The 72,089-nt window shown below is 46.4% G+C and overlaps 1 protein-coding gene across 1 annotated transcript; it reads left to right on the plus strand.

Annotated features, from left to right (window-relative positions):
* Positions 1-26,305: 26,305 nt before the first annotated feature.
* On the plus strand, positions 26,306-36,054 carry LOC144824546 (beta-crystallin B1-like). The gene is made up of 6 exons (XM_078683600.1): positions 26,306-26,338; positions 27,853-27,926; positions 29,102-29,220; positions 30,937-31,069; positions 32,536-32,678; positions 35,008-36,054. Exons 2-6 carry the CDS (start codon positions 27,861-27,863, stop codon positions 35,174-35,176), a joined length of 630 nt encoding a protein of 209 aa, XP_078539726.1. The 5' UTR covers positions 26,306-26,338; positions 27,853-27,860; the 3' UTR covers positions 35,177-36,054.
* The last annotated feature ends 36,035 nt before the right edge of the window (positions 36,055-72,089 follow it).

The raw sequence follows: 72,089 nt of genomic DNA on the forward strand, positions 1-72,089 counted from the left end.
TTGTGGAAGACCTAAAGAAACTCTATGTTGCTACTAATAAGAGCAGCCAAGCCATTGCCAGACAAAATCAGAACTATAACAATTTGATTAAAAAATTAAAATCAAATGAAAAGGTGGTAGTTAAACAGGCGGATAAGGGGGGCAATATTGTCCTCTGGGAGCGGAGTCTTTATATTAAAGAGGCAGAAAAACAGCTGGGTGAAACCGCTTGTTACCGCAAAACCAACATCTCTATCATCAAAGAAGCATGGAGGGAACAAAATTCCAAACTTATGGCATGGCGCAGTAGTGGTCTAATTTCACAAGATGAATTCAAATTCCTGAAAAAAGATTTTCCAGTCATCCCTACATTTTATCTTCTTCCGAAGATTCACAAGAACGCTACAGCTCCACCTGGCAGACCTATTATTTCCGCTATTGACAGTTCTACTGAAAATGTATCTAGATACATTGATTATTTTCTCCAGGAGTGGGTGAAAGAACTAAACTCCTACGTGAGGGACACTACAGATTTTTTGAGTAAGATATCTGAAATAACCTGGAGTGAACAATACTTACTCATAACCCTAGACATTTGTTCCCTATACACTTCGATCAGACATATTGATGGACTGAGGGCGGCGGAGTTCTATTTAAACAAACGCCCATTACACAATGTACATCACAATAAAATGATTATGGGGATGTTGCAAATGTGTTTGGAGCAAAATTTCTTTACATTTAATGGACAGGCCTACCAACAATTAAGAGGTGTTGCCATGGGGTCCTGCTTCTCCCCCAGCTTCGCGTGTTTACACATGGGGCTGTGGGAGGAGCGGGTCCTCATGGGTCAGCACAGGGAGATCATGGAACAACATGTTATGATGTACCTTAGATATATAGACGATCTCTTTCTTGTTTGGAGAGGATCTGAGGACAGTGCCAGGAATTTTATTGAACAATTGAATGTGAATGATTTGAACCTACAGCTCACTTCAAACATTAGTAAAAACACTGTCAATTTTTTAGATGTAGAAGTGTATGTAAGTGGAAACTGTTTAGAGACTAGACTGCATAGGAAGAGTACGGCAGGTAACACGCTATTACATGCATCGAGTCATCACCCCCGCCATCTCATCCGCAGCATCCCCTATGGGGAGATGCTGCGTTTGAAACGCATCTGTAGCACCACAACTGAATATGTGCAGGCCCAAGATCTATGCAAGAAAAGGTTCTTGGCGAGGGGGTACAGCAACAAACTGATTGATGATGCTATAACAAAAACTGCTAAACTGTCACGAACTGAGGCACTGAATTCTTCCCAAAAATCCATTATGATTGATAAGGAAGAGGTACAAGTGAGTTGCAGGGCGATAGTTACCTACAGCCAACAGCATGCAGAAATCCGCAAAATTTTCACCAAAAATTGGAACTTGGTGCAGGGAGATCCAGTCATTGGCAAATTGGTAAAGGGTAGACCAGATATAACTTTTCGTAAATACCCATCCATGGCGAATGCACTTGTCAGTAATACTCTAGACACCCCCATAAAATGGCGGGACCGCATCACAGGTTTAAAAAAATGCCAAACATGCAAGGCTTGCAAACATGGCATTAATAAAACTCACTACAATAGCCCATTCCAGGAAAAACCTATTAAGATCAACAAGCAATTGGGGTGTAAGACCGAATTTGTGGTGTACGTATTGCAGTGCCCTTGCGGATTGCAGTACGTAGGAAGTACCTGACTCCCCGCACATAGACGTATCTTACAGCACTTACGGGCTATTACGGGTAAGGATCAGTCATATCCAGTTACGAGACATTTTGAGAGTTGTCACAAAAGCGACCCAAGTCTGCTTCGATACTATTTAATAGACTCCATCTTACCATTGAAAAGGGGAGGAGACAGGGACGGTAAACTCCGTCTTCTGGAAACACGTTACATCCTAGAACTTAATAGTAAGAAGCCTGGGGGACTTAATATTAGTGAGGACTTATATACATGCCTTTAGACCATTGGTTCTGTTCATAAATGATGATTATAGTCAACTGAATATATCACCACATAAAAGAAATAAGAAATAAATGAACAATAGAACATAGAAATGATGCCATTAAAGCCGAACTAAACAGATTGGGCAGCCTATTATAATGAATTTTAATATGTATAATTGTTTATAATTTGAAACTGTTTATCACTTGCACTTTATAATTGATCAAATTTTTGACATTTTTGAGACATCTGGTTATGGTGTTATTTTGACCAAATTGGTAGACATATGCTTAGTTCTGAGATAACCCACTTGGGTGTCATTGAAGTTTTGATGTTTTACGGACACATTTTGGGAATTACGCAAGCAACAACATAATTGTTAAAAATGTACATGTGGTTGGGAATTATAATTCTTTTATGTGTAAATATATGAATTGTTGTTGTTTCAATGACATTTTAGTATATTTTTTCATAATGAAAGGTTTTATTCATTGAAGCAATATGAAATATCTGTATTTCTCTTCTTTTCCCCCACATGTCAATTTGTATACATTATTATAAATAGCATGACGTATTCCTAATGTGCAAAGGACACTATGTCCTATATCACGAAAAGAATGTCCGTTTTAAACTCTGTGTAAAACTCCTTTTGAACCGGCATCAGTCTGCCATTGGTCAATGGCACTATATATGCCGTCGTCTATTTCCTCAACATGACATGTGATCAAGCCTCGGCTGAGGTGAAACGCGTCATGGCGACTTGTGGGCTTTTATTTTTGCACGAATAAAACGCACTGAAAGATCAGCACGGAGTTGGTGGTTCTGTTCTAATTTTCGTTTATCCTTGGTTTGCCTGGGCTTTTCGGAACTGTTGGAAAATACAATTTGTACCTGGTAGCCTCCGGGGTACGAGTGGAAACCCCTCTTCATTTGTGGCGAGAAACGGCAGGAAGCAATTGGTTCCGTTACGCGGAGCCGGATATCGTACTCCGGTAGGAGGAAGCCGTGAGAAGCCCCCGCGAGTAAGCACACGCCCTGCCTGGACTGAAGGAGCCGGGTATCTAAACGTGATTGGGATACAACAGCAACCATGTCAAAGGTAGGGTGGCGTACGCATAGCACGGTGAGGAGTGTGCCTGGACTAGCGTCAGGACTGCTTGTAAACGCTAGGACCAGAATCTTTCAGTGCAGTGCATGACTAACTCAGCCATACAGCAATGTCTGCCGCCGTGTTGAGGAGTAGAGCGCAGGCCGCCCAATCTGTTTTTGTTACCCCGGCTGGGGGGGCTATGGCAGCAACTCCACATGGACAAGATGAAGGCAATACGAGTCCCACAGCTAGGGACCTGTTTCGTAAACTGGAAAAACTAACAAAAAAAGAAACGGCGAAATGGTGGGAGCATGAATCATTGACACGCTACCTTGAAGTAGGGCGTGCTCCGAGAGGTCTCCGGAGTTCCCTAGCACCCAGCTATGAGGACCCTGATCCCGAGATGCTTGAAGATTGGGCCAAGGCTAACCTGGACTACTTGGCGGAATTACTAACAATTTTGATTAAATACGCGGAAAAGGACAGGAATAAGCTACAGGCTGAAATTGAAAAAGTTGAATCTGAATTACAAAATCTGGGGGCGGATGATAACACTAAAAAGATGCGTGAAGAGATGGAAGCCCGCCTCAATAAAGAAGAGGAAATAATAAAGAAGCGGAAAGCTTTCAAGTTTGAAAGGGACAGATTAGACTACTTGAATGGGCACATTTTCACCTTCGCCCGGAGATTTGACAGTATCAACACTCGAGCAAAGACTGGAAAACAGGGACAGGGTGTGCAAGGGGGCCTAAGTTCAGCATCCTCTGTAGAATTGAGTTCCACTGAGGGCAGCGACATGGAAGGTGATCTGAGAAACGCGCCGGCATTGGGGTTTACCGCACTTACTCCCGCACAAGAAGTGAGCCGCTTGTGCGAGGTGCGTCGAGATACCCTGAGGCCCAGAGTCAAATTTACAGTCGGAAACAAAGGGCCAACCGCAAACGCCTCGAGCGGAGGAAACACCACAAAGCAAAGTGGCGACAAAAAGAACAACCAGAGAAGATGGAACAGCAGGAAACGGGGACAACAACAGGGACCCCCTCAATAATTAATTTAACCGACACAGTACTAACTGAGAAAGAAATGAGGATCTTGGGTTTAGGATTGTCCTTCTGTCCTCCTAGAAACTTTGATTATAGTAATACAAGGCTGGATACTTATCGTTTTATAAGAAAACTTAAACTAACGAAATTCCATCGACTCCAACCGCGTAGGAATGAAAAAACAACGGAGGTACAGAGTCCTTCTCTTTTGAATGCGGGGGATGGTCCATCCTTTGAAGAGATTTGGAATCTGTGCGAGGAGGGGACAGAAACTACAACAAGGCCAGTACAAACTAACATTCTAGGTGCTGGGATCAGCACCACGTGCTTTAAACCCAGTCCACATTCAACCCCATTTCGGCACATGATAATTTAGATGTTTATCAGGACTTAATTGTGGAAGACCTAAAGAAACTCTATGTTGCTACTAATAAGAGCAGCCAAGCCATTGCCAGACAAAATCAGAACTATAACAATTTGATTAAAAAATTAAAATCAAATGAAAAGGTGGTAGTTAAACAGGCGGATAAGGGGGGCAATATTGTCCTCTGGGAGCGGAGTCTTTATATTAAAGAGGCAGAAAAACAGCTGGGTGAAACCGCTTGTTACCGCAAAACCAACATCTCTATCATCAAAGAAGCATGGAGGGAACAAAATTCCAAACTTATGGCATGGCGCAGTAGTGGTCTAATTTCACAAGATGAATTCAAATTCCTGAAAAAAGATTTTCCAGTCATCCCTACATTTTATCTTCTTCCGAAGATTCACAAGAACGCTACAGCTCCACCTGGCAGACCTATTATTTCCGCTATTGACAGTTCTACTGAAAATGTATCTAGATACATTGATTATTTTCTCCAGGAGTGGGTGAAAGAACTAAACTCCTACGTGAGGGACACTACAGATTTTTTGAGTAAGATATCTGAAATAACCTGGAGTGAACAATACTTACTCATAACCCTAGACATTTGTTCCCTATACACTTCGATCAGACATATTGATGGACTGAGGGCGGCGGAGTTCTATTTAAACAAACGCCCATTACACAATGTACATCACAATAAAATGATTATGGGGATGTTGCAAATGTGTTTGGAGCAAAATTTCTTTACATTTAATGGACAGGCCTACCAACAATTAAGAGGTGTTGCCATGGGGTCCTGCTTCTCCCCCAGCTTCGCGTGTTTACACATGGGGCTGTGGGAGGAGCGGGTCCTCATGGGTCAGCACAGGGAGATCATGGAACAACATGTTATGATGTACCTTAGATATATAGACGATCTCTTTCTTGTTTGGAGAGGATCTGAGGACAGTGCCAGGAATTTTATTGAACAATTGAATGTGAATGATTTGAACCTACAGCTCACTTCAAACATTAGTAAAAACACTGTCAATTTTTTAGATGTAGAAGTGTATGTAAGTGGAAACTGTTTAGAGACTAGACTGCATAGGAAGAGTACGGCAGGTAACACGCTATTACATGCATCGAGTCATCACCCCCGCCATCTCATCCGCAGCATCCCCTATGGGGAGATGCTGCGTTTGAAACGCATCTGTAGCACCACAACTGAATATGTGCAGGCCCAAGATCTATGCAAGAAAAGGTTCTTGGCGAGGGGGTACAGCAACAAACTGATTGATGATGCTATAACAAAAACTGCTAAACTGTCACGAAGTGAGGCACTGAATTCTTCCCAAAAATCCATTATGATTGATAAGGAAGAGGTACAAGTGAGTTGCAGGGCGATAGTTACCTACAGCCAACTGCATGCAGAAATCCGCAAAATTTTCACCAAAAATTGGAACTTGGTGCAGGGAGATCCAGTCATTGGCAAATTGGTAAAGGGTAGACCAGATATAACTTTTCGTAAATCCCCATCCATGGCGAATGCACTTGTCAGTAATACTCTAGACACCCCCATAAAATGGCGGGACCGCATCACAGGTTTAAAAAAAATGCCAAACATGCAAGGCTTGCAAACATGGCATTAATAAAACTCACTACAATAGCCCATTCCAGGAAAAACCTATTAAGATCAACAAGCAATTGGGGTGTAAGACCGAATTTGTGGTGTACGTATTGCAGTGCCCTTGCGGATTGCAGTACGTAGGAAGTACCTGACTCCCCGCACATAGACGTATCTTACAGCACTTACGGGCTATTACGGGGAAGGATCAGTCATATCCAGTTACGAGACATTTTGAGAGTTGTCACAAAAGCGACCCAAGTCTGCTTCGATACTATTTAATAGACTCCATCTTACCATTGAAAAGGGGAGGAGACAGGGACGGTAAACTCCGTCTTCTGGAAACACGTTACATCCTAGAACTTAATAGTAAGAAGCCTGGGGGACTTAATATTAGTGAGGACTTATATACATGCCTTTAGACCATTGGTTCTGTTCATAAATGATGATTATAGTCAACTGAATATATCACCACATAAAAGAAATAAGAAATAAATGAACAATAGAACATAGAAATGATGCCATTAAAGCCGAACTAAACAGATTGGGCAGCCTATTATAATGAATTTTAATATGTATAATTGTTTATAATTTGAAACTGTTTATCACTTGCACTTTATAATTGATCAAATTTTTGACATTTTTGAGACATCTGGTTATGGTGTTATTTTGACCAAATTGGTAGACATATGCTTAGTTCTGAGATAACCCACGTGGGTGTCATTGAAGTTTTGATGTTTTACGGACACATTTTGGGAATTACGCAAGCAACAACATAATTGTTAAAAATGTACATGTGGTTGGGAATTATAATTCTTTTATGTGTAAATATATGAATTGTTGTTGTTTCAATGACATTTTAGTATATTTTTTCATAATGAAAGGTTTTATTCATTGAAGCAATATGAAATATCTGTATTTCTCTTCTTTTCCCCCACATGTCAATTTGTATACATTATTATAAATAGCATGACGTATTCCTAATGTGCAAAGGACACTATGTCCTATATCACGAAAAGAATGTCCGTTTTAAACTCTGTGTAAAACTCCTTTTGAACCGGCATCAGTCTGCCATTGGTCAATGGCACTATATATGCCGTCGTCTATTTCCTCAACATGACATGTGATCAAGCCTCGGCTGAGGTGAAACGCGTCATGGCGACTTGTGGGCTTTTATTTTTGCACGAATAAAACGCACTGAAAGATCAGCACGGAGTTGGTGGTTCTATTCTAATTTTCGTTTATCCTTGGTTTGCCTGGGCTTTTCGGAACTGTTGGAAAATATATATAGATATATATATATATATAATACATACAGTTTAGACCAGTATATATATATATATATATATATATATATATATATATATATACTGGTCTAACTGACCTTTGTCTAGCTAGATCCCTGGTCAGTTGAAATGACAATTGTCTTTTAATTATTTTGATGTGCGTATGATTTGTAGTATAATTGCAGGATATATAATAATCCACTATATCATTTTATGCATTATCAAGACCATGTTTACAAGATATGCTGGAAAATCTGCTCAAATATTTTGGGATCTAGAGGAGGGTGCAAACACTGTATTTCAATTATACTTTAAATTACTGAAGTAGCTTAAATCTAACAACCTTTTCAAAAAAGAAAGCGACAGGCCGCGGATCAAAACAAGGAAGTTAGACACTAAAATAACCCCAAACATCATGCTGCATACTTATCAGACATTCAGAACCAAGATATAGAAAGTCAGCGATTATAATCGACCAAGTGTCTGAGATGGTGGGATCATTTCTATGAAGTTTCCTTGAGTTAAGGTAAACATGGGAAAGCAATTTAAAATGAAGGTTAGTGTGCGTATAATTCGAGGACAAAGTCTTGGTCAGATTGCAAGCCACATTCCTCTGAATGTTAGGAATGAGAGAGCCTAACTAATCCTCCACCCCAGTCATACCTTTTTTTTAAACTTTATTTATTTAATGCGATTTTATATAGCGCGAACATTACCCGAAGGTGTCAGAGCGCTTTACATAAGAACCAGCTGCGATACATAAGGATTTAGGATTACATGAGTTACATAAAAGATACAAACAGAAAAAAATGGAAATGTACAAGTTGTAAAGTCACACAAGGAAGAGATACAAACAGAAAGCAATTGCAAATGTACAAGTTGTAGAGTCACACCAGGAAGAGATAAAAACAGCAAAAAACTTTTGCAATTGTACAGGTTGTAAACTCAAGGAAGAGATACACATGGATAAACTCTAACTAAAGAGTCACATAGGAATGGTAGAGGGTACAAAGGTCTACTACATATACTAGTGGTTAGAGTTATCTCTACATACATATATATACAAATAGTAGATTTTCTCAGGTCAAGACCCAAAAAACCAGGAGAGCAGAGTTCCATTAAGTTGGGGGACGCAGTCACAGCACCAAGGGAGGGTGGAAGGGATACAAGGGTATGGAGAAAAGGCAAATCAGAAAAAGGAAGAAACATTTGAGGATCATCAAGGGGGAAACGAGGGAGAAGCGTAAAGGACGAGGAAATGGACAAGATGGCGGGTCAGGGTCTGGAGAAAAGCGGCCAAGAACAGTAACAAAATGGCAGGCAGGACAAAAGAAAAACAAAAAAAGAAAAAAGTAAAGAAGTCCATGAGAGTGACCCAGTGAGTATGAATTAAAGTGCCAGAAGAAGTCAGGGGGGTACATAGTTCAAAAATCAAAATCAGGAAGGGAGAGGAGGAGTGTAGGCTCTGGTCCACTGGAGTAACATTGAAGACAATCAGCCGGTCGTGGCTCTCTCGCCCCCATACCTCGGAAAAGTTCACTGGGGTCTCCAAAGTCAATGACGAGGTGAGGCAAAATCCAGGAAGATAGCCTGCATGGGGAGGCAGCTAGGCGGCAGTGAAACTGGCAGGCAGCCAGTGGGGGCAAAGCTGCGCCAAGGCTGGCGCCACTTTCAACAGCGGCGATTCGGTCCGAGGCAGAAGTAGAGAACAGCAGCGGCAGCGGAACGTGGAATATCTTTCTCCAATGTCCAGCTGGGAAGGAGACGGTCGCGGGAGAACCCATGCCGGACTCCCCAATAGCCGAACCAGGCAGCTCCACTGGACATCAGCAAAGATGTCTCGCTGTCCCGGGAAGAGGGGAGAACACGCCTTAAAGCCGCCCTACATCATCTGGAGCCATATGGAGGAGCCGGAGCAGCACCGAAGCTGGATGGGTACAGGAGGAGGGTAAACTCTGAGTGCGGTGAAAGAGTCCGAACGAGAGGCATTAGCGGTGCGGGAATCCACGCCCGATGTCTGGCTGGGTAGGAGACGGCCTCGGAGGAAACCCGGGGCAGACTCCCCAATAGTCGATCCAAGCGGCTCAACCGGGCATTGGCTATGTCTTCTCAGTGTCCGCTTTCCGGGTAAGGAGGAGAAGGTGTAAAAAGGGGTTCTTATGGTTTATTAGGGGTTAAAAGATCCGGCACGGCAAACACAGACCGGGAGCTCCCGGCCGGAGCTCCTCACCGGTCGGCCATCTTGGAGGAGACACTGGGACTCTCAATCATATGAGATACAACACGCCCAATGGCATCTGATTCTAGAGAAAACTGAACTACTCTGAACAGCATAGCAGCATTAAGGAAGCCAGGAAATGTACCAAAAGGTAACTATATAGGCACAGACCAAAAATGGGACAGACAGGGGAATAACTGAGACTTTCCTCTATGTTGTCCCAAAGTCATAAGCGTAGCATAAAAAAAGATCACCAACCCTATTGAATCTCAGGGCATAAAATGTTTGGGTGAACTAGATTCCAAGTTTATTTCTAGGGTGCAGAGCAGGAATATCGACGGAGAAATATAGTGGGACATTAATATCGCCGCAGAAATATCGTTTGGAAGAAATATCGACAACAAAAATATAGTTGACAAGAATATCGACTGACAGGTAAGTAATATCGATTACAAAAATATAGTTGTAATAAATATCGTTTACAAAAATATAGTTTACAAAAATATCGATTTATTAATAATGTTATGTATTTTAGTGTTTATAATGAGATTTGTTTGTCATTTTATTATATATTTTAGAATTGGACTAGTTATTAATTTATTTTATGTTTAATTTAGCGTTATTAGTTCCGCAGCGGATTGTGGGTTTATAGGGGAATAGGGTGGGAAGTAATTTAATTATATAAAATTAATTGATTAATTAATGTGTTAATTTATTAATAATAGTTTAATAATTAGTTGTTAATTGATTTCAATTAGTCAATTAATAATTAATTATGTGAATTGTTTAATTACTTTTAGGTGTGTGTTGTGGAGTTTATATGTGTAAATGGTGTGAAGGGTGCTAAGTAATTAATTTTTTATTGATTGATTCTTAAATACTTTTTTAATTAATTACCATTAATTAATTAGTAATTATTAATTGTAATTGTGTAATTAATTTTAGGTGTGTGTTGTGGTGTTTATATGTGTATATCGTGTGAAAGCTGGTAATTTTTTATTTATTGATTAATAAATAATAATACATTAATTTTCATTAATTAATTAGTAAATATTAAATGTAATTGTGTAATTAATTTTAGGTGTGTGTTGTGGATATTATAGTGTTAAATAATGTGTAATTCATTATTTTTCATTATCTTTGTTAATAATATTATGTTTAAATGTATATATTAATTATGTTTATATTAGAAATTAAATTTAATACAAATGTTGATAGTTTTGTTTTTTATTGTTTTGGGATCCAGCGCTTTCCCTACTATTGCACTCACTGGAGTGGGAATAGTAATTTTTACCCCTCCGCTGTCCAACGCTTTCCCCACTGTTGCACTCTCTGGAGTGGGAATAGTAATTTTTACGCTCCCGCTATCCAGCACTTTCCCTACTGTTGCACTCACTGGAGTAGGAATAGTAATTTTTACCCCTCTGCTATTCAGCGCTTTCCCTACTGTTGCACTCTCTGGAGTGAGAATAGTAATGTTTACCCCTCCGCTATCCGGCGCTTTCCCTACTGTTGCACTCTCTGGAGTGGGAATAGTAATTTGTAACCCTACGCTATCCAACGCTTCCCCTACTGTTGCACTGACTGGGGTGGGAATAGTAATTTTTACCCCTTCACTATCCAATGTTTTAACTACTAATGTTTTTACTTTGTTATTAAATGTATGTATTCTTTTTTTATTACTTTAATGTGTTAATTAAATATAGAGTATTTTATTTTATTTAAAATGTTTTATATGTGTTTATTTTATTTTTATATAATTATTAAAGTTGATAAAATAAATAAAGATAATAGTTCATAAAATTTATTTAAGTAAATATATGTATATGTACCCATTTTTTGTTTATATTTATTAAATTAAGTTTATTTGTTATAATATATACATTTAATTTAATTTATTTTGTTAATAATATTATTATGATTTAACTAATTTAAGTTATGTTATTTTTTAAAGTCGATATTTTTTACATCTATGTTTTTTACATCTATATTTTTGAATCAATATTATTGTACTTACCTGTTTAAGTGTAGGGAGTCGATATTTTGTAATCGATATTTTTACATCAATATTTTTGTTAACTACATTTTTGTTATCGATATTTAAACATGGAACCTATTTCTAGTCCTCCCATTCTGGTGACTAAAAAATATTAAACATCAGGAAGTCAATGAGTTTAATCAACCCATGACATTATATCAGGGTGTGTAAAATCTCATCACAAGATAGTTTAAGTTCCATGTTACTAAGGTATTAAAGAGAGAAGGATGGGATAGCCTACCTCTCAAAATCAATACGGCGGAATTTTGCTGAAGGAGTGTGTCGACATTTAGCATACTGTGCTCGTCACACATAGTCTTGCTAATCAGGGACTGATAAACCACCCATTAGTGGCTCGAGAGCATTGTAACTACCCTAGCCAGAAGGCCCACTCCAAGGAGTCATATAATTGCAGATCACATAAAATTGAAGAATAGTTTGGATATTACAATAGGATCTTTTTGAAATACAGCATTTTAGGTAACAGCACTATCTTAATGACCGAGAAGTGGCAAATTGATCCAGCATTCAGCACTCACCTCCAGGCTCTCAAAAGTCTTCAGATAAGTGTATAAACAGATAGAGTTGCAAGAAACAATGACTCCTGAATATTGTATATAATGTGGTGACCACCTCAAACCTAATGTATTAAAGATCCATGGTGCTAAGTCAGTTAAAAAAAATCTAACAAGTCGGAGTTTATGCACAAACTAGAATAGTCTTTACAAGCACGTATGTCAGACATAATTTAAGATAGACGGACAAAGGAAGAATTTAGAAGCAGTATCCAGCGACTCATATATGAACTGATTGTTGTGGGAATTAATTTGAATGATTTTGCTCCAATGAACAAAAAGTAGGGGAGAGAGATTACATCCCGAGCTAGCACCTCTGCTGTGAGCAAAAGGGCTAGCACTAGCACTAGTGTCATTATTATATATTTTAGTAGCTGGGTTATGGTAAGGAAGAATGACAGGAAATAGTCTCCTACCACTCAACTGTGGGGAATCTAAAATTATTCTGGCCATTTGAAGAGAGTCAAAGCACTTTTTAGGATATATGGGAGGATATGTGGGTTACTATATTACATTTCATATATCGTATGGCAATAATATTGTGTTTACTACGGTGATCCATCACTAAGCTGTAAGGTCCTAATTCCATGTATACTCATCTTCCAAGGTAAATATAGATGGGGATAAGAATAGTAAAGATATGCTTACCTTCCAATCTAGTGGTAGATAGATGTAGTTGATACAGTATCATTAAAAGTCAATTTTGTTGATCTCGGTAGACAGCCCTACTGGTCTATATTTATAGTACAAAAAAAAGATTAATCTCAAATCCTTTAATTGCATCTTCTGGGGAACAAAGCCAGAAGTGTATAGTAGGTATAGACTAGCCATATATGGCAAAAACCTGTGGGCAATAATTCATTATTTAAGGTCAGTTCATGAGAAATAAGTATTGACATGACATACAGCCTGAGATGAGTTGTCCAAGGTTTGAGTTAAAAAATGATCAGCTCCTAAGGTGTAGTGAATTTTAACGCCCGGCACAACACAGTTACTCCTCTAAATCTAGTGGATGCGATATTAAATCAGAAAATGCTTTATGAAAGCCATCTCCAAATCCATTAGGGATCTTGTGTTCTGCAATCAAATTTAGCATCACGCCCCTTCCTCTAGAGTTAAGTCTCTAAAACGTATTGTCTGGTTGCATTTTCAGCTACTCTTTCTCTCGCCCAAGTTAACTGGGCCACTTCTTGGTGTTTCTATTTGCTCAAAACTGCTTCCTATTCAGTTTTGGAAAGATGTAATCACCATTATTCCTTATGCCTGGGCCATGGTAATAGTCTCTAGGTAGGCATGCCTAAATGTCTTATTTCCAAACTAGAAGAATTGATTTGTAAGTACCAGCGCACTCCTTTCTTTCATATGACAAAAAACTCCTGTTTCTTTAAAATTATTAGTGTGCTTGTAAAGTGTCATGTTCAGTTCTTATAGTGCTTAATAGCACCCATCTTGACTTAGTATAGTGTCTCCCTTTAGAACCACCTGTTGACCCCAAATAGGTTTATTAAATTGAATACTTTAGTCCACTATTGTTTTTCGCAATAAGCAAAATATATTTATAATCCATCAAGTAATCCAAGTTTCCAAATGTTATTCCATGTCTTTATTTTCATAAATTTCACATGCATACATTAAAAGGTGCATTCCAATTTTTCCCATGTGATTTAGTGCAAATCAAATCCCCAATGCAGCGCACCCGTGAAGATCATTCATCAGGGGGTTTATTGAATTCATGAAATTAAAGACATGGAATAACAATTGGAAACTTGTATTTCTTAATGGATTATGAATGTTTTACTGATTGTGATAAGCAATAATCGACTAAAGTATTGCATTTAAGAAACCCATTGGGGTCAACAAATGCTGCCAAAGGGAGACACTATCCTAGGTCAGGATTAGTATTATTGAACATTATTTCAGATCTACACATTTTTCAAATGCAGTGGCTAGATGTATCCTGTGTCAGAATAAGTGAGGCTTATTTATCTTCAACTAAAGAATCTGCATCGATTTCCTGTCCATAGGTCCATCCTCAGGACCCAATGCCTTAACCATAGAGCCAGCTTTTCTCTGCTCCTGTCTCCTGCCACACCCTCTTGGCCTTCCCTTAAGATCTGCTACTCAAGGAGCTCTCACAGCACCAAAAATTTCCCACTCCTGTTTTTGCTGTTGATCTATTCCTTACTGTGCTTCCAACTTCTAAAACGCACCAAAACACTCTTTTCATGTGAGGTTCAAAACGTGGCTCTTCTACAATAGTGCAATACAAAAACCTCAAAATCAAAAAAATAACACATACTCTCGGCCAGCACAGCCCCTGGGGACAGTACATTTCTGTTCCAGCATCCGAGATCGGAACTTAAGCTGGAGACACTAGAGACAGATTGTTAGACTTGGCATCTTTTGGCGTGTTTCCCCTGAGTTTTTGCTCTGCCCTCCTGGTTTTCACTCTGTTTTTGCTGGCGTAGTGTTTCTGCGCACGTTTCTCACTGCTGATCAGTGGTAAAGTACAAGTGCTCCTGTGGTAAAGTATGTTATGGATTGGTCTCTCCATGATTGGCTGTTTGGTTTTCTCGTCAGTCCCTAGTAAAGTGCACTGAGTGTGCCAGGGCCTGGGAATCAAATACTACACACGGGCCTGCAGCACGGATTGTGCCACCCACGTAAGTAGCCCGGAAAAGGTACCTCAGACCTGCCATTGCAGAGTCTGCACGCAGTTTGTAACTGTCATGTGGACTTGGCCCGTGCACACCCTGGCCAGTCCCTAAACTTCCCTTTTCTTACATGTCAGGCATCCCTGAGGTAGGCCCAAATTAACACTGTGGGCAGGGTGCAGTGTATCTAAAGAGTTAGGACATGCCCTGGTGTGTGGGATGTCCTGATAGTGGATTACAGTCCATGTCGTTTTCACTATTGCAAGGCTAACTGTTCCCCATAGGACAGAATGGGAAGCTTGTTTATAACATCTTATAAACATAACTGGCCCTGGGAACTAGGTGGGAATATAACATTTAGTATGCCTGAACTCAGAATCTAATAATGCATCTTTTAGTAAAGGTGATTTTTACATTTTGTGTTTGAAAATACCACTTTTAGGAAGAAGGAATTGTCTTGCTCAATCATCCTGTGTACCTCTGCTGGTATGTGGATTGCCTGTCTGGGTTTTGGACGACAGATAGCTAGGATGCAAGGGTGGCTCCCGATAGTCTAGGTAGGTCAGGAAAGGGCTAAATAGACCTGGGCTGCGATGGGGGAGAGGGAGGAGATGTCCTTGCACCTCAGAGGGCCTGGTCTGCCTCTGACAATGCCGTCTCCAGCCCCTGCCGGGAAATCGCAGAAGGCAGAACTGGTTCTGGCTGGGCAAAGACACCCTCTGCCTAGAGGATCAAAGGATTTTTGGATATAAATACTGGGGCCCAGACCCCTGAACTTTAGAACTCTTTTGGATCAAGAAGACTGCCAAGAAGAAGAGCTGGAGAAGCTATGAGGTGGGACTACCATTTTTTTTTGCAGAGTTTTATATAGCGCGAACTTGAACCGAATCGGGTATCAGAGCGCTTTACATAGCACCAGTTACGTTACATGAGGATACATATTCATTTTTGTTAGGCATGGGGAGATTAAGGGCCATATGTATCAAAGCAAAATGGGTTCGCAAACGCCGAAATTCGCAGAATTCCGGCATTTGCGAACCCATTTTCGCTAAATGGTATGTATGATACATTTTTGGTGCAAAATAAGGAATCGCTAAATTTGCCATTCCTTATTTTGCGATTGCATTAAAGGAATTGCAAATTTTGCGATTCCTTAAATGCAATGTATCAAGGAAAAAACAAACCAAAATGCGATTAAGGAATCGCAAATTACCACCAACTTCTAGTTGGTGGTAAGTTGCGAATTCTTCTCAAAAAGCATTTTTTTAAACATCAAATGGTGCCATGTGACGCTCATACATGCCCTTAGGGCATGTGTGTGCGCCATATGCGCACACATGTCATTTTCAGGGGTGCAGCAGGGTGTTCTTGAGACACTCCTGCACCCTTGAAAATATTCACAATTTGCGATTAGAAAATTGCTAATCGCAAATTTCCCCTTCATTCCTATGGGCCTCCTGGCCCATAGAAATCAATGGGAAATTTGCGATTAGCAATTTGCTAATCGCAATTTAGGAATGTTAAGGAATCGCTAAAAAGAAGCGATTTCCTACATACATACCATTTTGTGATTTCTAAATAGCGATTCCATAAAAATCGCTATTTAGGAATCGCAAAAAGGAATGTTGATACATATGGCCCTAAGTGATTTGCCCAGAATCACAGGATGTTTAGCGTCGTTACCGAGACTCGAACCCACAGTGGCTGCTTCTGTCTTGGCCAGTGAAAGGACTGGACTGAACCTTCTGCAATCTACTTTTTTGAGTTTCTCCCAGGGCTTGAGGTAGAGCTTGCCCCCTGTTCAAGAAGTCTCAGGAACAGCAAACACTTCAAGCTCTTCTGCCCTCAGCACTGGGAACTGTGTGTTTTGTGCTGCGATGGAAGAAAATCAACTTGACGGCGGCTGCCGACTCCGTGTCCAGAATGCACCGCAGAGGGCACCGCCGCAATGCCGTACCGCGATCCTGGTCTCACCGATGACGCCTGCTGATGCCCCCACTGAGCCGCTGCTCGCACTGCGACCTGTGGGCACCACACTCCGCACTGCCTCGCTTCACGCCGAAGCTTGGGCACCGCAGAGCGCACCGCTGCATTGCCGCACCGCGACCCTGGTCTCACCGACGACACCTGCTGACGCCGCCACAGAGCCGTTGCTCACACCGCGACCTGTGGGCACCACACTCTTCACCGCTTTGCTTCACGACGACGCCTTGGCCTCCCTGCCGCCGCCGCTCCACAGCGAAATCGACGCCGCTGCTTGCACTGTGGTTCTAGGACACCGCTTGGTAAGTTACACGACGCACCACCCTCATCCCGCTCCACAGCCTTGGCCTACCGATCAGCCACGGCCGGCAATGGGAGTACCTGCAGGGTGATGACGTGGGGAGGGGGAGGGGCAGGCTGGGGGGTAGTAATGTATGGATTACAGAGTTTTACAGGTAAGTAAACATTTAAATAAATAAAACAAATGTTGTTGTGCACACTGCATCTCATTTGGGGATGCAGTGCACTCAACAAAATTCGTTTTATTTATTTAAATGTTTACTTACCTGGGATGCTTCGTAATCCATACATTACTACCCTCCACGCTGCCCCACCCCGTCCCCACTTCACCGCCCTGCAGGTACTCCCACTGCCGGCCGCGGCTGCTACCAATGCTGGCACCATCAACTCCCGTTCGTCAGCCGACGACAGCGCTTCAGCAACGACAATGACGCTGCTTGCACCATGACCTGCCAGCAACGTGACGAGCACCCCCTTCACCTCGCACCGCGACCCTGGTCTCACCAACTACCCCATCTGATGCCGCCACCGAGCCGCTGCTCGCACCGTGACCTGAGGGCACCGCACACCGCACCGCTGCACTTTGCACCGCAGCACCCGACGCCTGCCGACGCCAGCTCTCCTGATCCTAACAGAAAGGAGCTCGACCTGCAACGCGAGTGATTTCAAAGGCCTCAGCGCCCTGCATCTCTAACAAGTACTGTTTGCAGGTCTTCCCGACACCGTAGCTGGTCCGCGACGCCGCGACCAGCCTGAACTGTTTGGATTTGTTTGCTCATGACACCGTGATAGCCCCGGACGGAGCTATCGACATCAAGGAACTGTTTTTAAAGCGTGTTTTGATAACTGTAGATTTTTACTGTACTGTATTGTGGATTCTTATTGTTTTTGGTCTTGTATATAAAAATATTGGCTATTTTTCTAAACTGGTGTGGTGTCCTTTTGTAGTGCTTACACTATTACTGTCAGTTATGTGCAAATGCTTTACATACGGCCTCTAAGATAAGCCTGACTGCTTGTGCCAAGCTACCAAGGGGGGGAGCACGAATCATATTTGAATTCCCCAACTACAGGGTGACACATTTTTTGGATAACATTGAGGTGGCCAAACTTTGTATGTAGACAAGAAGATCGTATTGAAATAAGACTTTTGGGAGTGTCTATCAAGTATAGACAGCCAGTAGCGCAGGGAGGACAACATTGGAAATTGCTGAGCCCTGAAGAAGTCTGTTTGGACGAAACGCGTTGGCTACGGTCGTGTGAAGATTATGAATAAAGAACATTTATAAAATGACATGCTGAATTGATTCTAATTTCTGTGATACTTGTTCATTGATAACTGTATTTATTGTGGAGTGCTGGATCATTGTGTTCTAAAATCACATGTCCAACAAACTGATATTCCAATCCGAAAGCCTTTAAATTCTACAAAGCATCGCCCAATCTCAACAGGGTCAACAAAAGTGTAATGTCCTCTCTAAGGGACCCCTGAAATACTGTCAGATAATGAGTCACCTTTAAACTTGCAATCATAATAAGCAGACCAGTGGAGAGTGGTCAGAGAGGTTTTGGAGAACAATATTAGTGGCTATAACTTTGCAGATTAGCGACATGTTAGTGAGAATTAGATCAATGTGCAAAAGAGCATCACAAGTCGATGTGTTCTGTAAGTAGTGTCTGACATTAGGGTTAGCCTACTCAATGCAGACCCTTCCAGCCACAGTTATCATCAACATCATTCACCCTCAAAGCTGCATGGGATAGAGAGTAAGAGATCCACCTCATTAAAATTCAAGATCCGTGTTCAAGTAAAACTCATTTCACGTCCTCAAAGAATTTATGAATGTATTTGCCCACCCCTGCCCATGAGCAAGGCCCCTAAGACGGAGAAACAACTTTTTGACTGTCTCTATGAACATTACAGAAAAAATCTTCTCAACACTATAATATATCAGGCACCATGGACATTTGAGAAACTTGCACCATCTAGAGAGGGTGCTAAGAAGCACACAAAACCCCATTAAACAAAGTAGTAAGCAAACCTCTTTTCATGTAGTCTGAGTCCTCCTGACCCTGCGCATGAAACAAAAAATATATCACCTCATCAGGTTAAGTAAATAAGATTGTCTTTCCATCCTGGAAGATCCCTTGTTAGTTGTAAATAGCATGGAGTATTGAAAGGCTTTCTCTCGTAGGGCTTTCGTCACCTGAATACATCCCATTTCGATTGCTACAAGCTAAAGTCAGGATATATGAAGAATTTCAAATACTTAAAACTGCAATTCCCCCTCCCCCTGATAGCATACAAGGTGAGAGTGCTATTACTGTAATGAGATTTCTATTACTGCAATTCATCGTTTGTGAGATAAAAGACCAAGGCGCCTAGCTAAGGACAGTTCCTAAGCACAGTCAACGGAGTGCACAATCAATTATGGAAACACTAGAGAAAGGAGGGCTGTCCAGAGGATCCCTAACAAATTTCTTCTATTTGCCCAGTTTAAGTAAATTATCAAATGTTCTCAATTGTAATATTATTCCACGTGGCACAGCCCTCACATTCTTCATCTTTAAGAAACAACATTGGTTTAAGCTCCATCTTTATATGGCCAACAGTTACATGAAGCTAGGATACATCATCCTCCAAACACCTGACACACGTTCAAAATCTAACTCATGGAAAGAGAGATGCTCAGGCTTGTGCTGAGAATTCTCAAGTTGCTTGTCAAGCCTACTTTGACGGATACTACCTTGATTCTGCCTTACACTCACTAGACATGCAGAGTAACAGCCTTACCATCCACGGCCTCAGCAAGATCCTACATGCATCAAGTCTCCACACGCTACTTGTCATATTTGTCCAGCTGGGAATTATCTTTATCTCACTGATCTATGTTCAATCCTTTAGCTACAAACAGTAAGATAGCACGGTAATGTAGTTAGTAAGTATGACAGAAACGGGTTAATCTCTGCATAGGAGTGAGGGGATATACCTTATGAGAAGTGACTAATTTATAGGCCAATACTGTGGGTATGTAAATTAACTCCCATATCTAGTAAAAAAAGGAATCCATTAATGACAACTTTTTGTTCACCACTGTTTGTTGACATGCTGCGGTATTGTGTCTTGAAACGTGTCTGAATTCAAGATGGCTAGTGGAAACAATGCCATCCCACTGTAGCATATCGGAACGAAGAGGAAACATAGGTGGGTGGTCTGCACTGAGAGCCGGCTCTCCCCTCTGTTGCCAACTACAGATTCAGGGCAGTACATTCATTTGACAGCATAAAGAACAGAAGGCAACCCCCAGACTTGAGTGACAGCAGGAGTCAGCTAACACAACAACAAAGGCCCCATGATATGTTAGTTTATGTAAAGAAGGACTGGGTGATGGTGCTGTCGGTAGCAGTGAGTAGGTCACCGCCCCCCCCAACCCCTCCTCCAATGAAGATTGGGACCACTAGCACACTAGAACTATGGGGAGCAGAAACAGATGAGTTGAGCCTCCTGGTACAACAGGTAAGCCAAGGATCAGATGCATAGAGTGTGCTGATTGAAAAAGGGCATCCAGGCACTAAGACAAGAGATTAGTCTTGCAGGTTTTCCAGCCATACACTTGACCAGGCCTCCACAAAGCTCACAACAGCACCATTCATGAATATACATTCTCATGCCCCCTCCACCTATCCACCCATTGAAAGGGTTAGTAGAGGTAGATAAGCATGGGTTCTTCAGAGATGGTGTACTTTCAGGCAGATTGGAGTTAGTGCAGTAATGATAACATTGGATTTACTTCAACAAGTGAGAACTCATTCAAAAAGAGCTTCCCGCATGCTAAACTGTAGTAGTATGGTCTACCTAAGGATGAGAGGGCACAGGTAGGATTGTAACAACTCTTCAGAAACAGAAAACCAGACTGAGCTGTGCACTACAATGTAGGGATGCCGGGCACACATATTAAAATCCTATGGATATAGAAGTGAGTGTTCCCTTTATCTATAAGCATCAATATAAAGAGACAGCTGAAGTATTGATCAATGCAAAGTAGGACTATGCCAGTGCTCTATACGTTAGAACTCCAGCGTACTAATTTGCTCACTGTCAGCATGTTTGAAATAGGGAAGTTTATCTGGCCCCAGGGATAAAATGGGTATATTTTAACTAACCCTCTCATACCCTTACGTGCGTAAAAAGGGGTTGCGAGCGTGTATTCCTCTTTTCCCAATCTTTCAATTCACTCCCATCAATGGGTGTATTTTGCTTGATAGTAGAAAATAGCACAGTACAGGTTAGCTTGAGTGAACAGAGTTCTTTTTATTGATGTTTTCACTGGATTTTATCCATTTCCACTCATTTTTCAGTTATTCATTGTGCAAAATTTCTTTGGAAACAAAGAGGCAGAACAGCCGACACGTGTTTCGCTCTGTATGGTGAGTGAAGCCAGGGCTTTCTCAAGGCTATTTTTTGTTTTTTCAAAGCAGCAATGCATCATGATTAATTAAATCATTTTCACTTAGTGTAGTAGACATCATCAGCGGTCAGTCAAATCTTCTGCTAGATTAGTGGGGACTCCTCTGGTAAAGGCTCGACACACTTCGATTGCTCCCTTCCTTATTATTTTTCTGAAGAACAAGTGTAATGGCGAGAAGATCCTGTATTTTCTGGTTAGGGCCTAAGACTTTAGAATGTGGTTTCTTAGCATAGGAGATGAATTACTGATCGGCTGTCTTTTTAGAGAACCTCGAAAACCTTTATTTTTGAAGGAACGTTCCTCGTCCATCTGCATTTTTATTGGCTGCATTCCATGTAGTATTACCTGGAGGCAATTTAGTGTCTCGTATGGAGCAAATAAGTAATAGAAATAAAAACCTGAGATAAATGTAATTTCAAATGATCCATGCAGGGGATACATCCTTTACAACGCAACTTTTACCAAGCAGTGCCTTTACGACGCAACTTTTACAACGCAAACCATTACAACGCATTGCGCTGGGGGCCCTCTAGGATAGGGAATAGATTTCATTTACTATCCAACACCTTCCCTACTATCCACGGGGACTGGAGTTGGAATAGTAAATTAAACTATTCACTATCCAGCACCCCAAAGCGCTATGCGTTGTAAAGGCATGCGTTGTAAATACCACGTTGTAAAGGCATGCGTGGTAAAAGCATGCGTTGTATTGTCATACATCCTCCATGCAGTGGTGCAGAGTATGGTGCAGGGTGGTCCTTGCAGGGGCCAGGCCTCTAGTGTGGAGTGTCCTGAGACCAGAACTTACAAACTATTTGCATCAATATTTGAAATGAGAGATAAACGTTCTTCTACTCCAGGTTTTCAACATAAGATTTACACACCACACCGCGCTCCAACACCCATCTGTTCCACAGCAGCTGATGCCACAGCAAGTGATACCAGCTGTGGGCCCTTATTGATGTTGCAGCCATGGATGGTCTCAGTGTGCAGTGCCAGTGCAGGGCTGGTGCTACATTGAAAGTAATCAGAAGACATAGAAAGCCACTATGACAACGCTATAAAAAGGCAATAGATCATCTGAATCCTGTAATGGCTGCTCTCCAGGGCATTCATTGACTTATCATCCAAGAAACAATGGAAGTAAAGACTTTAGGCCCAAATCGTGGAGATTTGCTCTGCAATAAAATAGAAGATGCTTGGCGCATCATTGAAATAATCAGTGCAACCTCGGGATCAAAGCGTAGTAAATCCTGTTTGCACCAAGCCTCTCTAAAACACTGGTGCTCTCCCGACGTTCTTCTATATATATAAAATGAAAGATGTTTCGTGGAAATTTGAGATGCTCCGGACATCTATTCATTTGCTTTCAAGGATATCCAACCACATAGTATGTACACCGTCCCGTATTCAACAAGACCTAAAGATCTGTATTCTTTCTATTCTGTTATCTGTTCTGATGTTTTGGTGAAAATGCACTGTAATTGGAGATGTTGAACTTTGGATCGCCTTGATCTGTCCCTTTGAGTGTCAGATTAGCCATCACTTTGGAAATTTGGCAGCCTGATCACAACGCATGCGCTGCGGTAGAGGGAGAGATGCTGGCATGCCACCATCTGCCAGCCGGGCCAAATCTTGCTGATAGTAGCTTTTGTGGAACTGTTCCCTTGTTACGCCACATATCTCAAGCTCACCGATGAAGCCCAACTGACAGGACTGTGACCAGTCTTGATTTCTTTATCTTCCTGTCTAGGAGGGATCGGGCGTGGTGGTTGACGATGATCTAGATTGTGACCTGATTGATTGTCAGTGGCTGAGACCTTTCAAACATTCCATCAATCCACTTTGTGGTTTGACAAAGGTGCCAGAATTTGGTGATCTGTTGTTAAAGTCAATTTAATGGGTAGTCTAAGCAAATATTGAGGTCCAAGCAGGTTAAGATCAGGTAAGAGGTTGAGTCAAACAGTGTCTGAGACTGTTTAGGGTAGACGCTCGAGTATCTAAGCTGCAGTTAAAAATTGTGATTTCTCTGTCATAAACAACCAGTCTAGATACTAGGCTTGAATCTGGTCACCTGAGAATTAAGATCATATGGTATCCTGTTCTCTAGAGACTGCCTACGTACTGCCTAGGCAGATGCAGCTAGGTGAAACAGCCTCACCCACTGTGTACTGAAACAAATGGTCTCTAGGGAGGAGCTTATAGTCCAAAGTTAGGCCTTAAATAAGTTATTTTTCAATGATTTCGGACTCTCTTCTGTGCTGTGTCCCCAAGGGCAGGCAATCAGACTCTGGCACTGAGATTTCCTTTCTTCTCAAAGCACCGACACTTCCCGTTATAGTTCCAACACTTTTAATAAGGTAATACCAGCAATTATCAGGATGACTTTAATTGCGGTATTGGAACAACTGTGATAAGAGTAAGCATTGTGCTTCTTGTGGTAATCAAAAAAGAGAAGCAAATGACAATTATGGCTGTCCTCTCCCCTTTCTGAGCAGGTTTTCTGGGAGCTGATGGACCATGTGAGAAGCTGGCACCAGCGTCAGAAAATATCCCAGTTTCTCATTACCCGTGCCTACATTTCAGCTGGCCAGTTACGAATGGTTTCCATTGAATCCAGTTACATGCTTTTGCATATTGGCGGCCCTATAAACTGCGAAGTAGAAAATTCCATTTGATTCCATTTGCATCTTACATTTGAGCACTGGAGTCTAATGGTGCTATTGTTTTCACTTGGTGTATTTTAATTTTGCACCCTTAAAATGTTCCTTACTTTCTGGCTTGACGTTGGAGAACTTTCAAAAACTCAAATGCCACAATGGCTCTATTCGAAACCAATTGTAAGTGGGTAATTGGAAATTCATGGAGGGGATTAACACTTATTACAAACACCAACATTACACCCGAAAGCAGCTCAGCATGTAAGGCTGATGCAAAGTAGAATATTTCACTTATGGTATTTATAGCCTGAAGAGAGCTGTGACACCGCTCATTGGTAAATCACTACATAAATTACCAAAAGATGGGGTGCTCTCTTTTCATTTTTTAATGGGTACTAAGGGGTTTCCATATCATGCAAAAAAGATGTATTCCTCGAGGAAAGGTGAACTAACTTTGTAATTCCCCAAGAGATCACCTGTCTGTATCCCTGGCAATACGGCAGAAGGTTGCATGGCAAACTCTGGTGCTGATGTCTTTTAGCCTGGGCGCCACGCTATAGAAATCTCCACCAACAACCTCCGCTGCGAGTACCTTAACCTGTGTTGAACTGCAGTACTTTATGGTAGTATATCTGCTGGGTCCACCCAAGAGGAGGCATGTAGTGCTGGTGTGTGATTCAACTGATAGCAGCGAATAGCACACGCTTGATTCGTGCTCCCTAATAATCTTAAAGTGAATATGGGTCAGAATTATGGACTCCTCAGGACTGGCTGTAAAAAGAATGAACTCAGGTGAAAGCTACTTAAGAAGGGAGACCCACCCCCTGCATTGATGTCAACCTCTTGTCTGCACAGGACCCTTTCTGGGTGAGTTGACATGAAGAATGATTATAAACATGGTAGGGGAACGAGGTTGACTCCCAATCCGATGCTTGTGCCAATGGTGAGATCACAAGGGAGCCATCATATTTGCCTTCGACAGTAAGGTTGCGGTCCAGGTTTGGAGCTTCGGATGCAATTGCGTTACCACTCCGCTCCTTCCCCGGAATCCATTGCAGGTGAACAAGATTAACTTCCATCTGAAGCCCCAGGCAAGAGTGAGACCACGAGTTATCCCGCATGCTAGACTTTTAGGGTTAGGCCCCAGGTGTGAGGCTTTGAGGACCCTGAACACACTGAAGGTGAAAAGGGTTGACTTCCCGTCTGAAACTTCTGCCAACAGGGAGATCAAGAAGAGGCCAAGGCTAAGTTTGTCTTCAAATGTTGGACCGGGTTTGAAGTGGTCTTTGGAACTTGGGGACCAGGTTCGAGCCCCAGCAGCAGACCAACATTCTGTGATTCTGGACAAATCATTGAATCTCCTAGTGCCTAGAAAACATGAATTCGACTTTGTGTGATGTAATCTGGTGTTCACTTAAACGCTGTGATGCCCTTGGGCCAGTAAGGGAGCCCTCGCAGCAGGGGCCATGTTTCCCTTTTGAGGCTGGACACATGGTTCGGCTCTGAGGCTGTCAGCCGAGTGGTATGAGGCCACCTGTGCATGTTGTAAGTACAAGGTGCTCACGAGGCAGCTGGCGTGTTTATCTTTAGGGTATAGGGTCGGGCTGCGGTTGAGGTGTACCCTGTACCTGGCTCCCTGAACACATTGCGTGTGAACCAGGTGACTTCCCTTTCGAACCCCTCTGTCAGCAGTCGCGGTCACGAGACAGCGGCCTCCGAGACCCTTCCGTCAGCACTCTCCCGCCGCATGAACACAAAGAGGCGCGCGGCGCGTGTGGCTGCCTCCTTTGTGTGCCGCTAACAGGTCGAGTGAGCACAAAGCAATGAACGGTGTCAGCTCCGGACGCGGGGCTGCAGAGCCGGGGCCTTTCACGCGAGCCTTTGTGCGGGATGGGGCCCTGAATCGGATCCCCGGCCGCCTGAATCGGTCCCCCCGGCCGCCTCCTCCTCCCTGAGAGGGACAAGCAAAGGTCGCGGGTAAGCAGCTTTGGGCAGTATAAAAGCGCGGGGCGGATTTTTTTAGACTATAACTTCTTAGGTGCCATCCCTGTGGTCGGTCGTGTCGAGAGCCACGTTTACTGTAAGTGAACTTTACTGGTTGTTTTATACTGGAAACCGGGACGTGTGAAGGGTGGTTGCGTCTGAACATAATCTCAGAGTCGCCTCGGGAGGAACCGTATGCATAGCTCTCAATAGTGCAGCAGGTGCAGTGGTACAGGGTTCCATGAGCGCGAGGGTGAAGTACTTTTTGCAAAAGAAGGTGAGAGGGGCCTAAATTCTTTGCTTCCATTGTGGCCCGTGGTACCCAGGCTACTCCATTGGAATTGTGCGTTTGCCAGGGCGGAAGAATAATCTTAAATAGTCAAATATTGCCAGTATTTGAGCCTTTCCTATGTAAGAACAGGGCCTCTGGTATTGTGTGGAAATGGAGGAGTGAATTGTGTGGCAGAGTTGACAAAACTATGAAGCAAGACATGACAAATCATGCAGTTTATAGCAACACAATCTGTGACAGTGTTGTATCATTATTTTGGTATTGTAGCACTTTTTAGTACTGTATGGGCAATGTTACATCTTGTCAGTACCAGTTAAACATCTGATTAGAGCACCTGCCTCTGAACAGTGAGTAATTAACCTTGGCAAAGAGTCTGTCAATGTGCAGAACAAAGCCTGGAACTTGTTTTTAGTAATTTATGAATCGTGTGAGCCCGGGACGCGTTTTTGGTGAAATCTACATATCATGCAGCAAATGGTTGAATACGTGGCGAATGTGGCAAATCCTTAATTATGCAGACACTGTGGCTGCAGAATTGCATAAATTCAGTGCTGATGACTATAGCCAAGAGGTATGGTACCAGAGAGAGAGAGAGACAGGAGGCGAGTGCTTGAGAACAAATCTAAGAATGTATCGATTAGAATGGTGGGAAATACACAATAATTAAGATAAAAGAGAAGGTACTGATGTGTGATGAAGGCAAGGGTACACTGATTGTTATAAATGAAATACACTGTGATTCTAATGAAAGAGAAGATGCATAGATTGCGATAAACAAATGTATAGTTATTGTGGTAAAGGAGAATTTGCACATGTGGTAAAGAGGAAGAAACAGTGAAGTAGAATCAGGAGACACACAGCGATTTTCGTAGAGAAAAACCTGTGATTTTGACTGAGGAAAAACGACATTGATTATGAAGAAGGGGGTTCACAGTGACACTAATAAAGCAGAAGCAGGGCAGGCACACGGTGGCTGTAATAAAGAAGCGGCGGCTTTGACAAAAGATCACACTGAGATTGTGTTGCAGAGATTGAGAGATGTTGTGATTGCACTGCAGAGGTCGCTGAACGTTGTGTGATACCAGTGCACATACATGAACACAGTATATGGGTTTCAGAGTAATGGTGATAGAATAATGTAGTGATTGTGATACACATGCATAATGATTCATTTAGTTAGTTATTTTAGTGACGTCACAAGGTAGGACACTCCATAAGACGCAGTGCCGCTATCACAATATAGAATTTAACTTTGACCACAACAATAGTGCATTGAGACGCCTTGCCTTTTTCACATAAATGTGCTTGTTCTTTGGCAGTTGCCGATATGTCTCACAGTGGAGCTAAGGGCAGCGCTGGCAGCCACTCTACCGTTGCCAATAACAACTTCAAGGTAAGTCCATGTCTGGTGAGAGTCCCTGGTGCACTGATGATGATTGCATTGGCCATTTAAACAGAACAGAGAATTGCAAATGATAAAGTGTGTTGTAAATATTCAGCTTTATAGAACTTCTTTACACACTTAGAAGTGTGAAGGACAGGTTCCACCATGTTGGACGCTAAGCCTTTGACCAGTAATTTCTACACTGTCAAACCTTACCTCATTAAATCAGCCATGTTCTTATGATGCCATGGTTTACGATACTTTCACGCCACTGTTTTCGAGTGCTTACATAAACTGTGCCCAGAGTATGAAAGCACCATGGGACTGCACAAATGGTAGAACTGTGGTATAAAAATACTTGTAACAAAACATATTGCTTCCCCATGGTGGTGGGTTCTGCTATCCCATTTCAGAAATTGGTATATTGTTTCCAACCACCCAACTATTTTCATTTATGGAACTATTCAAAAACCTCAAGCTAAAAATAATGAGTCCCACGTGGCTTCTGGGTCAAAGATTCCATGCTCAGCAGGCTGCCCGGTGACAGTGAGTCTTGTATGTGGTATAGTATGTAAAGGGAACAGCATGGTTAGATGTCTGATGTTGAATATTACTGGTAGACTGATACCTTCGAGAGCTCTGCCCGCATGTCACTTTACTGCATCTCTCCTTGAATTCATCCATCTCGTTGACTCTGTCTCTGTGTGACCACCGCTCTTTGTTCTGCCTCTCTTTGGCACCGTTCCTCCCTATGTTGTCTCTCCCATACTCCATCTTTTTTTTGCCAGCCCCTCTTAGGAACTGTTTGCTCTATTCCTGACAAGCTCTCCCTGATCCATTCTCCGCTTATTAATAATATTCATGAACCATTTGTCCTTGACTTCCTTGCTTTGTAACCGTGCCTTTTCAATACCCCGTCTCCAAACGTCCAAGATTCTGCAGATCCATAAACATGTCTCCCTCCTCGCCTCTGTCTCTCTCTTACTAAATTGTTACTCAAACCCTGTCTCATCCTGACAGGTATACCCTTGACCCTTTGACCCTGACCCCATTTCTCATGGCCCAAGCCCTGACCCAGGGTCTTCCAAACCCTATCTGCCTACCATTGAAATACTTCGTTGAGAAAGCCTACAGGGGAGAATGGGAGTAGAAGGAGCCCATAGTAATCCAATTTTCACTCCCAGGTCTTCTGCTATGAGTACGAGAACTTCCAAGGAAGGAAGACCGAGTTCACCACTGAGTGCCGGAATATGGGCGATCGAGGACTTGATCATGTGAAATCCATCCGCGTGGAGTCTGGCCCGTAAGTGTTTGTTTTCTGTAGGTCACACACATCCTCCCCTGCCAGTCTATTTTATATCAGTAAATGAATGTTCCATAAGAGACTGAGCCATCAGCCCTGAAAGGAAAAACAGATGCCTAAATGTACTCACGCCTGGTAGTGAAGATCTTTCTTACTTTGTACAGCTATAAAAGATCCTTAGTGTGACTGGAATCAGTTTGTGGCAGAGGATAAGCCTTTACTTTGAATTCAGCATGCTAAATCTGCTATTGCCACGTCTATATTTAATTATTTATACATTTGTTAGTAGGCTCTCAATCGGCACTTTGCAGCTCTTAAATTTAAGGTATATTACTACAAATGCTATGTTCCTTCTTCCAGTTTTATCTAGTGCAGCAGTTGAGTATAGGTCTTGGGTTCAAAATGTTGTCAATGTTTTCTCAAACTGGGTAAGAAGCAACCTGAGGCATAGAGCTGGGCATGTAATGTGAGTGCTTAATGGATCACCTTTGGTTAGCTGAATTGGTGCGGCAGGATGACCAGTGTGACACGTTTAGGTGCCTGATTTGGGAGAGTTAGCTAGTAATCACTCAGGTGTGTAACTCTATTAGTCTTCAGACTGTGCATAGGATCCTGGGATGCCAAGATTAAATCATAATATCAGAAGGAATCCCTTACCGCTTTGTCAATCAGTTTCAGTCTCTCTGCATCCCGAATGTTCACCTCATATTGAGTTTTTAGTCACCCATTATTGGAGAAATGTCAAGCAGCAGTGTGAGACTACCACCTTAACTGGGAGCTGTATTTTCCCATGATTGAAGCTGTTACTCTGTACAAATAGAATTCTTTATTGAGATGTATGTGTTCCTTCCAAAAAAGAAATTGACTAAAAGTCACACCAGTGCTTAATTTGAGCTGGGCTTGCTGTTGAATCCTCACGGCACTCATGTTTGGGACCAGCACTTATTTTTCCTCATTGGACATTTCCCGAGAGCAATAGAGGGAAAAACACAAAGGGGAAATAAGGAGTAAGAGAAATACAGAAAAACTATTGCAACGTAAGAAAGCGGAAACCTGCAAGAGTTAGATAATGGGCATGGGTTATCTGGTAGTCAATTAAAGAGGCATGAGATGGATTCCAGAGTACGCAACCTTAGTATTTAGCCCACCCACATGTAATAGCTGCAGCCATGGGCTTCTGAGCAGAACTTTGGGCACCAGCTTTCAATATTTTCCAAATTATGCCTTGGTCACACCTTTGTACTCGTAGGAGTTTAAGCTCAGTATGCTCCTGTCAGAGATTGAAGAAGTACTTTTTTTACCTATAAATACTGGCCAAAGTTGTAAGTTTGACATCTGAAATGCATCTGTCTATAAAAAAGAAGTCACACAGTAGCGGGGCGGGGATCTGACTCTTTAAGGTAGGAAGGGTGACAAATAAATGGGTTTCTTAAATGAAGGATTAAAGAGAGTCTCCTGTTCCTGCAAGAGATGCAGATGCACTTTCGTTTTCACAAGAAATACAAAGAGGAAAAATCTAAATAAAGTCAATTCCGAAAGATGAGAAAACAAAATGGAGTCAATTCCAAAATACTAAAGAAGAGGAGATTACAATTGAAAAGTAAATGGTGATCATTGAGAAATGTAGTCAGTGTGGCAAATGTAATTGGTTCCTAGTTTTCTGTCCCAAACCCATGGTTTTTTTACTCAGTGTGATATGTGTTTTTCTCTTCACAGCTGGGTGGCTTTTGAACAGAAGGATTTTGGTGGTGAAATGTTTATCTTGGAGAAGGGAGAATATCCACGCTGGGATTCCTGGTCCAACTGCTTTCGGGCCGACAGGATCATGTCTATCCGGCCCATCCTCATGGTAACCCACATCTGTTTCTTTTTATTTAGATCATCCCAGTTTTAGTCACAAGTAGTAATGACCACAGAATCCAAAGTTCACATCCAGAGTATTATCTAAACAAAGAAGTAAATCCATGTAAACCTCTGCTACAATGTCCTCTCTTGGCTCCTGTCAAGGTGTGGTTAATTTTCAAACTTCTCTCTACCCACACAAACGTATCTAATAACATTTAACAACATATCAAGGAATGAATAGCTCTCCATAAAACTAAATTTAGAGTGGCGTCCACCTCCCAACGTCACCAGAGGTGCCCCTGTTCTCCATCTCCACCGCAGATGACCTGTATTTCTGGTATATATTCCCGGAAACCTGGAACATACTGCATATGGAACTCTGAGAAAAGCCCAACTAAATCAACCCAACCTAATCATTCTAGCCCAGGCTGACTCAATATAACATAATTCAAATGTATTCAACCAAACTAATGTAACTCAACACAAATGAACCATGTAGAAGACAATCCAAACCAATGGAACTAAACCCAATCCATCCTAATCCAATGTTAACTACTTTAAACAAACATAAATAAATCCTCACCAAATCAAATCAAAAGCGACCTTATCAAACCTAGTCCATTGCGTTCCAACCTAATTACCTCCATCCCATTCTAGGCCTTCAGGAAACACCTCAGACTTCGCCTGTACCACCCAAACCAGAATAGTTCAACGGGGACCTTATTTTTACATTGCACACTGGGGACGCAAAAGGGCATGTGTGCCCACTTTCTGTACTCTAGAGGCACAATGGTATTGCAAAATGGGCAGCAGATCCTTCTGCGTCCTCTTCTGTAATACCGATAGCCCTAGGGCATATGTAGTGCCATAACTTTACCTCTGAACCTTTTATTATTCGGGATGCGGGTGCAGAGGCAAACATGCCCTTAGCAGGTGCACTTCTGTGCACCTCCTAAAGGTAGCCCTCTGGAGGGGAGAAAGCGCGTCCCATGGACCCCTCCAGGCATCTCCATGCAGGTGGGTGCAGTCACTCCCCTCTTCAAAGTCAAGCGACATACCACCTGCATTGTAAAACACAGAGCGGCTCCGTATTTCACTTGAATGTCCTGCCTTGAAAGCCGCACGGGCTCACGGCTTCCCTGGGGGCAGTGCATTCTTTGTAATAGAGTGTACTGTCCACGTTTGCGCCCAGAGCACTATTGAAAGGTGAGCCGTGGTGCAAACAGAGAAAGTGCGCCGTATGCATAATACGTACCCAGGAGTGTAGAATGCATTTGCACACAAAGGGCCTTTTTGCCTCAGTATGGGTATAGGAATGTGTGTAGCAGAATTTGACTTTATTGGGAGTAAAAAGGGTAAAATGGGAAATGTCTTTACAAACACATGAAAGATGGAATGAATGTATGGCGTTAGAGCAGGTGCCAATGTTGTTATTAATGGTCACCCCTTTCCTTTTGTGCTATGCCACAGGACAACCAGGATTACAAGATCTGCATGTTTGAAAGTCCCAACTTTGAAGGCAGAAAAATGGAGGTTTGCGATGAGGATATTCCCAGCCTATGGTCATATGGATTCCAAGACCGAGTTGCCAGCCTCCAAGTTCAAGGAGGAACGTAAGTTCTATATATTTTTCTGGGATTGAGAAATTGGAGTAGACTTGAGAAAACTGAAAGGCCTCATGGTGGTGGTTCTGATGAGATATGGAAGGACTTCAATGGAGTAATGTCGGTATTTCTAAAATAGGCCAATTGTGCGTGAAGAATGGGGAAGAATCTCACTGGCTAAGCTACTCCCTGCCCCGTTTCCATAGGGGTTCCTTTAAAAACAAAACGAAAAACTTCAATGAGATTTGGCACTAGTCCTCTGGATCACTGGCTAGTACCCCCTGAAGCTGCCACCCGGATTCACAAAGGGGTTACGGGTACATAGGGTCCCAAAGAACAATTTGAAAAGGATGCCACAAACACGCACCTTCCAAATTGTGATTTAGTATACATTTCTAAACCCATTTGAGGTAGGTATAAAATCTTTATTATTGTTTAGACACGTCTATTAAACAATAAACACACGTTTACAATAAAAAAAACTCCCTACCCAAGCCGCTCCCCCCGCCCCCACCACCCAGGCCAATAAACAATCAATAAAACAACCTACTCATTCCCCCCCATGTCAAACCGCATTTTAAACGATTCTGCACATTTCCACCAATTATCAGTTTGACGCTTAACACACCTCCTCCACAGAATCAACCCAGGGGTTGGTCAGCATTAACCAATACTAATCGTTAACAATATTTCTAGCCCAAGCTTGTTTTTAAGAATTTTGCTAATTCGTGAGAAGTTCCAGTGCCTCATTGTGATGGCAAATATTATATTTGGAAAAAAAGTGATTTTAAAATCAAGTATCGAGTACTATAAAAATACAAATAATCTTATAATACATGAAGATAGAAATTTGCGCTGATAACCCACAGGTACCGTTGTTATCAGAATCAAATAGTACGTCAAACTTCTCCTGTTTCAGATATCGAAAATTCAATGCCACCCGAAATTTTGATAACAGCATACGCATTTGGGGATTTGGGAAAGCGGATATATAAGGATACATCCTTACATTATCCCAGGACTCCAACTCATTTTAGGCGACAATAACACTTTACTGACACTGCTTAGTTTGTAAAATAATAAATGGAAGTGTCTAACTTTTTCTCTGAAGCCAGCTGCCAGCGGTATGGAAAGTTAGGGTTGCCAAATACCATGGCTGTCTAGTCTTGATTCACCTCATGGGTCTTTCGTCCACCATCCTACTCTTCCTACCACTTTATTTCACTATTGCAGGCACATTTTCTTCTGCTTTCTCCTTTGCCACATTTCTCTCTTCCTACTTTTTCAACATTATCTGACCGTCTTTTTCTTGCTGTGGTTCAACGTTTGATTATTAAAAACAAGCATAGTTACTTAATAATTAGTGCCATTGGGCCCCACCTGCAACCACCAGCTCAAATAAGTCACTGTTTACAATGAGTAAAATGGTATAATGGGCGTGGTGCATACCAAATAGCTTTTTAGCTATTGCAAAACTTCAGATTTTTACAAATCCGAGGGTTTGAGAGTGCTAAAAATGTTTAGTACATCTGACTCATAGTTCAGCTCACTGAGTAATTTACAGAGCGGCCCTAAGGGAAGGGAATGGATCATCAGTATTGGCTACTTAAACTTATAGGAAAGGGATTTAAAAAGATCAGCAAACTGGATGTCGGTGTACTATTTGTGGGGCGGGGGGGGGGGGGGGGGGAGGGGGCAATGGGATACAGAAGAGGCCATGTGTCTTCTACGGTATGGCAGATGGAGACAGACACTTAGATCTCGTAATTCTTGCAAAAAGAAGGGCAGAGTGTTATGTAATATCGATATCACTGCATAGAACAAGGAAGAGGGGAAGAGCTTGTAGTATGAGTAATCTGGCAGGACGCAGAATATTCAGTATGCTACATTCTAAAATAGCGTGCGTTCCATTTGTGACTATAAATATTTTTGTAAGGTTGTATGCTACAATGGCAGCTACAGACGTTTCGTGCAACCGGAGTATCACAGCATAAATATCAACAGCTAAAATACTGTGGAGGTAAATATATATCAGTAAGCAGAGATTTACTATGTTTAACTCCACATCTACATATACTGAAGATATATATCGACCAGGTAAATATTGGTGGAATTAAGTACAGTAAACCTATACTTCTTTATGTATACTTAGCTTACTGATATTTTGGTCGTAGTTATTTTTGCTGTGATATTTTTGTAGTATGATATTTAAAACTCGATATCCCTGTACCATTCCTTCTGTAACCCTCCTTTTATGTATGCCTCCCCTAGTACTAAGATGCTTGTTCTTCTGATGACGAGTGTTGCCTGTTCTCTAAGTTTCTCTTCTTTTTTTCAGGTGGGTCGGTTATCAGTATCCTGGCTACAGAGGATTCCAGTACCTCATGGAGTGTGGACCTTACAAGCACTGGAATAACTGGGGTGCCACCCAGCCCCAGATGCAGTCTATCCGGCGGGTGAAGGACAGCCAGTGGTACAGACGAGGCAACTTTGAGGCCTTCAACTAGACCTGGTGCCCAGGATGGAGTCTAGCAGCAACAAAAAGGGACCTGTTTCTTTTCTATTCAAGCATCTTCATTTTGTCATGTTTCAAAAGCTTCACGTGAACTCAAACTTGGAAATAAGGGAATGACCCGGTGTACCTGCGGGAGAAGTGAGCACATTCAAGGTTCTGGCAGCAGTGAAAGAAAACTCTGAGGGCTTGGGCGTTTGGCTGGAACGATGGAGGATTTGTGGCACAAATCAGGAGACAGCCCTTGGTCCTTGAAGCTAGGGCTCTGAGAGAGGCATAGATAAAGCCACTTCTATCTTTTCGGAGCACACACCTGCTTACCGTTCTAGGATCATCTGGCTGCTTTTAGAAAGTACCATCAAAGCTAACCCAAGCATCGGAGAACAGACTTCCTCGTAGTGTCTTCCAACCCAAGTACAACACCCTTCACCATTCCTTTTACATGTCATGCACATGACAGGCTTGTCCTTGCCCTGGATGAAGTCTCAGGAAATAATATTCTGAATTCTGTCCACTGTTGCTGTCATTTTAACCATTCACTCCCACATTGGGTGTGACTCAGCCTACGCAGCCCTGAAATGCAGGAATCCTTCAGCACATTTTACAATGCAAATTCATTTGCCAATGGAAGGGCAGAAGGGCAACCCAGGGACAGCGTTTTGTCAATTCATTTCTTCTTCAAAAACACTTTTTTGTGGTGTTTTTCTCAGGGAACTTTTAAAATTGAGACCTCAGTGGAGAAGCCATCAGTATCTGTGCTCCTGTTCCCTACTTCCAAGCACTGGCCGTCTGTATACATCACACACAAGATCTGTATCCATCAACCCGTTCACCTCTTTACAGAAATCAGCATAATAAAAAACATGTCTCTTACCTTGGTGTGGTGCCTGATTTGAACTTCAGTCACAGGGGGACTCTCTTTTATACGAGTGCTCTGTATGTAGTAAATAATGATACTATTTATTTGACCGTCGTAACAAATGCAAAGATATGTACATTATCTTGTGCAGAGCCATGGCTCGTGGGTCTGTACTTTAGATATGAATAGTTGAAATGGATTAGGTGTGCCTAGATGAGCATAAAGTTGTACATGGTTAGCAGAACGATGTTTTACAGCAGGGGAGGCAGTGGTTGAATGCCAGGGTTATTCTAAAGTAGAGGAATTCATACATCATACAGGAAAGCTAATGGCGGAGTGCAAGTGGGAGGTAAGATCTGGATCGTGAGAAGCTGAGGGTTTCAACCAATCTTTCTGTAGAATCATAGCAGGACACAGCGTGCAAGCTATGTAATTGGTCAGGGCTGTCTATGGTGAAAAGTATTAATAGTACACATTTCTGAGTTTGGCATTGCAAATTACAAATCTAAATTTATATCACAACAGAAATCTTTTGACAAGAGTAGGGGTTCCTATGGCATTTTTGAAGTCTTTGTCACACAGAAGCTGATGGAGCCTCCGACCAGTTGACCATGACATACACAGAAAAGGCCCGATTCTGATGCGGGTTGAAAAGCTTCCAGACCGTATCGGTTTGGAAATGGTTTCCAACCCACTCAGATCGGGAGAGTCCGACCAACCGAGTACAATGCATCTGGATGCTCCCAGATACAATTTGGTTGGACTCTCATTGACTTCAATGGGAGCATATGTTCCTACCCGCATCATAATTGGGCCCTGGGTCGGGAAGACACATTCCCGATCCGATTTGGAAGGAGCAAATGCCATTAGGAGGCCTTCCTAACCGCATCGGAATCAGGCCCTAGGTGGGAATGCTTTCCTAACCGCATCAGAATCAGGCCCAGAGTGTAATGCTGGCTGGGATGTGTTGATATGGGGTGTTGGGTCCTAGATCCTCCTAAAGGTGGAGCCTGGAACACCCAAAGCACTCATAGCTTTGTTCTATAGGCAATAAGATACTAAAGTTAAACTATGTATTGTATGACTTAAGGGTCTCATGATGAGTTTGGCGATCTCAAGACCATCGAACCTCTGGTTGTGGTCAGACCTCCGTGACCTCGGGGGTCTGACCGCCGTATTATGAGTGCGAGGTTCAGACCGCAACCAACCCACTACAACATAACCAGCACCACCACAATCCTGCAGTGCTGGTGGTGTTCAGAGTGGGTAGGAGGAGGCGGTGCTGAGGCTGGCATCATGTCCATATCACGACTTGCCCTTCGACAAGCTTTTTGCATGGCAGTCAAACTGCTATGAAAAAGCTGGCAGATAGGCAAGGAGAGGGCCCAAACAGGGACCCTGGGCGTTGGTGACCTTTTTGTAGTGTGACTAGAGGCATATGTTGTGCCCCCTACTCTTACACTGTCATGCGTGCACCGTGTGGGATGCACAACATGGTGCATACCAGAGATGTGCGCCCAACAGTGCAGGTGCAGCTGGGCTGCTGCATTGCCTTCAGGCTCACTCAGTGAGCCAAAGCACGCAGAAAGCGCAAGACCATGGCTGGCACACTGCCTGCTCCCCCGTCTTATCAGAACGTGGCAGTCTTAAGACCACCAGCACAGCGGTCTTGCAATGCACACAGCTTTGGCGGTCTGATGGTCAGACCGTCGAAGTTGTAATAAGGCCCTAAGAGAGTGTACTTAAAAGTCATCAAGAAGCTGCCTTGAACATACACTTCCTTGACCAAAGGGTCAAGCTAACTCTCAGCTGCCAGGCAATTAAGCTTTTAAGGTGATCTAACCAGAAAAAGTAACTTGGCCCACTGTTTACAATACTTCAATCTTCAAATTAGTCTTCACAGCACAATGGACCTACAACAATGTAGCATCCAAGAGATCTCGACCAGGTCAAATGAACTCGTTAGCAGAAGAGGGATTTCACTTTGCCATGATAAATTAGGACCTGATGTACAAAGTATTTTTTAGAAATGTATACCACATTTTATAGAATTTTTGAACCTGTACGAGATGCAACAGTATGAAAACAGAACATGCCCTGTCTCCCCCAACCTCCTGCCCACCCCACAGTCAATATCATGATCCAGACTGTGCAGTAATCGCCGACTGAGTCTCATGGATAAACACCTCTTGGGTCGTCAGGCCTCATAACCTTGAACCACCTCATCTAGGGCTGTTATTGGTTAAGTGATTTGGCTGAGAACAATTTCTTGATATTGGCCTCAGGCTTCCCATATTTTGGAGTGTTTCTGCGGGCAGCCTTTCCATGATGATGCAACTATCCAAGTCTTTATGCCACTCTTGTCAAAAGCATTTTGACCATCAAAAATGGTTTGATTTGGAGTTTGCGACAGTAAAATTATTTTTTATTGCACTTATCTCATTTTAGGAATTTGTAAATTTCTGCTGACTCCTTAAATGGTATTGTGACCACATACCAATTTAGTATTTTGAATGGGCACGCTGTAAGTGTCCCTTTCAAATACAAATGTGGGGGCTAATTTATGAAGTAGTCACACAGTGCAGCGCAGCAAGTCACCTTGTTGCACAGTACTGCGAGACTGGGAAAGGGCAGGAATGTGCCGTATTTAATGCAATATGGTACATTCCTGTCCGTTCCCATACGCTGGCACTCTTTTGGTAGCCTAGTGCCAATGGAGGGACACTTGTGCTATGGTGCAATGGTGCCTGTGTTGCATGCAGTATTGTTATTGTGCAGGAAGAGGCACCATGCTGCACAAAAACATACCTGGGGGGAATATTCCTCTTTTTACACATATAAAGAGGAAGAAAAAAGGAGAAATAGAGATATTTTTCCTTGTTACGCCTCCCTTGGGAATGCATAATGTTTTGGCGCATTCCCTGGTTTACCAATACTGGTAAATCTGGGAATGCATAAAAAAACAATGGAGTTGCATGGGGACACCCAATGCCATGCGATGCCTTCCCAGGGCAGAGTAATGCAACGCAGCAATTTGTTACTCCAGATTTATGAACCCACTCAGGGCAAGCAGAGTGGCTTTGCATGGCTTCATAAATCTTACTTAAGGTTTGCAACTGTTTGTACCACCTTGCGTGGTGAAAACGTGATGCAACCCTCCTCATAAATAGGACCCTTGGTATACAATAGATCAATGTTTTAACCCCTTTGCTGCGGCGGCTATTCCGCCACAGCGCTAAGGGGGAGGCGGGGCCGCGTGGCGCTCCCGTACTCATGACGGAACCGCTCCGTCACGGCCCTCGGGTGAGCTGTGCTTGTGAGGGAACGGTTCCGTCACGGCCCTGCCCGTTCTTCAGAACGTCAGCGCAGGCAGAACCGTTCCGTCACCAGCACAGCCCACCCGAGGCTCGTGACGGAACGGTTCCGTCACGAGCATGGGAGGGGTTAATACTAAAATCTGATTTCCAAAATTTGAAGTTACTGACTCCTGAGTTGGAGTCGTCAAACGCTGCACCGTTTCCTTTATTGAAAAGTGGATCACAGGCATGGTGGTGTGCTGACCCAGCAGGCCACCATCACTGTGATGTGAGTCGCAATTTGCAACCTACTTCATTAATATTCGTGAGATAGGTTAGATTATGCCACACTCCAAATTGGAATTTCACAAAATGACTTACTCGCACATAGGTCGATTTCTAAAACTTTTTACTGGTCACAAAAATCAAATCATAAAATATTCTGGAGAAGATATTTGACAGCTGCTTTAGCTGTGGGTAATTTCTTTATAGTAATACAATAGTCCATCCTAATCCACCATAAATTATATCATTATATTGCTATTCTACAGTGGTAGTTCAACAATAAAGTCTATTGAGATGGCAAACCAAAGTGTGCATGCGAAAAAGATTCCACATATTCTTTTACTCTGTCTGCATTTTAGGCCACTACACTTACTGGTTCAGTTCATGTCTAATGTCTTTGTTTACCCAGGGTGCCAGGCTACATGAGCGCTATGGGACCAACTAGATACTTTTGTAATGAGGAACAATTAACAAATATTCTTTCTTTTCTACACAACAATCACTGACAGTTCTGTGTGTTATTAGGTTATCCTTTAAGCGGTTCACTTCGATATATGGTTCCTTGAACTACTTCCAGCTTCTATAGGAAATTGGTCTCCTCCATGTAAGGATTACAGTCAGAATGGTAGGAGTGGAATCTGAACTATCTCTCACCTTTTCCTGCCTTGACAAAACATCTGCCTTTCCATGACAATGTCGTGGCATATAATAGATGATTTTGAAGTGAGTAAAAGATAACAACCATATAGGTATTTCTAGGGCTGGCACATTTCATTAACCCGTTCCATGCTCGTGACGGAATTACTCCGTCACGAGCCACGGGCGTGCTGTGCTAATGACGAAGTGGTTCTTTCACAGCGCTCTGTCATGAGCACAGCGCGCCCGTGGCTCGTGACGGAGTGGTTCCGTCACAAGCATGGCGGCGCAGCGCGATCCCCCTCCCCCCCAGCACCGCAGGGGAATTACCGCCGCGGTCAAGGGGTTAACAACTCCAAATGTTTATCAAAATTAAATGACCAACGCGTTTCGGCTGACACCCACCATAAAGTGCAGGAGGAGAGTAGTGTGGCATATAGATAGATAGATAGATAGATAGATAGATAGATAGATAGATAGATAGATAGATAGATAGATAGATAGATAGTCACCTTTATCTTGGCCCCCACTTGACAAATCACCCCGTAGCTTTCCAGACAGAAAGCTGAAGTGAGTGGCAAACTAGTTTTGAGAATGTTGTGAATTTTCATCAAACTGCGCTAAAGTTATTAGCAAACAAAAAACGCTTTTCCAATGGAAACCAGGTCCTAACTACAACTACCTACTGCCAACCCCCAGTAGGTAATATATGCATATACATATATAATATATAAATATTTAATTTTTTGAGGGAAGCAAATCTCTCCTTTTCTAACTCCTTACCTCCCTTTACCTCTTTCCTGCCTTAAAACCCACATTTACCCTTTCATCCCTTTCCCTCTACCCACCCCAAAACCCTTAAATGACCATTACTTCCCGTTACCACTACCCTCCCCATATCACAAAAATTACTCTTAGCTTTCATCACCTCTTCCCAACCCTAAACCCTAAAACTACCCTTAATCAATCCATCCCTTAACCCTAAAATCACCCTTACTACCATTTACCTCTACCTTTATCTCCCTTTACCTCTACCCTGGTAAACACCTTTTAATGAACTTATCTGAGTTGTACTCACCTGTCGTACAATCTATGTGGTAAAGGCAGCGGCGGCTCCAACACTAAGGCGGAGGAGCGTTGCCCTACTGTGAGCAGTGTAAAAAGGAAAACGAAAAAATGATAATAAAGTGTTGCTTGAGTGTGGGCCGGGTGGGGCTGGACTGACCAGTGCAGGGGAAAGAGTGTTAAGCACACTTGGGCCCGTCAAATAGTCCTGCGCACTTTGCATCTTTCCCACCAGGCTGCATTACACAGTCTAGTGTAGAACATGCCCAGCCTTCATGCTGCTGTCTGAGCACCAAACCACGGTACTCAGACCGATCACAACACTGCTGTAAGGCAGCGTTGTGATTGGACAGGGGATTCTGGGAGGCTGTGTGCTTCCTGTTGATGCGCCAGAAGACGATGGAGGAGAGGCGGCGGCACCCGGCAGCACACAGGTAACTCACATTTTTGGGGGGATTCCCCCATCCGCTTCGCCCGCCCCAACACCCACCCCAACACCCACACTCAGTAATGCATGGTAAACGCAGCATTAAAAAGACTATTTCCCCTGCTCATCTGTTACCAACCATTATTAATAACCTGGACTGATGATGGGGACAGAGGTAACCTCTGTTACCCTGCCTTGCCCATAATCCTGACAACATGCCTTTTAACTATTCACTCACTTCTTGTGAGAGGCTGCAAAGTTGTTCCTTCTCACCAATCGGTTTTGTTGCCACCAAGCAGATTTTAACGCAAACCCATTTCTTGGCCCTTATCACTATTCTAGGACACAGGTACCTTCTACTTGTCATTTACCTGCCGGAAGTTGATGGGGCCAGTCGCTAATAGTTCTTAAGTGAGTCGATTGCTCTTACTACCATTGCTACCTTTTAGATTACACTTGGTTTTGCATCACCACTATGAATGTTTGACCAAGGCTATGTATGTATCTCGCTGATGTCAGGATTGTTTGACTATAGCTTATAATTCTATTACATTCACCACGTGGGGCACACTATGGCTGCGTGCTTTGACATGTTGGTGAGTCACAGGGGAGAATGATGTTTAGATAACCACAAGAAAGATTTTGCATTATTGTTTGATAATATTGTCTATTTTCTTATAGGTTGGCCACAGCATCGACAGGTCCTTCACCTTTAAGTGTCACATCTGGTAAATCTAGGTCAGTACACCACACACCATAGTTTTTAGTATAAATAGAAACACTCACATTAGGTCCTGAGGAATTGCCGCCAGATCATTCTGACTATAAGGCCAGAAATATGTCGACCTTACGAGATAGAGCGTAACATCCTGCAACATTATTGCAGGTAGGCACCACTCCATTCTTTTAATCAGGTTGGAAGTCAGGGCTATTAAAATTGCTCTGCCTGACTTTTTCTTTGCCGTTTATCCACTAGGTCTATTTACCTTCACTTTAACATGTCTATACTTTGTAGGTCCCTCAGACCCACAGCACCAAACGGCAAGGAATAAAAGATCTCTGCCAAAGAGCCCCTTTATAGGTTGCCCGTCAGGTATTGCAGCGCCGACCTGACGTGGAACATACCCTATGATGAAGCATGACACCAACGGACTGAAGATGTGTGCTGCCACCGAGAAACCATGCTTGTCATACTACTGTTGGCTCCTGTGGAGAGTTCGGTCACCTAAAGAAACGTAATTATGTGGCAGTTTGCAATGGGAAGACTCATCTACCATGTATCAGCTAACAATATTGCTAAAGGGTCATGACATGCTCACTGTGTGCATTAACTACAGACTGAACCATATTTTTATTGTCAGTCAAAGTCAGTCAAAATATCTTTATTCGATTTAGTTAAAAATCATACAAAGAGATAAAAACATTTCATACACTTTAAAATATGTACAATACAAACTATTTACAAATCATTTACAGTGACAAAATAAATCATACAAGTCAGAGCATATATAGGATTAATAAAAGGAGAAAAGGCCAATTTTAGTTCATATAGTATTACACCAGGATCAAGTATCTTAATTAACTCAGTTTTAAAAAGGGCCATTGGTCTGCAATATATGTTTTCTGGTTCTAGCTTCAGCCACCAAGAAATTAGCCATGCAAAATGTGGTACGTATGTTATTCAGTGATTGTAGGTAGAGCAGGGCTGGTCTCACTTGTGTGAAGCCAGCCTCCTTTAAAACCGGTAACAGGTGTTTTTTTCTTGGCTCTAAATAAAACCCACAAAACATAACAAAGTGCATGGTATCTTGGGTGGAAAAATGATCACAACAACAGGGGGGTGCTAGTTCAGGTTTTTCCCATGTTTTAAAATTGCTCAAATAAAAATGTAACAAATTAAACCTGAACTTAATTAGAAGGAACCTATGGAATGAGATCGTAACGAAACCAAGATAAGGTGCTAATGCAAATGAATTTACAAGCAAATAATGTCTCCTCACTGCTGGTTTCGCTAATTCCTTTTCCTCGCGACATGCTCTTGCCCTCCCCATGAATTGCTTCTTAACAATGTCAATATCCTGGGTCTTAATGTCCCGAGGGGAAGTAAAGAGCTCTGGTCGTCCCAGGTCTGAAAACGCCTTCATCAGATAGGCCAACCATGGGACCCTTTTAAAATAGTCTAAAGACAAAACGTCAGCCATGATCTTATGGTTGAGTGGCAGATCTTCATTAAGCCAAGTCTTCAACCAGAAGATCAGGGGTGCCATGTTCAGCCCATCAGTGAGGAAGTCTAAGCCCACCTCCATATGTATGGAATAAGTCGGTGTAGACTGAGGGACAGACAGGAGGGTCCGTATAAATCTGTTCTCCGCTTTCTGAATTGGTTCCAAATTTACATAACCCCAAAGGGGTGAACCATATGAGGCCAGAGCGACTGATTTGCTTTTATAGATTTTCAGGAGCTCTTCCATGGGCCTAGCGCCTAGCCTGCCCGCAAAACCCATGAGGGCTGCCGATGATCTAATCACCGCCAGCCTCTTTGCCCTCACCTGAGGTCCCCAGGATCCTCTCTGATCGAAGAGAACCCCCAGGTAGGGGAAAGTGGAGACTCTGGAGACGACCTCGCCCTTACACTCAAACATTTTTATTTTCCTCTTGCTACTTTGTCGCCCTACAACCATGGTATGGGACTTATTTGTGTTTATTTTTAGGTCCAGCTGGTCCATGAATGTACCAAAAGCATCTAGTAAGCGTTGGAGGCAGACGCCAGTGCGAGCAATCAGCACGGCGTCGTCCGCATACAGGAGCGCGGGGATTTTAACTGCTCCTGCACATTTTATTGATAGGCTAATCCTGTTGCAGGAGGGAACTTCTCAATAAGGATGTTCCCTCTTTCAAAATGGCAGTGGCAACAACCGTATTGCTGCAAAGGCATCTGTGCATGTTTTTTTTCTCCACATTTACGTTTGTGCTGTACAGCATAAGCAGTTTGTTCTGGCCTCCGATAGCAGAACTGTGATGGACACCCCAGTTACTGACGCCTTTACAGTGTCATGCCGATCTTTCATCCCACATCAACCTACTGTCTCAGTTTGCTCTCCCCAACTGCAGCAGCCCTCACATGGCCAACTCCCTTCAGCTAAGGGAGCCAGATACACAAAGTTGTTGGGATAGCTCGGACCACATGGCCCTATTTTGACTGTAAAACGGGAAGAAATACAGGAAGGGAAAGGCAGCAACATTCCTAACCCCTTTTGAAATGTAAGCAATTATATCCATTTTACAATTAGACAATGCTGTTGTTTCATTGCCAAATATCTGCTCCTGTTCTTTCTGCAGACACGTACGCACTCTACTCTTAAACTGCCCCCTGTGCACCCTACCAATTCTGCTCACTAGTGCTGGCTTAAGGTCTTTTTATGTGGCAAAGTATGATATTTTCCCCAAATTTCAGTGAATAAAAGGAATAAAGAGACTTCTTGTAGGTGCTTTCGGGGAAAGTGGGCTCCTCCCCTGATACTTTTTTTGGAACATTTTGGGTCACATTTGCTAAATCGCCATAGACCCGGAAATTACATTTATGAAACATTCCAGAACTTTCATGGTGCATGGGAGAAACCTGATCTTTCTTACAAGAAGATCCCATTTTTAGGTTTCGACCTGGCGATCTGCGCAAGCAGTTCGCGCAGGTGAAATCTTTTGTTTACCATATTGGCTATCGGAACGTCCCCCACCTCCCATTAGCTAGCTCCATAAATGGAGGCTAGCCATTGGGAGCCGGATCTGTCCGTCAAGGCCGGACCAGATTCGGGGGCGTTCCCGCGATTTTTTCCCTCTCCGCCTCTGCGATGTCGTCATCGCGGCGGTGGGCGGAGTTTCGTTTTTTTTCCTTCTGTGTTTGTTTTGGTCATTCCATGCGAGGAAGCCCAGGTGAGTGCTTGTTTTTTAGTGGTGGAGCACGTGAATTCAGTGTACGTTGGTTAAAAATACATGATGAAGACACAGGCCACGATCTGGCTGTTCATCAAGTGCGTGGGCGCTAAAAGTAGTTTTTGCCCCTTTATTTGTAGTGAGGACTCCGCAGTGGTTTGTCTGATGTGAAATTGCTCGGCTGATCCCCTTTGTTGCAGCATGCATAACTTTTCATTCTTTCAGTTCGACTTTACAGTCCGTTTTAATAATGTCCTTAAAACGGCGGGTGTCCAGTACCCAAACGGCCTAAATAGACTCGTATCGGCTAAGCATCTCGTGCCCCTCGTGAGACACTTGTAAAACTGCTCATAAGATTTGCAACAGGGAGTTTTTTCATGGTTTGGCATTTTTCGTAATGCATTACAGTTGAATTTATATAGCGCTTCATATCCTAACCGCACTGCAAAGCGCTGAAGAGCATCAGAGGCCATAAAGTACGTGCTGCAAAGTTGATTAACAGCAAATGGGTAGGGAGTGCAGAGTGGATAGGGAGTGCAGAGTGGATAGGGAGTGCAGAGTGGATAGGGAGTGCAGAGTGGATAGGGAGTGCAGAGTGGATAGGGAGTGCAGGGTGGATAGGGAGTGCAGAGTGGATAGGGAGTGGAGAGTGCATAGGGAGTGGAGAGTGCATAGGGAGTGGAGAGTGGAGAGTGCATAGGGAGTGGAGAGTGCATAGGGAGTGGAGAGTGCATAGGGAGTGGAGAGTGCATAGGGAGTGGAGAGTGCATAGAGAGTGCATAGAGAGTGCATAGGGAGTGCAGAGTGCATGGAGAGTGCAGAGTGGAGAGTGCATAGAGAGTGCATAGGGAGTGCAGAGTGCATGGAGAGTGCAGAGTGGAGAGTGCATAGGGAGTGGAGAGTGGAGAGTGCATAGGGAGTGCAGAGTGCATAGGGAGTGGAGAGTGCATAGGGAGTGGAGAGTGCATAGGGAGTGCAGAGTGCATAGGGAGTGCAGAGTGCATAGGGAGTGCAGAGTGCATAGGGAGTGGAGAGTGCAGAGTGCATAGGGCGTGCAGAGTGCATAGGGCGTGCAGAGTGCATAGGGAGTGCAGAGTGGGGAGTGCAGAGTGCATAGGGAGTGCAGAGTGGAGAGTGCATAGAGAGTGGAGAGTGCATAGGGAGTGCATAGGGAGTGGAGAGTGGAGAGTGCATAGGGAGTGGAGAGTGGAGAGTGCATAGGGGGTGGAGAGTGCAGAGTGCATAGGGAGTGCATAGGGAGTGCAGAGTGCATAGGGAGTGAAGAGTGCATAGGGAGTGAAGAGTGCATAGGGAGTGAAGAGTGCATAGAGAGTGAAGAGTGCATAGGGAGTGAAGAGTGCATAGGGAGTGGAGAGTGAAGAGTGCATAGGGAGTGCAGAGTGCATAGGGAGTGGAGTGGAGAGTGCATAGGGAGTGGAGAGTGCATAGGGAGTGGAGAGTGGAGAGTGCAGAGTGCATAGGGAGTGGAGAGTGCATAGGGAGTGGAGAGTGCATAGGGAGTGGAGAGTGCATAGGGAGTGGAGAGTGCATAGGGAGTAGAGAGTGCATAGGGAGGGGAGAGTGCATAGGGAGTGGAGAGTGCATAGGGAGTGGAGAGTGCATAGGGAGTGCAGCTCGAGGGAGTGGAGAGTGCATAGGGAGTGGAGAGTGCATACGGAGTGCAGAGTGGCGAGTGGAGAGTGCATAGGGAGTGGAGAGTGCATAGGGAGTGCAGAGTGGAGAGTGCATAGGGAGTGCAGAGTGGAGAGTGCATAGGGAGTGGAGAGTGCATAGGGAGTGGAGAGTGCATAGGGAGTGGAGAGTGCATAGGGAGTGGAGAGTGCATAGGGAGTGCAGAGTACATAGGGAGTGCAGAGTGCATAGGGAGTGCAGAGTGCATAGGGAGTGCAGAGTGCATAGGGAGTGGAGAGTGCATAGGGAGTGGAGAGTGCATAGGGAGTGGAGAGTGTATAGGGAGTGGAGAGTGCATAGGGAGTGGAGAGTGCATAGGGAGTGCAGCTCGAGGGAGTGGAGAGTGCATAGGGAGTGGAGAGTGGAGAGTGCATAGGGAGTGGAGAGTGCATAGGGAGTGCAGAGTGGGGAGTGGAGAGTGCATAGGGAGTGGAGAGTGCATAGTGCATAGGGAGTGGAGAGTGCATAGGGAGTGGAGAGTGCATAGGGAGTGGAGAGTGCATAGGGAGTGCAGAGTGCATAGAGAGTGGAGAGTGCATAGGGAGTGGAGAGTGGAGAGTGCATAGGGAGTGGAGAGTGGAGAGTGCATAGGGAGTGGAAAGTGCATAGGGAGTGGAAAGTGCATAGGGAGTGCAGAGTGCATAGGGAGTGCAGAGTGCATAGAGAGTGGAGAGTGCATAGGGAGTGGAGAGTGCATAGGGAGTGGAGAGTGCATAGGGAGTGGAGAGTGCATAGGGAGTGGAGAGTGCATAGGGAGTGGAAAGTGCATAGGGAGTGCAGAGTGCATGGGGAGTGCAGAGTGCATAGAGAGTGGAGAGTGCATAGAGAGTGGAGAGTGCATAGGGAGTGGAGAGTGCATAGGGAGTGGAGAGTGCATAGGGAGTGGAGAGTGCATAGGGAGTGGAGAGTGGAGAGTGCATAGGGAGTGCAGAGTGCATAGAGAGTGAAGAGTGGAGAGTACATAGGGAGTGCAGAGTGCATAGAGAGTGCAGAGTGGAGAGTGCATAGGGAGTGCAGAGTGCATGGAGAGTGCAGAGTGGAGAGTGCATAGGGAGTGGAGAGTGCATAGGGAGTGGAGAGTGCATAGGGAGTGGAGAGTGCATAGGGAGTGGAGAGTGCAGAGTGCATAGGGAGTGGAGAGTGCAGAGTGCATAGGGAGTGGAGAGTGCATAGGGAGTGGAGAGTGCAGAGTGCATAGGGAGTGGAGAGTGCAGAGTGCATAGGGAGTGGAGAGTGCATAGGGAGTGGAGAGTGCATAGGGAGTGGAGAGTGCATAGGGACTGCAGAGTGCATAGGGAGTGCAGAGTGGGGAGTGGAGAGTGCATAGGGAGTGGAGAGTGCAGAGTGCATAGGGAGTGGAGAGTGCAGAGTGCATAGGGAGTGGAGAGTGGAGAGTGCATAGGGAGTGGAGAGTGCATAGGGAGTGGAGAGTGCATAGGGAGTGGAGAGTGCATAGGGAGTGGAAAGTGCATAGGGAGTGCAGAGTGCATAGGGAGTGCAGAGTGCATAGAGAGTGGAGAGTGCATAGAGAGTGGAGAGTGCATAGGGAGTGGAGAGTGCATAGGGAGTGGAGAGTGCATAGGGAGTGGAGAGTGCATAGGGAGTGGAGAGTGGAGAGTGCATAGGGAGTGCAGAGTGCATAGAGAGTGAAGAGTGGAGAGTACATAAGGAGTGCAGAGTGCATAGAGAGTGGAGAGTGCATAGGGAGTGGAGAGTGCATAGGGAGTGGAGAGTGCATAGGGAGTGCAGAGTGGAGAGTGCATAGGGAGTGGAGAGTGCATAGGGAGTGGAGAGTGCATAGGGAGTGGAGAGTGCATAGGGAGTGGAGAGTGGAGAGTGCATAGGGAGTGCAGAGTGCATAGAGAGTGAAGAGTGCATAGAGAGTGAAGAGTGGAGAGTGCGTAGGGAGTGCAGAGTGGAGAGTGCATAGGGAGTGCAGAGTGGAGAGTGCATAGGGAGTGGAGAGTGGAGAGTGCATAGGGAGTGGAGAGTGCATAGGGAGTGGAGAGTGCATAGGGAGTGGAGAGTGCATAGGGAGTGGAGAGTGCATAGGGAGTGCAGAGTGGAGAGTGCATAGGGAGTGGAGAGTGCATAGGGAGTGCAGAGTGGAGAGTGCATAGGGAGTGCAGAGTGGATAGGGAGTGGAGAGTGGAGAGTGCGTAGGGAGTGGAGAGTGGAGAGTGCGTAGGGAGTGGAGAGTGGAGAGTGCGTAGGGAGTGGAGAGTGCATAGGGAGTGCAGAGTGCATAGGGAGTGCAGAGTGCATAGAGAGTGGAGAGTGCATAGGGAGTGGAGAGTGGAGAGTGCATAGGGAGTGGAGAGTGGAGAGTGCATAGGGAGTGCAGAGTGCATAGAGAGTGAAGAGTGGAGAGTACATAGGGAGTGCAGAGTGCATAGAGAGTGCAGAGTGCATAGAGAGTGCAGAGTGGAGAGTGCATAGGGAGTGCAGAGTGCATGGAGAGTGCATAGGGAGTGGAGAGTGCAGAGTGCATAGGGAGTGGAGAGTGCATAGGGAGTGGAAAGTGCATAGGGAGTGCAGAGTGCATAGGGAGTGCAGAGTGCATAGGGAGTGGAGAGTGCATAGGGAGTGGAGAGTGCATAGGGAGTGGAGAGTGCATAGGGAGTGGAGAGTGGAGAGTGCATAGGGAGTGCAGAGTGCATAGAGAGTGAAGAGTGGAGAGTACATAGGGAGTGCAGAGTGCATAGAGAGTGCAGAGTGGAGAGTGCATAGGGAGTGCAGAGTGCATGGAGAGTGCAGAGTGGAGAGTGCATAGGGAGTGGAGATTGCAGAGTGCATAGGGAGTGGAGAGTGCATAGGGAGTGGAGAGTGCAGATTGCATAGGGAGTGGAGAGTGCATAGGGAGTGGAGAGTGCAGAGTGCATAGGGAGTGGAGAGTGCATAGGGAGTGGAGAGTGCATAGGGAGTGGAGAGTGCATAGGGAGTGGAGAGTGCATAGGGACTGCAGAGTGCATAGGGAGTGCAGAGTGCAGAGTGGGGAGTGCATAGGGAGTGGAGAGTGCATAGGGAGTGGAGAGTGCATAGGGAGTGGAGAGTGCAGAGTGCATAGGGAGTGGAGAGTTCATAGGGAGTGGAGAGTGCATAGGGAGTGGAGAGTGCATAGGGAGTGGAGAGTGCATAGGGAGTGGAAAGTGCATAGGGAGTGGAAAGTGCATAGGGAGTGCAGAGTGCATAGGGAGTGGAGAGTGCATAGAGAGTGGAGAGTGCATAGGGAGTGGAGAGTGCATAGGGAGTGGAGAGTGCATAGGGAGTGGAGAGTGCATAGGGAGTGCAGAGTGCATAGAGAGTGAAGAGTGGAGAGTACATAGGGAGTGCAGAGTGCATAGAGAGTGGAGAGTGCATAGGGAGTGGAGAGTGCATAGGGAGTGGAGAGTGCATAGGGAGTGGAGAGTGCATAGGGAGTGGAGAGTGGAGAGTGCATAGAGAGTGAAGAGTGGAGAGTGCGTAGGGAGTGCAGAGTGGAGAGTGCATAGGGAGTGCAGAGTGGATAGGGAGTGGAGAGTGGAGAGTGCATAGGGAGTGGAGAGTGCGTAGGGAGTGGAGAGTGCATAGGGAGTGGAGAGTGCATAGGGAGTGGAGAGTGCATAGGGAGTGCAGAGTGGAGAGTGCATAGGGAGTGCAGAGTGGATAGGGAGTGGAGAGTGGAGAGTGCGTAGGGAGTGGAGAGTGGAGAGTGCGTAGGGAGTGGAGAGTGCGTAGGGAGTGGAGAGTGCGTAGGGAGTGGAGAGTGCATAGGGAGTGCAGAGTGCATAGGGAGTGCAGAGTGCATAGAGAGTGGAGAGTGCATAGGGAGTGGAGAGTGGAGAGTGCATAGGGAGTGGAGAGTGGAGAGTGCATAGGGAGTGCAGAGTGCATAGAGAGTGAAGAGTGGAGAGTACATAGGGAGTGCAGAGTGCATAGAGAGTGCAGAGTGGAGATGGAAAGGGAGTGCAGAGTGCATAGAGAGTGCAGAGTGGAGAGTGCATAGGGAGTGCAGAGTGCATGGAGAGTGCATAGGGAGTGGAGAGTGCAGAGTGCATAGGGAGTGGAGAGTGCATAGGGAGTGGAAAGTGCATAGGGAGTGGAGAGTGCATAGGGAGTGCAGAGTGCATAGGGAGTGGAGAGTGCATAGGGAGTGGAGAGTGCATAGGGAGTGGAGAGTGCATAGGGAGTGGAGAGTGGAGAGTGCATAGGGAGTGCAGAGTGCATAGAGAGTGAAGAGTGGAGAGTACATAGGGAGTGCAGAGTGCATAGAGAGTGCAGAGTGGAGAGTGCATAGGGAGTGCAGAGTGCATGGAGAGGGCAGAGTGGAGAGTGCATAGGGAGTGGAGAGTGCAGATTGCATAGGGAGTGGAGAGTGCATAGGGAGTGGAGAGTGCAGAGTGCATAGGGAGTGGAGAGTGCATAGGGAGTGGAGAGTGGAGAGTGCATAGGGAGTGGAGAGTGCATAGGGAGTGGAGAGTGCATAGGGAGTGGAGAGTGCATAGGGAGTGGAGAGTGCATAGGGAGTTGTGAGTCCATAGGGAGTGGAGAGTGCATAGGGACTGCAGAGTGCATAGGGAGTGCAGAGTGCAGAGTGGGGAGTGCATAGGGAGTGGAGAGTGCAGAGTGCATAGGGAGTGGAGAGTGCAGAGTGCATAGGGAGTGGAGAGTGCAGAGTGCATAGGGAGTGGAGAGTTCATAGGGAGTGGAGAGTGCATAGGGAGTGGAGAGTGCATAGGGAGTGGAGAGTGCATAGGGAGTGGAGAGTGCATAGGGAGTGGAGAGTGCATAGGGAGTGGAGAGTGGAGAGTGCATAGGGAGTGCAGAGTGCATAGAGAGTGAAGAGTGGAGAGTACATAGGGAGTGCAGAGTGCATAGAGAGTGGAGAGTGCATAGAGAGTGGAGAGTGCATAGGGAGTGGAGAGTGCATAGGGAGTGGAGAGTGCATAGGGAGTGGAGAGTGCATAGGGAGTGGAGAGTGCATAGGGAGTGGAGAGTGGAGAGTGCATAGGGAGTGCAGAGTGCATAGAGAGTGAAGAGTGGAGAGTGCGTAGGGAGTGCAGAGTGGAGAGTGCATAGGGAGTGCAGAGTGGATAGGGAGTGGAGAGTGGAGAGTGCATAGGGAGTGGAGAGTGTATAGGGAGTGGAGAGTGCATAGGGAGTGGAGAGTGCATAGGGAGTGGAGAGTGCATAGGGAGTGGAGAGTGCATAGGGAGTGCAGAGTGGAGAGTGCATAGGGAGTGGAGAGTGCATAGGGAGTGGAGAGTGCATAGGGAGTGCAGAGTGGAGAGTGCATAGGGAGTGCGGAGTGGATAGGGAGTGGAGAGTGGAGAGTGCGTAGGGAGTGGAGAGTGGAGAGTGCGTAGGGAGTGGAGAGTGCGTAGGGAGTGGAGAGTGCATAGGGAGTGGATAGTGCATACGGAGTGGAGAGTGGAGAGTGCATAGGGAGTGGAGAGTGCATAGGGAATGGAGAGTGCATCCCCTCTACTTCTCTTCTATGGACACTTGTACTTCTTCTACTTCTCCACCAGCACAGTGTGTGTTTCCACTCGCCCGTGGCACTGGAGACTGAAGCACATCCTTCTTAGGGTCTTGCTGGTCATTATGGACACTCTTTCCAGTTCTGTACTTTTATGTGATCACACTATGCATTATGGGGGGTGTAGTGTTGCTTTGATTCCATTAGAACACAGCTGAAAACAATGATTTGTAGATAAAAACTCTAGTCCCACTAAATCTTGGAAGTGCTTATTCACACACACACATGCATGCACGCACATATGCAAACACACTCTCTCTCCCTCAACAGGTGCACTACCTCCTCACAAGCACGGACACATGTTTGTAAAACAGGTTCTTTAACCCACCATGCCATCCCATAATGCAGTTCGGTTGGCTAGCACACCGTGGCTGACTGAAGATGCGCACTAGGATGGCGCCGGCACTTGACAGCCAGGCACAGAGAGGCGCGTGATTGACAATGGGTGACAAGACGAGCGTGACTGAGAGCAGACGCCAACTGAAATGTCCAACCCTTAAAAAGGAAAGATTTAATGACGGTATTTTTTGTGGAACTGGTGGCGAGCTTCCTGTTTCAAGATGAGTGAGTGGACCATGTCCAAAAAGACTGACACTCCAGTAGGGTAGTGTAGTGCTTTCAGCAAGCGTTGCCTTAATGTGCCACCCCAGCACGATTTAACCCCCTCAGCTGTCAATTGGGCATCTGTCACGTGACACCTGCAGACCAGACTCTGAATTTCTTCAGTGAAATCCAGTAGGGTACAATAGGTCTTACATTTGCAAGAGATTAAGCTGTTGGCAATGTAAATGACAATGCCATTTATTTATCTGTTTTCAAAACCAACACATAAATAAAAATATTGTCATTTACAATGCCAATAGCTCTAACTGGCAAAGGCGAAACCGTTGCATTGTAAATGCTTGTTTCAAATGTCATAAGGCAGAAATTACTTCCACTACTCCATGGTCGAAATTTTTCGTAGGTGGGCCCCTTATGCCAAAATGAAGTACAATATGCCAGTGCCAGAATCTTGCCATGGATACTCCATCCAATACTCATGGGTACCTACAAAAATTACCTCTGATCTACGAGGGTCAGAGTTTTGCCATCAGTGCCACCCAATAAACGAGTACAAGGTCTCTTATGACAAGAATTACCTCAAATGTCAGATGCAGCATTTTGCTACAGATGCTTCCAATATGTTAAGAATTATGTGCAGCAAGTCAGGGCCTGCATTCTGCCATGGATTACACCTCCCATTCTTATGCCATTAGTGCCCTCATCCGTAAGGCAAGAATAACTTCCAGTATGCCAGACCAGCAGCACACTTGCGTGCACAACACACATGCACTCACACACAAACGTGCACATCACATTCTCTCACAGACTGTCAGACGAAGTCTTCCTCGGGATCTGATGTGAAGATATAAGGGCCCACCTCTCGATACCTCCAATTCTGATTGTAATAAATACACAGAATATTGAAGTGATCAAGTGGGGGGAATTAGGGAATTAGGAAGGGAACTGCAGGGAGGGAGATCTGAAAAGGAAAAGTTATTGTTGATAGTTTTCTTAATGCTTCACTCGACTCTAGTACAAACTAAAAGTAATTATATCTTTACACTTGAAAGATCAAATTAGCTTGGAAACTATATATATTTCAGTTGTCGATAGAAAAGACTGTTGTCTCATTTTACATTTTAAATTCCCAAAAGAAATTACACAAATGAATCTTGCGACTGCTTCATATTGTAAATAACCTCTTTACAATCTGCACAACCTCTAAACTTGTATCTAAAAAACATCAGCAAATAATCACTTTTACTAATTCTCTTATTTTCGCAAAAAAAAAACCAATTGCAGCAAATGTTGCGACTAAGCAGTACTGTATTTGCGACCATTCAGTTCAGAATTGCGACTAAGCATGGATAAATTAAACATCACTTGAATTTCAACAAAGGTGTAAAGTTGCTCTAAATAATGTAACCTTGAAATATATTAATAACCTTTGCGCATCATATCTCCAAAAATCAGAAAATATATTATTTTATTCACTTTGACAAATTATTTTAAATCTCAAAAATTGAAAGTTTTCACTTTCTCCTACCTGTAGAGTACGACCTACTCTACAAACTGGAAAGGTGTGTTTGCCACTCTGGATACTCGAACTCAGTCTTCTTCACTGCAGCACACGATAAGAAAAACGCCTCACGAACCTGGAAGCTTGCTGCCAAAGACTCGACCCCCTGGAAGAAACTGCAAACACCTCTTCTAGAAACTTCCCCAGATTAGAACACCTGGGACAAGCTGCATCACCTTCAAAATCTTCAGAATAGTGAGCACGGACGTTTGGGCGCGGTCGCGTACGTTAACGCGACAACGCCCATGCTAAATCCCACGCATGCGACCGGTATGCTAAAGCTCACGCATCCGGCGGACGCAATAAGGGTGCTAAACCTCACGCATCAGGCGCACTATGTCAAATTGGATTGTGACACATTTACAAAAACAATGGACCTTCTGACAATGTTGTTACTAAAGCCTCCTTGCACATTTCTGCCACCAACGTCCTCCCAGATTGGTCTGGTGCATTTTGCCACATAGTGACAACAGGCATGGCGGACGATAGTGACGCCTGCAGAGTGGGGCGGGCCCTAGACCGCAAGCCACCCTAGTCCTGACAGTATACCCCCCTCCCAGGAGCGGTCTAGGGCCCGGCTTTGAAGGATTAAGGAGGTGGAATCTTCGCAAAATGCGAGATGCGTGAATGTTCTCAGCTGGTTCCCAAGAGTCGTTCTCAGATCCATACCCTTTCCAAGACACAAGATACCACAGCTTCGTACCTCTACGCTTAGAGTCCAGTATAGCCTGTACTTCGTATTCCCAATTGCTGTTAGACGGGGACCCTGAGGGTCGGCCGGATACTGGGGGAGAGATCCCCGAGTGGGACCGTCTCCGGCGATCGTACAGACAAGTTACCTCCCTCCCCACAAACAGGCACCACACCAAGTCGAGTTCAATGCTTTATGTAAGGTTCTTAAGGCAAGGATATCAGCGTTACAGGGTATCTCGGACCCGGGGGTCCTCTCACTTCTAGTCTCTGTAGGGAAAGGGGGTAGCGGGACAGTCTTGGTACCGGATCGGTACTGGTGGTGTTAAGTGGCGAGCTCACAATCCTCGAGCTGGAGTGTCTGTGGATCGGGCCGCGGCGGCGCCAGCAGGCCAAGATGATAGTCTCACAAAGCAGAGGGCCGCGGCAGCGCCAGCAGGCCAAGACGATGGTTTCACGAGGCAGAGGGCCGCGGCAGCGCCAGCAGGCCAAGACGATGGTTTCACGAGGCAGAGGGCCGCGGCAGCGCCAGCAGGCCAAGACGATGGTTTCACGAGGCAGAGGGCCGCGGCAGCGCCAGCAGGCCAAGACGATGGTTTCACGAGGCAGAGGGCCGCGGCAGCGCCAGCAGGCCAAGACGATGGTTTCACGAGGCAGAGGGCCGCGGCAGCGCCAGCAGGCCAAGACGATGGTTTCACGAGGCAGAGGGCCGCGGCAGCGCCAGCAGGCCAGTTACGGATGAGTTCTTCTCGGGTCTCTCGACTCCAGGATACAACTGCCTTCCTGTCCTGGGGCTGCCTCAGTTATAGGCCTGGCGCCCTTTGATGTCCGGACCCTCGCTCTTGGAGGTCGGGGGGTCTGGGATGAGGGAGCCCAGACACCCAGCAGGGGGGTGGAGCCAGCGCCCGAGGAGGCTGGGGGTGCTCGGCACCTGGCGGGGGAGAGCCATCGACACTTCGTACTCCCATTGACCTGCCAAGTGGGCCGTTCACCTCCTGGGTGGAGGGTGGTGCCGGGATGTCGGGGCCTGGCCAGGCCCAGGGTTGGGGTCGGGCTGAGGCCGCACGGCCGCGTGGTGCCGTGTCCAAGATGGCGGCTGGGCCGGGCAATGGTGCTGACGGTGGCCCGGGCCCTGTCCTGCGGGGAGGGAGCGAGCCCTTCATGTGGCCTGTCCAACATGCGTCCCCCCCAGCTGAAGGCGGGGAGAGTCACCCATCTTCTTGGGGACTTTCCTCGTCGAGGCGGGAAAAGCGGGACAGGCCATCCGCGTTGGCGTGGTCTTGGCCGGGTCGATGTTCCACAGTGAAGTCCATCCCCTGCAGGGAGATGGACCAACGTAGCAGCTTCGGGTTCTCCCCCCGCATTTGCATCAGCCATTGCAGGGGTCGGTGGTCTGTTTGCACCCGGAAGTGGGTGCCGAAGAGGTAGGGCCGGAGCTTCTTGAGTGCCCAGACCACGGCGAAGGCCTCTCTTTCAATGGTGCTCCAGCGCTGTTCTCGGGGCAAGAGGCGTCGGCTGATGAAGACCACCGGATGGTCGACCCCTTCGGCGTTGAGTTGGGAGAGGACGGCCCCCACACCATGATCGGAGGCGTCCGTCTGCACAATGAACTCCCGGCTGTAGTCGGGAGCCTGGAGCACGGGGGCCGTGCACATGGCGGTCTTTAGCTTTTCGAAGGCCGATTGGCAGGCCGGGGTCCAGTTGACGGTTTTGGGGCTCTTTTTGGAGGTGAGCTCTGTGAGGGGCCCCACGATGCTGCCATAGTCCTTCACGAACCGCCGGTAGTATCCGGTGAGCCCCAGGAAGGCTCGGACCTCCGTTTGGATCGTAGGGGGTTGCCAGGCCTGGATGGCAGCGATCTTGAGTTGGAGAGGGGCCACCAGCCCGCTTCCCACTTGGTGTCCTAGGTAGGTCACGGACCCTTGGCCAACCTGGCACTTGCTGGCTTTGATGGTGAGCCCGGCTTGCTGGAGGGCGTGTAGAACCTCCCGCAGGTGGCGGAGGTGGTCGGTCCACTGGTGGCTGTACACAGCAATGTCGTCCAGGTAGGCGGCGCTGAAGTCTTCCAGGCCCGCCAGTACCTGGTTTACCAGCCGTTGGAACGTTGCCGGGGCGTTTTTCATGCCGAAGGGCATGACTTTAAAGTGGTAGTGCCCGTCTGGGGTAGAGAAGGCGGATCGTTCTTGGGCCCTAGGGGTGAGGCCGATCTGCCAGTAGCCCGCTGTTAGGTCGAAGATGCTCAGGTAGCGGGCGGCCCCCATCCGGTCAATTAGCTCGTCTGCCCGGGGGATCGGATGAGCGTCGGTCCGGGTAACTGCATTCAGCCCCCGATAGTCCACGCAGAACCGGAGCTCAGGGGCAACGCCCGGGGCAGCTGCCTTGGGAACCAGGACGACTGGGCTCGCCCAGGGACTGTCTGAGGGTTCGATCACTCCTAGGGTCAGCATTTTGGACACCTCGGTCTGGATGCAGGCTCGTACCCGGTCTGGTACGCGGTACGCTCGGTGTCGAATAGGAGGGCTGTCCCCGGTGTCCACATCGTGGAGGCACCAGGGGGTGACTCCGGGGGTGAGGGAGAACAGGGAGGCGAACTGCCTCAGGAGCGTTTGGCAGTCTTGGCGTTGCTCCGGGGACAGGGCCTCGGAGAGCTGGACCCCTTCCACTGAGCCATCCTGCTCGAGGGTCCTCAGTAAGTCCGGAAGGGGTTCGGAGTCTTCTTCTGTCCCAGTATCGGTAGCCATCAGGAGGCTGAGTTCGGATCGCACAAAATGGGGTTTGAGCCTGTTGGCATGGAGGACCCGTAGGGGGTTCCGGGCAGTCTCCATGTCGATTAAATAGGTGACGGGCCCCTTGCGTTCGATTACCTTGAAGGGCCCGGACCATCTGTCTTGGAGTGCACAGGGCTCAACCGGGGACATCACCCAGACCTGTTGTCCAGGTTCGAACTCAATGGAGGACGTGTGCTGATCGTACCACCTCTTCATGTCCTCCTGACTGGCCTCGAGGTTGGCTTTGGCGGTGTCTCGGAACTGCCGGGTCTGGTTGCGGAGAGCCAGGAGATACCTGTAGATGTCCGGGGGAGTTTTCTGGGGAGGCTGCTCCCAACCTTCCTTGACTAGGCTGAGGGGGCCCCGGACGGGGTGCCCGTACAGGAGTTCAAATGGGCTGAAGCCGAGGGACTTCTGCGGGACCTCCCGATAGGCAAACAGGAGGCATGGAAGTAGTACGTCCCACTGGCGTCGAAGGGGTTCTTCTAGACCCCTAATCATCCCCTTGAGGGTGCGGTTGAATCTCTCGACCAGTCCGTTTCCTTGCGGGTGATAGGGGGTCGTGAACTTGTAGGTGACCCCGCATTGCTGCCAGAGGGACTTCATATATCGGGAGATAAAGTTCGTGCCCCTGTCACTGACGACCTCCCGGGGGAACCCCACCCGGGAGAAGATCCCCATCAGGGCCCGGCCCACCACGGGGGCCGTCACAGTCCGAAGAGGGATGGCCTCGGGATAGCGGGTGGCGTGGTCTACAAGGACCAGGATGAACCGATGTCCTTGGGCTGTTCGCGGGTCGAGGGGCCCCACAATGTCTATTCCCACTCGTTCAAACGGGGTGGTGACGACAGGAAAGGGTTGTAACGGTGCTTTGATTTTTCGGCCACTTTTTCCGCTGGCCTGGCAGGTGGGGCAGGCCTTGCAGTGGTTGGTGACATCCTTCCGCATGTGGGGCCAGAAAAAATGGGTCACCAGGCGGTCGTAGGTTTTATCCTGCCCCAGGTGTCCGGCAAGGGGGACATCGTGGGCTAAGTCCAGGAGGAAGTCTCGGAAGCGAAGGGGCACCACCAGCACCCGACCGGCCCCTAGTTCTGCAACTTTCTGCTCGCTGTAGAGCAGGTCTTGGTCCCAGTAGATCCAGTGGGCCCCCGAGGTATCCCCGGTGCTCTGGGCCAGGGCTTGCTGCCGGAGTCCTTCGAGAGAGGGACACGTTTTCTGTTCGGCCCGGAATTGTTCCTGCGTGGGGCCTCCCTCCTGCCGCCAGTGTGCCAGGTCAGGGACGTCCCGAAGCTGGTCGGATCCTTCTTCGGTTTGGGTCAATGGACTGGCTTCTGGGGCGGCCTCCGCTGGGATGAGCGCGGGAGGAGGTTCTGGCCACTCGGGCTCTTCCGGGCTGGGGACCGCGCGGGCGGTCATGGACCGGGTCGTGACGCAGACCCATTCGGGGAGGCCAAGCATCCCCAGGTGCTCCCTCCGCTCGACAGCTGCCCAGGGAGAGCTTTCAAGATCGTTTCCTAGGAGGCAGTCCACGGGGGCATCATCGCGGACAGTTACTTTTAACATCCCTGTTACTCCCCCCCACTCGAAGGGGACGCAGGCCATGTGGCATAGGCTTTCAGAGTTGTCGGCTGATCGGACAGGGCAAAGAATGTTCGGCAAGATTTGGTCTGGAGTGACGAGGTGGCGTCGGACCGCCGTTACACTGGCCCCGGTGTCGCGGAGGGCTTCCGCCCGGCGGCCATTAATGTTGACCCATTGACCGTACTTCTGTGTGTTGGCGGAAAGGGGGGCCCGCGGAATCATGTCTCTCTCCCCTAAGCAGACCAGTGCCATGGCGGCGGGTGCCCATTCAGAGGGATCGGCCTCGTACTCTTCTTGGTCCTCCGGGATTAGTTCTTCCCCTAGGGCCGCCGCTGCAACTTGGCGGGGGGTAGTGTTCGGATTCTTTGGGCAGTTGGGATCACTGGCGTAGTGGCCGGGTCGCTGGCACCTGTGGCACGTAATGTTGGCCCGGAAACCGGCCCGGACGGCAGGGCTTCCTCGGCCAACCGGGGTCGAGGGGTTTCTGGGGGGTGACGAGGGGCCGGGGTCTCTCCCCCGACCCTGACTTCCTCCTCCCCCTCGGGGGCGATACGATCTGGATAATTCGCTGGGTGCGTTCCGGCCAACTCGGGTGCTTTCCCACCGGTCGGCTTCGACGGCGAGTTGTCGAGGGTCGGTTAGCTTACTGTCCAGGAGGTGTTGCCGGAGCTCCACGAAGCAGTTGTTCGACAGGTGTTCCCATACGATAAGGTCAAAGAGTTGTTCGTAGGTGGTTACCTTGTTGCCCTTGATCCACCCCTCGAAGGCTCGGCTAAAAAAGTTCACGTACTCCACCCAAGTTGTACCCGGAATCCGTTTGCAGTCGCGGAACCGTTGGCGGTACATCTCAGGTGTGAGCCCGTATCGAGTGAGGAAGGCGGCCTTCATGTGGTCGTAGGAGGTCATCAGCTGGTCCGGGAGTTGCAGCAGGGCGTCTCGCCCTTCGTTGACAAACCTCCCCCATAATCCGGCTCCCCAATCGCTTCGGGGAATCCGGTGGGAGGTCATTGCCACCTCATAGGCTTTAAACCACTGCTGTATATCATCGTTCTTGTGGTATTCCCGGATGACATCTTTGGGGATGTGAACCTTGGGTTCGGTCGAGGCAGACGGGGTCGGTCGTTCGGGGAGGCCGAGGTCTTTATCCTGTTTCTGGATCTCCAGTGCTTTGAGATTGCGCTCATGTTCGTACTCTAGTTTCTTTTCCTCTAGCTCCCTCTGTCTTTGCTTGTCTTCTCGCTCTTCCCTGAGCCGTAAGTGTTCCAGGGTTATTTTTTGTTCTGCCAGCTTGAGTTCTCCATCCAAGCGAAGTCGGGCTAGTTCTAATTCGTGGAGTCTGGTTTTTTCTCTTTCTCGGATCTCTTCCAGGGAGAGACCCGCTCTTTCTTTAGTTGGTGCGGGGCTCGTTTCGGTTGTTTGTGTTCGGGGTACGGCCGTACCCGTTTCCGCCCAGGCTTCTAGGGCTCGTTTGAAGTCTTCCTTCGTACTCAGACCCGTGGTTGGGAGGCCAAGTTACATGCAATATTGCTTCAGTTCTCGGTGGTTGTAGTCTTCCAATTTTTCCATCTGGAATTTCTCCGTTGTTCCGCTCTCTGTTGTCATGGTGGTCGTGTGTCGTGGGTCGGGTGACTTTCTGTACGATTATGCGTAGGTTCGGATCCCGTCGCTGGCCACCAATGTTAGACGGGGACCCTGAGGGTCGGCCGGATACTGGGGGAGAGATCCCCGAGTGGGACCGTCTCCGGCGATCGTACAGACAAGTTACCTCCCTCCCCACAAACAGGCACCACACCAAGTCGAGTTCAATGCTTTATGTAAGGTTCTTAAGGCAAGGATATCAGCGTTACAGGGTATCTCGGACCCGGGGGTCCTCTCACTTCTAGTCTCTGTAGGGAAAGGGGGTAGCGGGACAGTCTTGGTACCGGATCGGTACTGGTGGTGTTAAGTGGCGAGCTCACAATCCTCGAGCTGGAGTGTCTGTGGATCGGGCCGCGGCGGCGCCAGCAGGCCAAGATGATAGTCTCACAAAGCAGAGGGCCGCGGCAGCGCCAGCAGGCCAAGACGATGGTTTCACGAGGCAGAGGGCCGCGGCAGCGCCAGCAGGCCAAGACGATGGTTTCACGAGGCAGAGGGCCGCGGCAGCGCCAGCAGGCCAAGACGATGGTTTCACGAGGCAGAGGGCCGCGGCAGCGCCAGCAGGCCAAGACGATGGTTTCACGAGGCAGAGGGCCGCGGCAGCGCCAGCAGGCCAAGACGATGGTTTCACGAGGCAGAGGGCCGCGGCAGCGCCAGCAGGCCAAGACGATGGTTTCACGAGGCAGAGGGCCGCGGCAGCGCCAGCAGGCCAGTTACGGATGAGTTCTTCTCGGGTCTCTCGACTCCAGGATACAACTGCCTTCCTGTCCTGGGGCTGCCTCAGTTATAGGCCTGGCGCCCTTTGATGTCCGGACCCTCGCTCTTGGAGGTCGGGGGGTCTGGGATGAGGGAGCCCAGACACCCAGCAGGGGGGTGGAGCCAGCGCCCGAGGAGGCTGGGGGTGCTCGGCACCTGGCGGGGGAGAGCCATCGACACTTCGTACTCCCATTGACCTGCCAAGTGGGCCGTTCACCTCCTGGGTGGAGGGTGGTGCCGGGATGTCGGGGCCTGGCCAGGCCCAGGGTTGGGGTCGGGCTGAGGCCGCACGGCCGCGTGGTGCCGTGTCCAAGATGGCGGCTGGGCCGGGCAATGGTGCTGACGGTGGCCCGGGCCCTGTCCTGCGGGGAGGGAGCGAGCCCTTCATGTGGCCTGTCCAACAATTGCCATGAACCAAAATCGGAGCCTAGCTGGTTTTAACAAGGACGTGTGAAACACAGGATGAATTCGCACGTTTTTGCGAAGTTGTAATTTATATGTCACTGGATTGACTTGACGGAGTACTGGATATGGGCCAATAAATTTGGGATGAAACATGTTTTTGTGTTTAAACTGCAAATTCTTCGTAGACAACCATACTTTATCTCCAGAAGTATACGTTGGTCCTGATCGATGATGTCTATCATACTGCTCTTTGTATTTCTCTTTACTTTGTAATAGACGTTTGTGAATCTTCTGGTGAACAGTCTGCATGAGTTGTACTGTATCTTGTACCGCAGGTGCATTACTCTCATCTTTGGGCAAGGTCAAAGGAATAGTCTTTGGTACGTATCCATAAAGAGCTTCAAAGGGAGAAGATCCAGTAGAAGAATGAGGCGAAGAATTATAGGCTACCTCAGCAATCCACAACAAATCCAACCAGGAACTTTTGGAATCCTCAACATAACATCTCAAATATTGTTTTAATGTTTGATTTAATCGTTCGGTTTGGCCGTCTGTTTGCGGATGATAGCTGGTAGACATGTTTGATGTGATTTGTAAACTATGACACCATTGTTGCCAAAACTTGAATGAAAACTGAGATCCTCGGTCTGATAACAACACTGAAGGCAAACCGTGTAAACGCACTATTTCTTTAAGGAAAATTTGTGCTAACTGTCCTGCTGTTGGCAATCGTTTACAAGCTATAAAATGTGCGTACTTAGTTAGACTATCCACGACAACCAAAATGACTGAATGTTGATTGATCTGCGGAAGATTTGTAATAAAGTCTAACGAGATATATTCCCATGGTTTGGTTGGTGTTGGTAAAACCTGTAACAAACCTTTTGGTTTACTATGATCTGTCTTGAAGCTTGCACAAGTTTCACAGTTTTGAGCCTTTTTTGTAACGTCTTTCTGTAAATTTGGCCACCAGAATAATCTTTGTACTTTTTCTACAGTCTTTTTGGGACCAGGGTGTCCAGCCATAGGATGGGAATGTAACCAATTGAACACAGTTTCTTGTAGTTCTATGGTAGGAAGGTAAACCTGCTTTCCGTGGAATGGTATGCCTTCCTTGATTGTTTGATTTTCTTCTTTATTCTTCCATTTCTTCCATTGAGACGGAGGAAAATGTTCATGAATATTTTCTACAAATTGGTCAGCAGGGCCCAGGGGGCACAGGGGACAGATGTGATGACAGGTAGCACCTTGGCCATTCCCCAAGAAACCCGCTTGGCCCCAGACCTACTTAACATCCCAAATTCTATTATAAATACAGTAGGTCCCCATACCTCATGCAGGATCCCGGACATTAAAGTAGCTATTTCAGTGGCTAACCAGAAGCCTTTTGAAGTGCCTTCAGGTGACAAGCAGCTTGCCCCTGACATATTGCCCGCCCCTAAACAAGACAGGGTTACTAATATAGCAGTCGTATTGGCGGGGCATAATTTTGTTACCTGGAATATAGCAGGTATTTCAAGTAAATTGAATACCCCCTTTTGGAAGGAATTTATAGGGGCCGGTCATGACATTATCTGTCTTCAAGAAACATGGTGCCAAGAACCAATTTATGTAGAGGGCTATTCCTCCTATTGCCTTAACGCATCCAACTCTCCATCGGGTAGAGCCAAGGGCGGCCTATTGATGTTAATCTCTAACAAGTTGATTGATTTCAAAAACAAAAGTTATTCTTTTATTGAACCTCATAGCCAGGTGTTGCGGTTGGAGGCCAATAAATCTAGAGACCTAATCCTTGTTAATTTTTATAACAACATCTTCGATGCCACAAGGGGAAACATTTTACTCCCCCTGGAAACCGAACTCAAAAGTGTACTGGCATCCTCCCGTAGAGTGGCAGTCATCTTGTGGGCTGGCGATTTCAACATTCAGCCATGCCCTTTAGCATCAGGTAACCCTTGTGGTTTTAGGAGAGAGTTGGGTAATAACGGGGTGATAGACAAAGTGGATCCTCTTCACTTTCCTCACTGTAATTATGGTAGCCTTTTAAATAACATGATAGCTAAATTTGACCTAGACCTGCTTAGCTGCAACAGAAACAAGTTTAATCATACTTGCCCTACATTCACAGGCAGGCATGCTAATACTAATATCGATCACATTTTGCTGTCAAACATTAGTGAATTTACCAACCTAAGGGTGAGGGAAGAGTCCCTTAGCGATCATAATAGTATCTTTTTAACCCTACTGGGTTGGGGATTTAAGTCATCCATTAGAGAATTTTGCTCTACCGATATAGTCCCCACGAGACCGAATGGCCCAACAATCAAGTGGGCCGGAATTGACCCCGCGACAAATCTTAAGGAGGTCGTGGAAAAATGTAGGAATGAGATTTTCTATTGTTTAGGAGAAGTCACCAACTCGGCAACCATGCTGTCAAGTTACATCAGGATTAATACAGCCATAGAAGCTGTATTTACAAAGAAGCAATCTAAAACCAGAGTAGCTAGGCTGGGATGGTTTGATAAACCCTGCACCCTGTTCCTACGTGAACTTAAAAAGGCACTTTGTCTTAAACCACGCAATCATAATAATATCAAAACTTTGCGTGTTAAATATAAGGAGGCCCTCTCCAACAGGAAAATGGCCTTGCAAGAAGAAGCCTGGGATAATCTTAATCGAGCGGCGGAAACCCAAAATAGCAAACTCTATTGGGAGACCATAAATAGCCCCTTTTTAAACACTGAGGGAATTCCAGAATTAACATCCTATGTAGCATGTAACGCATGGATTGATCATTTCTCTAATATTTTTAACCCGGAAGGGAAGCCCTTAGAAATTCCGGCCCAAGAGGTTTCAGACTGGTTGCCCTTATCACTGGGAATTACTTTGGAGGAGGTTTACGAAGGCTTGTCTGATAGCAAAGGTGGTAAAGCCCCTGGCCCCGATGGGGTACCTATAGACCTCCTTAAAGCCGAAATGAATTTATGGGCACCCATCCTAGTGAGGGTTTTCAATGCTGCAGCCGAGGGATGTACACCACCATCTTGGGGCCAGTCGGTCATCATTCCCATATTTAAGAAAGGAAGTAAATCGGAGGCGCGTAATTATCGCCCCATCTCCTTATTGGATGCCTCAGTAAAGGTGATGAGTCGAATTATGTTGCAGAGGCTGGAATCCTGGGCAAATGAAAAGGACATTTTAACCAAGGTTCAATATGGTTTTAGAAAAGGTATGGGGACATTAGAACAGTGTGTAAATTTTGATCTCTTAATCAATAAATACACGGAAGTTAAAGAGGGGAATTTGTTTTTATGTTTTGCGGACCTGAGTAGTGCGTTTGATTTGGTTGACCACCGTATACTATGGCAGGTCCTGTTAGAGGCAGGAGTACCAAAGGAGATTGTACATTTCTTGGCCAGGTTATATGAGAGACTGTCATGCAAGGTGCGCTACGGATCCCTAGGCGAATGTACCTCCTTTTTTAAAGTTTCAAGAGGCATACGCCAGGGTTGTGTTTTGGCCCCCCCTTTTATTTTCCCTTTTTATTAACCAAATTGATTCTATATTGTGCCAGACCCCTGCTGATGCACCTTTGATTGGAGGTAAACCGGTGCCAATTTTATTGTATGCGGATGACGCTGTGCTATTGTCCCGCACACAGATTGGTTTACAGCGCCTCATTGATAGATTTATGATGTTTATAGAAAGTAGGAAGCTACTAGTAAATAAATCTAAAACCTTTGTAATGTCCTGTGGGATGAAAGCTAAGAAAACCCATTTCAGCTTCTTTATTGATAAGGTCAAGATGGTACAAGTAAAAACCTTTTGTTACTTAGGAATCACTTTTGCTAATAGTGGGACATGGCAATCTGAGTTCGAAAACATCAGCCTAAAAACGAAGAGATCCACCAATAGCATCTTTAGATTTTCATCTAAACTTGGGGTGAGGAGCATCAAAGATATGATGAATATTTATAATGTAAAATGTGTGTCCTCAGCACTATATGGTGCCGGGGTCTGGGGTCATTGTGTTGGTCCAAATGTGCAGAGAGACGAAAATAAGTTCCTCAGAAAACTGTTATGTGTACCACCTTCAGCATCAGTGGAACTGATCCATGATGAAGTAGGAATTGAATTTATTTCGGATCTAGCAGCACTGCGCCCCTTGCTGCTTCGGCGCTTAATCTGGACCAAGCCTGAAACCCAATTTACTCAGGAGATAATTCTTGATTGCCTCAGGTTGGATCACTCCTCACGCATTCCCTGGCTTAAGTACATATACCACTGGTTTTATCTACTTTTCCAGTTTGACATTTTTCTTGACCCAAGATCTGTGGTTTCATTCCCAAAAAAAGATATTAAACTAAGGTTTTTTTTTTTTTTTTTTGAAAAAACCTTTATTTAACAAAGTATGGAAATACAGATTCTCGCCTACAACCCCTCGGGCCGGCCAAGAAAACAGCACAAGGTATAGCATAATACACAGCTCATCAGCCGACAACCAGGGGTCCGGCAGCCATGGTAAGAAATTTGTTAAGTTCCAAACGACAGGATACGAGCGGTTTCATTTTATAACATTCAAACAACAAGAGAAACAAGGCTGCACTCCGATCAGTATGGTCATTACATATGTGGCAGGAAGAAGCGGTCAGGAAACAATACGGTAGACAGGAGAAGAGCCAGGGAGGGAGGGACAGAACGGGAGCCCAGAGCAAATGGAAATATCGATATGTCTGTACATGTGAGAGCCGAAGTGTACAGTCAAGGGGAACAAGGAGTATCAGGGGGATCCACGAGGGGGGGTTCACAAATGTCCCCACGGAATGCATTCCACTGGTTCCATATCCTACCCCACTTTCGGGGCCTGCCACGGGAAATGTAGACAATTTTCTCTCTGAACATACACCAGTCCATGTTATCTTCCCACCCAGAAACCAAGGGTGCCCTCTGAGACCCCCATAACTGCGCAATGTCCCTCTTCGCGATCATGTTGCCCAGAGTCACCCATTGAGTCTGAGCAACATTACAGTCGGTCGGTTCCCACACATTCAATAGACAGCGCTTAGGTTCAGGTAGCAGCCGAACATTCGTGACTTCATTCATCACTTCATGCACTCCCCTCCAGAAGGACTCAACCACCGGGCACTCCCATACAATATGGAGGAAAGTAGCAAGCATACCACAACCCCGCCGACACAGTCCACCCTCAGAAAAACCCATACGCATCAGTCGGGGACCAGTGACATAGACTCGGTGCAGGACTTTCAGCTGAACAAGTCGCAGGCGCGCCGGAATCGCGACCTCTTTAGGAGAGGACACCGCAGCCTGCCAATCCTCATTGTCTAGCTCCAGCCCATCTGCAGTCCAGGCGCCACGCAAATGGACAAGCAAGTCCGACCGAACATTAATACGTTTTTTGTAAATAAGAGAAATAGTGCTGTCTGGAACATGACCGTCCAGCACCCTATCCTCCAGAGGGGAACTCTCCGGAACATCAGAACCGGTCGGAAAAACCGACCCAACGGCATGGCGAACCTGAAGATACTGAAAAAATTCCGAGTCATGCAGACTATACTCTTGCTGTAGTTCCGCAAAGGTCTTCACTCTATCCTTAACCCAAATATCGCTCAATTTACTAATCCCGATGAGGTCCCATTTATCGAACCCCTTCGACGTCCATAGTTCACCCAGTCTCTCCGCAGCAAATAAAGTGGTCGCCCTGATAAGCCTATCCGACCACCCAGTAGCCGCGGTCGCGCTGCTCCAAACCCGCACCGCCACTGCCGTGGGACCCGGCAAGTTCCTCCTAGCACTCCTAGAATAAAATGCCCTATAGTAGTCCCCCCCAGGTAAGAGCCATCGGTCCATTTCAAAAGCCGGGTTCGGGACAGGACCATACATAGCATGATTCACAGCACTCAACTGGGATGCCCAATAATATCGTCGTATGTCGGGTAAGGCTATGCCCCCGTCATACCAGGGTAGCGTGAGTTTAGCCAGTGCTATACGGGGCCGACCAGCCCACACCAGCTTCCTCTGGAGGCACTCTATTTCACGAAAATAGTGAGCCGGCACCAAATCTAGCGTGTTTTGTACGGCATACAGGAACCGGGGGAGGGACATCATTTTAAACAGCGCCGCACGTCCCAAGGGGAAGAGAGGCAGATTGCACCACGCCGCAACGTCCGACCGGAGCCGAGCGAGCGGGGGCAGCAAATTCCGATCATAACGCAGCACAGGGTCAAGTGAAATATAAATCCCCAAATATTTAAAGCCATCAATGCAGACCGGGATCGGACATATTCGGGGCAGAGAAAGTGGGTCGCTAGTGAGCGGGAAGATACAGGATTTAGACCAATTGATAACCAACCCGGAGTTGCGGCCAAAAGAGCGCAATACATCAATAAGAACTCCCAGCGATTTGCGGGGGGACGTCAAATATAACAGGATGTCATCAGCATAGAGAGAGACTCGGTCTTCGAAATCCGGGGACCAGCGTATACCTTTCAGAGAGGGTTCCCACCGAAGCCAGGCGGCCAGCGGTCCAAGCGCAAGCGCAAACAACAACGGCGACAAAGGACAACCCTGCCTCGTGCCACGCCCGAGAGCGAAGGGCGCCGAGGCTCTGCCATTAACCGAGTGGCTGTTCATACAGGAGTTTAACCCAAGTGATGAATTTAGGGCCAAAACCGAACTTGGCGAGGGCGGCCCACAGATACGGCCACTCAACCGTGTCAAAGGCCATCGAAGCATCGAGAGAAACCAAGATGGCCGGCTCACGAAGAGATCCCGCCCTCGCAACGACGCCATGTAAACGGCGAAGATTGAGAGCAGTATTGCGCTGAGGGATAAAACCGGACTGATCCGGGTGAACCAGTCCGCTGATCACCGTGACCAGTCGATTTGCCAGTATTTTTGCCAATATCTTCGGTTCAGCGTTCAGAAGGGAGATCGGACGATACGATGAGCAACGCTCGCGGGGCTTACCATCTTTATGAATGACCACAATGGAAGCCAACCTCTGGTCCCTGGGAAGAGAACCAAGATCTCGCAAGGCCGCAAACATACGCAGCAAATACGGCGCCATTTTGTCCGGACACAGTTTATACAACTCAACCGGTATACCATTAGGGCCCGAGGCCTTCCCCGAGCGAAGGGAGCGAATGGCAAGCGCAACCTCATCGGCGGAAAAACCAGCCTCCATTAACACCACGTCCGACTCCGAGAGTCTGGGCAACACAAGGTCACGAAGTAACAAGCACGAGTCCTCCTCCGGGAGGCCGGAAACCGGGGCATATACGACCCGAAAATGCTGAGCAAACACCTCAACTATCTCCACCGGGTCCACGACTCGCACTCCATCATCTCTCACAATCACTGGCACCCCACGATTCAATCTGTCTCTCCTGTCCAGCCACGCAAGCAATTTCCCGGCCTTATCACCCACATCATAAAGTCGCCCTTGGTGCATGCGATGCATCGCCTCAGCAGCGGCAGTCACAAGTGCCCTGTATTCAGTTTGCTTAAGAGCCAAAACATGCAGAATCTCAGGCGTCACTCCAGCCTCCAACCGCCCCTCAAGCACTGCAATCTCAGATTCCAAACGCTCCACCTCCTCTTGGTTACGCCGCTTCTCATCGGCCACAAGGGACAGGGTCTGACCCCGGATCACCGTCTTGTAGGCCTCCCACAATGAAACCGGGGAGGAGACAGAACCCTCATTTTCTGCAAAGTAATAGTCCACACATTTGACCACCTCGGATCTGAGTCTAGGGTTCTGGAAGTGCCACGGATTGATGGGGGCGATACGGCCCCCCGTCCCCAAACAAATGTCTAAGTGAAACCATATCGGGGAGTGGTCCGAGATCCCCCTAGCCAAGTGTCTGATTTCACGCACCGAGGCCAACTGCACCATAGGCACGACAATATAATCAAGTCTTGAGAGACTTCCGTGAGCCCCCGAATGAAAGGTATACTGAAGTTGGCCAGGGTGCAGCTGCCTCCAACAATCAGCCAACCCAAAGGCATCAAGGAATTTCCCCAACCACAACTGCGATGCAGGGAGGAGCCGGGGGGGGCTACGATCACTCTCACCATTCGCCACTGAATTGAAATCACCACCCAGCACAAGCAGGCCCTCGGGCAGGCCCAGAATGACCTTGCCCAAGTCAGCGAACGTGGTAGACTGCAGCCCAGGCGGAACATAAATAGACAATATGGAGATCAATTTCCCCTCCCATCTCCCGGTAACGCCAGCATAGCGGCCCCTATCATCTAACAGTGTGGTATCCACCTCCAAGGGAAGGGAATTCCTGACCAGGATACCAGCCCCCCTCGATCCCGGGGTGAAGCCGGAGTGCGCCACCAGACGATAGCCTCTCCTGTTCAAAGCGTGGCACGTGTTGCCCACCAAATGGGTCTCCTGAAGCAGGACCACGTCCGGGGAGCACCTCTTCAAGTATTGCAGCACAATCCCACGTTTTATCCTGTCCCCAAGACCATTAACATTCCAGCTCAAAACCCTAAGCCCCCTACCCCCCATCCCTGAAGCAAACCGACCGCACTCCCCACCTCGAAACAGTCATGTAAAAGCAAGTGATAAACAGAGCACAGCCTCGAACCAAACAAGAAGAAAAAAGCCCCCCCACCCCCAAGGAACCCAACAGTGTCGAACCCCCTACCCTGCACCCCTGCGGTAGACCCAAAAGCCACCCCAACTTGCAGTGTGCCTGTCGCCCCATTAGACTAACCTACAGAAAGAGAGAAAGAAATCCCCAGAGGAGGAAGACCCCTCAGACCCCCTCACACCCCCGGACAGTCACATAATACTCAAAACACAGTCCGGCAGCCCATGCGATGTAATCCGGCTCGCCAACGTAGACTCACTGCTCCTGGTCCTCCACTCCTCCCTCGGCCCCTCCCGAGTCTTCCGGGCCATCGGTACGCTTCGGTAAAGTGTCCAACCAGTCACTCACCACCTCAGGGCGGTCGAAGAAAAAGGCACGCTCAGCATGTTCGATCCTCAGGCGGGCCGGGAAAAGCATGGCATACTTCAGTCCCAGATCCCTGAGGCGCCTCTTCACGCCCGTAAAGCCCATCCTGTTTCTGGACGGCTTGCGTGAAATCTGGATAGAAACTTATGGAGGCGTTCTCAAATTTAATGGGCCCAGTGGTTCGCGATGCCTGCAGGATAGCGTCCCTATCGCGAAAGTTAAATAGTCTAGCTATAATAGGCCGTGGAGC

The sequence above is a fragment of the Lissotriton helveticus genome, chromosome 3_1 (genome assembly GCF_964261635.1).
Source record: "Lissotriton helveticus chromosome 3_1, aLisHel1.1, whole genome shotgun sequence".
Taxonomy (NCBI): domain Eukaryota; kingdom Metazoa; phylum Chordata; class Amphibia; order Caudata; family Salamandridae; genus Lissotriton; species Lissotriton helveticus.

Excerpts from the sequence above, each read along its gene's own strand:
- LOC144824546 (XM_078683600.1), top strand. The coding sequence starts at position 27,861 with ATGTCTCACAGTGGAGCTAAGGGCAGCGCTGGCAGCCACTCTACCGTT. Across the intron at positions 27,927-29,101 it reads TTGCCAATAACAACTTCAAG|GTCTTCTGCTATGAGTACGA; the intron begins GTAAGTCCATGT and ends TTTCACTCCCAG. Across the intron at positions 32,679-35,007 it reads CTCCAAGTTCAAGGAGGAAC|GTGGGTCGGTTATCAGTATC; the intron begins GTAAGTTCTATA and ends TCTTTTTTTCAG.